We start from the raw sequence: 71,612 nt of genomic DNA on the forward strand, positions 1-71,612 counted from the left end.
TTATATGATTTTTTTTGTAGGTGTAAAAAGTGGATGAAAAATGGAAGAAAAAATTGATCAGTTTTTATGATTTGTTTTGATTCAAATTATTTAAAAATATATATTTCAAATAAGTTATAACCACTAAACAAAAATAATTATTAAAGAGGGTGACTGCAATAATGTTGGATTTTGTTTATTTGAATTTTTTTTTAATTAATTTAAAATTTTATTATTATTCATTAACTATAAAAATATCTTCAAGTCACGCATAAGATATACCTTCAAGGCTTTCAAATCGATCCAAAGTTACGAGGCTGTATCAACATATACAACAAACAAGAATATCGAGATTTCGGCTTCATATATTTGGAATAGTTAAAATTGATTTGCGATATGGATAATGATCAATCTAGCTGTCCGAAGCATTATTAAGCTTATATATAGGAGCCAAGACGATCATGTTCTATTAGTGAAGCTAATGGAGAATGGTAGCCGATCATACCACTATTGATGTATGTATGTACTTTTGATGTAAATTCTTCTAACCTTGTTTGATAATTTTATGATTTGTTGTTGTATCTTTTATTTATTATTTTTAGCTCTAAATGACAATCTTATTGAATTGGCAACCAACTTAATCTGTTCTTATCAACTTTATAAAGAATTCTTTACTAGACACTCTTCTATATCACATTGCGAGAGAATTACTTTTCCTCGCTCATAATTCATTCGGCTATATAATATATACTAGCCTAGTTTTATAAATACCAACTTAAATTTGTTTTTAGTGTTGTAATTAACTAATTCCTCCTCGTTTATCTCAGTCTTAAGATCTTTATTTTGCAACAAGTTATGATGTTGCAAGATGAAGCCATTTGCGAAATGATAAGTGATTGTCTCTATGACTATTATGTTACATTGTCAACTACGAAATCGAGAAGCCATCTTGTAGAGATGTGCCTCAAGTCACCTAATTCTTGAGAGATTAAACACCTCATCCTAGAACTTATGTTGGACTCAGAGAAACTAATGGAAGTTGCCACAAATGAGTTTGGGAATTACGTCGTCCAAACTGCATGCTATTTACGTTGATCATTATTTACGGTTTTGAGTAATTATTTATTATTTTTTAGTTAGAGTTTAATTTGATGCTATCAAATTTTTGTTCTTTTTGTAGGATGGATTGATTGATCTCTATGTGAGCTTCTTTGTAGCTTTAAAATGGGTTTTCTTTTAGAAGGAAAATTTGGATATTTCTTTTAGACAAATGAGGATAACTTATAATTTTTTTTCCCTTAAATTGTGGTCTTTTAGATAGATGAAGGGTGATGCTATAGCTTTTTTTTTTTTAACTTAAATTGTCAAATTTCTTTGTATACATGTTATGTGTCATTCTATAAGTACTAATGATGGTTAAAATTTTTTAAAATATATGTTGACTAATTGAATCCACCCAATTTGTTTCCATATAGAGTTAGTTATGGATATTAAATTTAGTATAACTAAATTATTAATATTTTTTACATGTTTAGATGAAAATATACATATATATTAATATTAATATTTTGATTAATAAATTAAGTGATTTAATAGTTCAAAATGATAGGTATAATAGGAAGTTTGAATTTTAAGTAAAATAATAATAAAATTATATCAAACAAACTCTTTTACCTTTTTTTTTTAATGAAATAGTCTGTCTAACAAAATGTTTTAGATGCTTATTTTATAAGAGAAGAACTTTATATATAATTAGAAAGCACCCATAATTGGCTTAATTAGTCTCGATTAGGATTTAGGTCATATGAAAGAATATGACTTTTTTTTTTCTTTTTTTCTTTTTTAAATCGGTTCATATATATATATTAAAAACAATAAGAATAGTTATGAAATGTGTTATTATAAATTAAACAGAAAATATATAATAATATCAATATCCTAAGAAGTTAAATAAAGATTCAAGACAAGATCGATGTAAGTAATTGATCCATCCCTTTAATTTGTTTTTATAATTTATTCTTTGGTTAACTATATAAAATGTATAAACATTTAGATTCCTAATATGAACAATATTCTTTATCAACTCAATGTTTTCATGGTTTTGCACAATAATGTCATAATTAATTATTTGCAATATTAACTGTTTATAGAAATACAGTATAATTTCTTGGTATATTTTGAAGATTCATAGAACATATATTAAATATTTTGGTTAAGTCCAAATAATAGTGAATCTGGACTAATCTCACTAATTCATTATTGTACCTGGACACATTTTACAGGTTCACTGTACCTGGACACATTTATAACTAGATCTCCACAAACAGCGTCGATTCGCGACGTCCAGTGAATTTATTTTTTTATTTTTTTAAAAAGTTAAAAAAAAGAAATAAAAAAAAGGTTAATTTGTACTTCATGACCAACGGTTGCATTGATTCTTGCCATATGTTAGGAATATTTATAGAATAAAGGATGATAATTAACTATATATATGTAAATGATGTTTTTTCTTTTTAATACAATGCAAAATTATGAATTAGTAAAATCAACTTTTGTGATTATATATATCATATACACAAAATTAATATTAAAATAACATTATGTTAAAGGGTGAGTTTTCAATTCTATGTCCAACATCTATACATGACAAATATTTGATCAACAAAATTATATAGAGTTTTGATATGACAAAAAAATGATATATTTATAGTGTGTATTCAAATAACCAAAATTTATTAATTAAATTTATGATATTGTACTAATCAATTTTATCCTTGTTAATTATAAAAAGTTGTTTGAAATTTTTATTATATTTAATTTTATAATTAATTTTGTTTGATTAATAATATAATTAATTAAAATCAGTTTATAAAATATTAAAAATAAATTATTATATACTCATAAAGTTATCAAATTAACCTACATAATATTTTATAAAAATAATTTAAACAAAATGACAAAGCATGAAATGAAAAGAAAAAAATAAAAAAAAATATTACTTAATTGATTATCGAGCTCATAAATTCTCTTGAAAAACAATTAACTAATCGACGGACTCTATCACATTTTCAAAACGAAGCTAATAATAATAATAATAATAATAATAGAATTATGAAGTATATGCATTAGGCCACTACTATTATTAAAAATTTAACAATTTCTTTCAAACCCAATAATATAGGGTTATAATAAAACCAATTTTAAAATAAATAAATAATCATCCCTAATTCAAATTGACATAGACTAATTGACTTTATAAATATAATTGTCTAAATCTCATAATTAATTAATTTCATGACTAATTGAAATATATCTTCTTTCAAATTATAAATTTAATAAGTATTAATTAAGTTATAAATGTATATTATCTATAGTGAGAATATGTGTTTGTATCTTATTAATTATTATTATATTTGAGTGATTAAGTTGAAGTCAATAATAAAATGAATCACACGTGAACCAAATAGAATTAATTGAGACGTTTTATAAGTAGAAAAGAGAAACCAACAATGAATATGAACGTATAATCGTCCTCATTCATTTCTTCCTTATTTATATATATATTAAACTTACAAAGTTCCTATAATCACTTTGAATTGAATTGGTGTTTAATTGGTGGGTGTTATGATAGTACTTCTTAATTCAAAACAAATAATGGCAAACAAGATTCCGGTGAGATTTAAGAGGGTGGCGGCGGCGTTTGAGGAGGAGGTGGCGCGTGCGAGATTCTCGGAAAGTAGTGGGAGCGAGCACTCGCCGGAGGAGGAAGAGTTGATGAATCTCTCCGACTTGGTGGATTCTTTTATGGAGAGGGAATATGGAAAAGAAGAACCTGAAAGGAATGTTGAAGATGAATTGGAGATTTGTGATTCCTATTTGGAAATGAAGGAGGAACTTGAGAAGTTATTGGGATATAATGAAGAAGATGATGAAATGAAGAAAAATATTAGGGCAGAGGTTGAAAGGGTTTATGGTGATTGTTTTAAAGAAGAAGAGAAACGTGGGTTGATGATCAAATTGCGTCATAGTGGATTTGATGCAGGTATTTTATTATTGCTTCAATCTTGTTTCTAATTTTCATTTAAACGAGGGCCGAAAAATCGGGTAGACAAACTAACAGATTTGTCTAACCGGTTTAATAATTCGTGTCAAAATCAAATTTTCTAGAATAAACTTTTTATGTCTTTTTAAACTAATTCGGTTTTAAAAAGATTATAGACAATATTTTGGGTCTTTTCTAGTTGATCCAATTTTAACACGTTTATTAATTAAGTAAAATTGGTGACCTAAATTCAAAAATACATTACCCTATGTCTTAACCATTTTTTTCATTTTTTATTTTTTTATTGACTAGGAAATTTTGAATCCTAATTAATAATTTCTTTGAATAATTTTAGGTTTTGACCTTTATATCACCCGGAACCTAAAAATATTCGTACATTTCTACATTAAAAAAACATCTCTATAATTACTACATTGATCTTAATTTAATTTGTGACTAATAATTTATGTGAAAAACAGGTCTATGCAAATCGAAATGGGAAAAAACTGGGAAATACCCATCAGGATCATACGAATACATAGACATAAAAGAATCGAACAATGATCGTGAACAACGTTACATAATAGAAATCAATCTTGTGAACGAATTCGCGATAGCCCGTCCAACGAAATTCTATAGTTCGTTATTGGATCTATTTCCTTCTATATTCGTGGGAAAGGCGGAAGATTTGAAGAAGATTGTTAGATTGATGTTTAAAGGAATGAAGGATTCTTTGAACAAAATGGATATGTCAATGCCACCTTGGCGAAGACATGGCTATCAACAAGCCAAGTGGTTCAGTGGGTTCAGACGAACCGTGAATGAGTTTCCGATAGAAAGTGGATCGGATTCGACCGTGGCATTGAAGAGGAGATGGGTCGGGTTTGAACCGGTGGATTTTGTTTCGTCGGGTTGTAATTGTAAGAAGAATTTGAGTCGGGGCAGAGTCGGGTTGTTGGCTTTGGCTCTTAATAGTTAGCCCTTTGAAAATATTAATAAGCATGTTATTATAAAATTGTGGAATGATCATTTTTTATTGTTTTTAGAAAGAAAAAAAAAAGGGTTAGTTTATAGCCCAATCCCTTATTTTTGTGGTCTTTAGTTGTCTTAGTAGGCATGTTCAATCCTATATTTGGTTTGATATCATTGTAAATAATATTTGAATGGAAATTCATCTATATTAATTCACTCAACTGAATTTTATTTATTTTTAATTTGATATATTATAGGTTAACACTAAGGGTAAGCGGTTGAGTTCGTTTTATTTTTACCGAAAAGTTCTTCTAAGATTTCTATACTTTATGCCTTATGGTATGAAGGTGTCTCTCAAACAAACCCGATATCATCCTGTAGTAAAAAAATCAATTATATAGAATCCAACATTCTTCTCTGAAGCATTTTAACAAACAGTAAAGGTTCATACTTGCAACCCCACGGACTAAATCATGTTAGCATACTTGACGGTTAAGTTAAGTAACATACACCTAGCAGACGCATGAGCATAGCAACGCAGTTTGTTCCTCGGTATTCCAGCAAGCTGATCACAATGATTCGCAACGCAGAGAAGGGAGGAAGGAGAAAGAGAAGTGGCATAGGGGCAAAATATAATCTTATCCCCCGAGAGCATTATTTCGCATGCTAACTGATCGGTTCGGTCGGCTTATCAATTTAATTGTTGAAAAATTACAATTATAAATATAATATACAATCAATTAAATCATCCGTTTTTATTATTTAAATCGTTAACTGAATCGACGAGAGTTTACCATTAGAACTCGATTCGGTCGCATATAATTATGGTTGGTTTGGTACAATTTTTTTCAATTTTGCTTATACCTATAGTTAAAAGTCATTCCATATCCGGTTATTTGATAAATTTTTTGTTACATGATTATAATCATCAAATTCAAAAATAATGTGTTGTCTTGGACTTATAATTTTAGATGTAACCTCTATATAACAAAAGAAAATCAAAACAATAAGTGAAATATAAATTTATAAGAAATTAAAATTATAGATGAGAATAATGAATAAGAAAATATTTTTTAAAAAATGATAGACGAGATTATTGAATACTATAATACCAAAAAATCAAAGGTATTGAATAATTTGCATGCTAACTGATTTTGACAAATAATTGATCAGCTCAAGATTAAATATTTTAACACTTAGTTTTAGTTATGAGTTTTCATATATGTGGTGGTTATTTGGATTTTAGTATAAATAATCCTCTTATCACATCCAAAATATTTTTTTTTTTTAATTTAAAAATGTTCCCCTTTTATTAGTTCAGAAACAAAGATCCAGGCTATCTTCATGTCTATTATCTGTCCATTCTCAAAGCCCAATTTCATTCAAATATAAATACAAATAAACAGGGTATTCAAATATAAATACAAATAAACAGGGTTCAAAGTGGCTAGCTTATTTTGATTGATTTTTTTTTATAACGCTGGGTTGCGCTTCTCCTATATAGCGTGATTAATTCCCGCGGGTTAAACACATAACCCTCAAATACACTTAACAATTTAACCAGACACAGAACTTGTCGTCCGACGAAGGCTCGAACTCAGGACCTCAGAAGGTTAGAGATAGTCTAACATATGTTATCTCTTGTGTCACTAGACTATAATAGAGGACATTTGGATTGAATTGGGTGATAAAACACTTATATATATTATACCAATTTATTTTGGGGGAAAAAATATGTGGCAACAGATGGCGCAGAAGATGTCACCTGACGGGCTCAAACTCAGGACTTTAGGTTTAATATTCACCTATTGTTGTCGTTAAACTAGAAGAGAGGATACTATACCAATTTATTTATCTGATTTAATTGATACTATTTAATTAATTTGCTCTACTTAGTTTATTTCGTCCCTTATTGTTATTGAACTCAATAATTTTTTATTTTTGTTGAGTTATCCTAAAAAAAGTATGGGTTAGGATTTGTATCTCCCAAATCCGACCTGTTTGAAATAATCTGTAAAAATGCAAGAAAGAAGAATACAAGAAAACACAGATTTATAGTGGTTCACTCAAATTGAACTACGTCCACTTCAGCCACTACCAGATTTCACTATGAAAAAGAAGACGGAATACAGAGTTTTTAACTCACACTTTATCTCTATAGAATTATGTCTTAACAATATAAACCCTTAATAATCACATATTTATATGGTAAACATTTAGGTAATAAACCTAAATAACTTTGGTCAGGCCCAAGCCCAAAATAAAAAAAAAAAAAAACTCAATAAACTCTCATTAATAATGTAGAGTTTATTATAAGTGTAGGTTCCATAACTCAACAGTACGACAGTTAGATCTTATCAATTCAAATTATTATTTTTATATATAACTTTTTATTTGAATTAACAATAATTAATTTATTTTTATTAAAAACAAATAAAGATTGTTGAAGGATGGTTTATTCATAAAGCAAAACTACCTAGGCTAAAACAAGCAAATTGCTTCAAATATGATGTTGATGATTTGTTCATCTTTAGTTCAACATTTAACTAATTTCTAATATATATTTTCTTATAAATTTCATTTCATTCCTACTAAATGCACAAATCACAACAATATAAAGAAATTGGTGTGCAGATGTGTATGATTTAAGCATTTTTTTAATATTCTATGTATTATGAAAAATTAAATTAAATAAATGTAAAATATATATGAAATCAATAATAATCATATATAAAAAACTAGTTATGGGTGGTGCACATTACTCCATTAAAGGCGTTTGGTAGCATGCCACAATGGAGGTTGAGGCACAAATTTGATGACAATCTCACATGAAATGAATGGACCAAATTTGTTATGTTTCTTTTATTTATCAAAATACTATACACCTTTCTTTATATAAACAACTCCCTAAACTATATACAAAAGCATAACATATATATAGATTATAAGTCTATAAAATTAAAATAAATTTGATAAAAGAAATCCACATATTTATAGTGATCGTAGCGATTATTATAACGTTTTTTAGATTAATTTGTTGTGAGAAGTATATGGAGTCGAGTAGTCGACTATATATAGAGTTCATCTTTTCAACTTGATGCGGGAGAGGCATGAGTGCAGTTCGATCTTGTGGTGTATTCGAAAGTATTGAGTAGGGCTTCTTTCTCGTTGATTAGTATAGTTTGCCTACGCTCTATTGAAATGTCTAATTTTCTACTGCGGTTTTGTCAACGAATACGTCTCTGGCCGGATTGACTTACCTAAGGCTTTGTCTTGGGTGCTTTAGTGATAAAGACTATGTTAGGTTTGGTAATACCTAAAACAAATTAAAAGAGATCGAGGTTGATAGTTGGAAAAGAACTAAATCCCAAAAAAGAAAGTTGAACACATTCCTACTAGTTAATATACTGATTTTAATGAATTTTAACTTTTGATTTCTTATTGTCATTAATTATTAGTTATAAGTTGGGTTTAAATTATTAATACTACAAATTTTCAATTATCTTTGATTTGATTCATTTACTTTGAAAAGTATGCACTATTTTTTAATTGGTGTCTAATGGAGTTATGAGATTGTACCATGTTAATTTTACAAATAAATAATAAGACACATCACTCATTTTTTTTTCCAAAAGTACTTGAAAAAAAATTAAAAATCAATTAGGCTAGAAAGTGAGAGGTTAGAGAAAATAAATTTATAAATAAAAGAACACTTTTTGTTTGAACATGATAAAAAAAGACAAATGAACAAATTACCCAAAGTATTTTCTTTCAATTTTCTCAGATTGTAAGTTTTGTATTTATGTTTATGGTTAGGGCTAAACGCCAAAATCCTTTAAATAAATATCTTTAGTTAATTATAATATAATATTGGATTCCAAATCAATCAAGCTTGTTTGCTGTTGGGTGATTTGAAATATTATAAAGCTTAAAAAAAAGTGAAGAGAGCAAGTTATTTAGGTCAGTAATTAATTCAATTATTATTTTATTATTTTTAAACTTCAAATTAAAATTTTAAGTGTTTGGTTGATAAATTAAATAATTACAAATAAAAACATGATGCTAACACAATTTTCTTTTCATTAAAAGTTTGATGCAAAATGAGTAATGAATGAATGTTCTAGCAAAAAAAAAATAAAATAAAATAAAGGAGAATAAAGAAACACAAAAATAGCATTGGTTGTAGTATTCATATTGAGACTAACTCTTATTAAAAATTTATGATATTTGAATTATTATTATTTTTAGATAAATAAGAATAGTTGTTAAAAAATAATTAATTAAGACGACAAGAACCTAAATTTTTGGGTAATAATTCAATTATTTTACATTATACTATTTCGTCGACAAAACACGTGAATCTTTTATGATCTTTAATACGTTTTATTTATAATATTATTATTATAACGTTTTATATATTTTTTTATTAAAAAAAATAATTGAAAAGTTAATATTCATTTTTAAGATTTACTAGCTTATAAATAATTTTTGATAAGGTATTTGTGATTTTATTCTTATTTTTATTTTGTGTACCATTTTTTTTCTCATCATATTATTTTTTACTAGCTTATATGTTTATGTGAATAAAATATTCTCATTGTTTTATTATAGGTATCATTTTAAAATAATTATAGACTAATGAAAATATTAAGTTTTCAAAAATTAAACTATTCATAATATATATTGAAAAAATGATTAATATTTAAATATATATAATTATATATATTTATTAAATATTATTATAAACTAAGGACATGTTCAATTAAAATTTTGTTAAAATTATAAAAAATAATGTTTTGAGTTATGATTTCAAACCTAGTTAGCTTTTATTATATAACGATGAATAAATATGATATATATACATGTATATTAATTTTACTGAATTTAATTAATGTTTTTGACTAATCATTCTTTAAATCTTAGTGGTCAAAACTCTCATTTTTATTCATTTTTTTTATTAAATTCGATAGATAAATTAGTGTTATTAATCTTGTATTCATTTGTTTATAAATGTAATTTAAATAATAAATTAATATCGTTTAAAAAACTATTATGTATAATCTCACCAATAAATAATTTTAAATTGTAAAGATGATATAACTTCAATAATAAGTAACTTCAAATTGTAAAGTTTAAAAAAATTGTTCGAAATCTCAATTGCTCTATACAAAACACCATTCTGTAATTTAACTGGTTACAAATAAATATAAAATATAAATAAACTGAGTGTTTAAGCTTAATTAAACATATATATCTAACATTAACAATTAAAATAAATTGAATAGTATCCAACTTACAAATTAATAAAGTGGAACAAACAAGTTAAATATAAACCGAATCAAATAATCCTATGTATGTATTAAATAGTTTTTAATGGCTTCTCTGTCACGTAAGAACTGAATGATTACAAATGCTCAGTATCTGAATCATTTTTATAGGAACTTTCTAGATGAATTTAAGTATTTAACTATTAAATATATATATATATATATATATATATTTTTTTTTTTTCTCTAAAACAATAATAAGGACAAAACATTAAAATGTAGATAAATGAAAATATTTATAAAAAAAAAACTATGACTAAGCTGTATTGAAAATAATGTTTCAAACCAAACGTGTCCCAAGCAGTAAACACCGACGATTCATGTTGAATGGACCCCACCTTCTATACTTGAGTTCATAAAGGATTAATTGAGTGGGACCCTTTCTATATTATATATATAATATATATTAATATATATGAATAATTGAATATATATATATATACTCATTGGTTACATGATTAGTTATTTTTTTTTTGTTTGGTGGGAATGTATATATTTATAATTTGAGATAAGAATATAATCGTCATAGAATTCAAAACTACATATAATTTTTAATTTCAAATTTTGATTGAAAATATATAATTTTGAATCAACTTTTAAATACTAACCAAACAACACCCTATTCATAAAGGTATATTATTCAAAAAGATTAAAATTTTGAAAATGGATTCACATTAAAAATATTTAAATTAAAGTTAGCCTTTATAAATTTTAAATATTAAAAATGTTTAAGTTAAAGTAAAAATATATAGTCTTTATAAATTTAAATTATTTAAATATTTAAATTAAAGTAAAAATCTTGTACCTTTATAATATATATTATGTCTTGTAAATAGTGACAAATCTGTTAAAAAGTATATAACGAAAATAAATTAAGTTTTCTAAAGTAAAAATGTGATATAATTTTTTGATTTTTTAAAATTTAATTGATTAGTTGTTTTTTTTCTAATTTAAAAAAATAGAAAAACTAATATTAATTTACTTATTTTTTTTATAATTTTTCTTTTATATTTTAAAGTCCATACAAACCAATTTTACTTTTTAATTTCATAATTTCAATGATTAAATTTAAAAATAAATCAGAGTTAAGTTAATATATTTTTTTGTCTAATTTTTTAAACTATATATATAACTCGCAAATGTAGCTAAGAATCGACTTAAGAGACCAAAATATCACAGGTTCAATTCTATCTACAAACATTTTGAGTTTAAACGTGTATATATATATATATTAGGTGAGAACTAAGAAAAAATTGACTTATTCATTATATCTTTTTGAAACAAAATTTAGATTATTAAAAAAATGGTATTGATTTTGAAAAGTTTTTTTTTAAAATTATTTAAAGGGTATTAATATTGTAATAAAAAATTATTTATTTATTTTTATATATTTTGATTAATGAATTAAGTTATGTTATTTAAGAGAGAATTGATATAATTATAGTGTATTACGATTGAGATTTTTATAATAATAAAAAAATAACCAAACAAGGCTTCAAAGGTGATTAATTATATACATAATTAATCATTGAATGGAAATAATTAGAAAAGCAATCAGCAAAAGAGATTATATGGAATATCTAATGATGTTTAAGTCCAAGGATCAGTTCAACATCAACTCAACTAATTATTTGAAAACTATACTGTTTCAAATATAACAACATAATTAAATTTAATATGAACAACATAGTTTTGATGTCAAATATAATCATAAATAACATGATTTTTTAATTATATATTTAGTACATAACAATAACATATTAACAATAACCTTAGGCGCCTAGTTTGATTTGAGTTTTTTTACCATCTTTTTTTATTAATTAGATCTTTATGACATTAATTATAATCATCAAATAACTCATTTCATCAGATTTTTTTGGATTTTTTTTGGATAAAACTCAAAGATAATAAAAAATATAAAACAAAATCAAATAAGCTCTGCTGAATCAAATGGAGTTTATTTTCCATAGTTGATAAATAATAATACTTGTAGTACTTCTTGCCTAACCTACCCATGAATATTTGTTTTAATGTTTTCTAAATATTAAAATAAAGAAATATAAGAGGGTTTATATAATAATTTTTTTATTTTTTTTAAATATTGTAAGCTAATAGACAAGACTTCTACTTCTGTTCTATATAAACATTACTTATTCAATATTTCTTAAACCCAATAACTAGGATAATCATAATACAAAGGAAATTATCAAATTAGAATTTGATCAAAAATGATAATACAAAATGGTTTTTCTTAATCCGAACTCATAATATTAATCATCTTATGAATTCATATTGAGCTAATTATTTGTTAAATGTTCTTATAGATTATATGTTTTATATTATTATTCAACTTATTTGAATGGTTAAAGTTGGGATGTTTGAAATTTTCAATTATCAATTACTTATATTTATTCTTCTTATTTATTTTGAAATATCCAACTTAATTTTGTAAACAATGACATGTCTGAATTTAATTTATACAAAATATATCTTTCATTAAAAGTACCTTAACAACTTATTATACATTTACAATTTATTGATAGTTTATAAATCACAATAATATTTCGTTATGTTGTTTACCAATAGAACTCTCAATAGAACTCTCGTTCTTAGCACTAATAAATATAATGAAAATTTTGATGTCGTTCAACAGTTAGATATCTTGCTTTCACCTAAGGGGAACAAAATTTTTTCCCTACCCTAATTTTAGCTTAAAAAATGATAGTAATAAGATTTAAACTCATAATCAAATAAAAAAAACTTAACAACTACGTTAAACAGTTTTGTAAAATTATTTAAACATTTATTACTCTTTAACAAATGTGCTGTCATGGGTGTGAGCTGTCCTACCATGTTTTCTTGCTGAGCTTATCCAGAGTCGATCGTATATGTTATTGAATTTGTATATACTCTAGAAAACGATTAACTTTCCCTAATCTTAGCTTAAAAAATTATAGTAATAAGATTTAAACTCATAATCAAATAAAAAAACTTAACAACTACGTTAAATAGTTTGTAAAATTATTTAAAACATTTATTACTCTTTAACAAATGTGTTGTCATAGGTGTAAGCTGTTCTAACCCGTTGTTTTGCCGAGCTTATCCCAGAGCCGACCCTATATGTTATTGAATTTGTATATACTCTAGAAAACGATTAACTTTTCGACCCGACTAATTTAAAAAAAAAAGTTATAATAATAAAATTATCATTTATATAAATTAAAGTACTATTAAATATTACCCTTTTTCAATTATTTTCAATATGATTTGGCAAGGATAAAAAGGTCATTATCGCAAAAGTTTGGATCCTTCACATCCTTTCAATGCTACTACTACCGACTGACTACACGCCAGCACACACATACACTCTCTCTCTCTCTCTCTCTCTCTCTCCTCTCCTTCTTCTTCCTCCGTCTGGCTCTGTAAAAAAAGCATCTTCCCCGCCTTGTACATCTAAACACTACTTTTCAAGCTTTTCCAAAAATGGGTTCAAGAATCCCTTCTCACAAGCTAAGCAGTGGTCTCTACGTCTCAGGCCGACCCGAACAGCTCAAGGAACGCCAACCAACAATGGCGTCACGAGCAGTTCCATACACCGGCGGCAACATCAAGAATTCCGGCGACTTATGCAAAATGTTCGACATCTATCATACAGATCAAGGTCCACCGACGCTCAAAACCTCTAGAGGTTCATCTTCTTCTTCACAACTAAACAGTGGATCCGTTCGATCTGGGTTAAGTTCTGGTTCGTTAGGAGGAACTAAATCTTCAGGTTCAGGACCTATTCATCCCACCGGTCTAATTACGTCAGGTCCGATTGGAGCGTCGGTGGGTCGTCGGTCGGGTCATCTAGAATCTACTGGATCAATTGGTAATGGTAAGCCGGTTGTTTATGGTTCTGCTGTGACGAAATTGAGTGAGGTGAAGATTAGGTTTAAGGTTTCTAAAGCTGTAATGTGGGTTTTTGTTGTTTTGATGGTTATGGCCTTGGTTGTTGGTGGGTTTTTAATGGTGGCTGTTAAGAAACCTTTAATCTTAGTCTCGATTGGAGCAATTCTTGCTCTGGTTATTATGGTACTGATTTGGAATTGCAGTTTGAAGATGAATGGTCTTTTGATGTTCTTGAAAAGATACCCAGATGCTGAACTTCGTGGCGCCATTGATGGTCAATATGTTAAGGTTACTGGGGTAATATAATCTTTCCCTTCTTATCTTGATTGTTAATTTCCATGTTTTTTAAACAAAATTCTTTATCCATTGATGATATAGGTAATTGAATTTTGTATGTGAATGGAATTCATGTCTAGTATTGAATTGTTGTCGATAATTTGAATGATGGATGTAGGTAGTAACGTGTGGGAGTGTTCCTCTCGAGACATCGTTTCAGAAGGTATCGAGGTGTGTATATGTTTCTACTGAATTATACGAGTACAAAGGATTGTGTGGGAATTCTGAAAATCCTAAACAACGATGTTTATCGTGGGGATGTAGACATGCCGAGGTAAGTTGTTTAATTCATTGTTGACGATTTTTCATAAGCTGAACAAGTTTTTATCTTGACAGAGATATGTTGCTGATTTCTACATATCAGACTTTCAAACTGGATTAAGAGCGTTAGTTAAGGCAGGTTATGGTTCTAAGGTTTCGGTACTTGTTAAACCGGCGAATGTGGTTGATGTGAATAAGGGGAATCGAGAATTGTCGCCCACTTTTGTACAATGGCTCGCTGATAACAACATCTCAACTGGTGATCGCTTGATGCGTCTCAAAGAAGGGTAAAGATTGCTCAAACCCTCCCTATTAGTATTTTTTTAACTTCGTAAAAGCTCAAACTCCTGTCTTTTAACTAGCCTTAGAAAGAAAGAAAAAAATACATCACAAAGGGTAAAACACCTCCCTTTCAATGTAAAAACTCGAACTCATGACTTCGAAAGAGCCTTAGAAAAAGAAAAAAGAGTTTCCGATGCCGGGAATCGAACCCGGGTCCCCTGGGTGAAAGCCAGATATCCTAACCGCTGGACGACATCGGAATTTGATTGATTTTGCTATTTTGTACATTAAAACATCACCATGAACAATGATATATACTTTTTTTCAATCCTTTTTTTGCACACTTTGAAATTTGTAAAAAGGGAGTATTTTTTTAAATAAATAGATTTTAAAGTTATTGATATATAACTAAGAGGTAGAATTATAGTATTTTAGTTGATGAATTATAAAAATGTGATTTACAGATATATTAAAGAAGGAAGTACAGTTAGCGTGATAGGGATTGTCCGACGTCACGAAAATGTTCTAATGATCGTCCCTCCAACCGAACCTGTTTCGACAGGCTTTCAATGGAGCCGGTTCCTTCTCCCAACCTATGCTGAAGGCATGGTCTTGACGTGCGACGAAAGTCAAAGTGCAGACGTAATTCCTGTGTAAATATATATGTAGTATTTTTCTCTACTCACTCTTGGAACTGGAAGCGTAAATATTACTATTAGATTGTGGAAAGCACCGTTAATGTCTCGAGCAATTAGTTCATATCTCGAAAATGGCATGGTTATTTTGGTTACAAAATAAAGTGTGTAGATGAGTATTAATATTGAATGTTTGTGAATTTTTGCTAAATTGTGTATATTGATCCATCCATCTAGTGATTTATTGTTGCGAGGCAATATTATTTATTATTGGAGAGAAAAATTGGTATTCTTTGGATGCTTTTCATTACATTTATATATACATATTTGTGGATTACCTTATTAGAAAAGAAGAGACATGTTGGCTTATGAATGCTTTCTTTTCAACGTGGGTAGAATGATGATTAATGACATATCTTTGTAAATGATAATTATGGTACCTTTAATTTGTTTATTTTAAATAGAACATTCAGATATTTTATTTATTTGAAAACATAAAAAACTCTCTTCTTTCCTTCGCATATAGGGTAACCTAAAATCTAGGGTCTTCCCTCCCGATAGGGATGATAATTCGTCAAAATTTCTAACTAAGCTTGACATGTTTATTTGTAAGAGTTCATTACTGGTTAAATCGGGGAACATGGTTTATGTGAATTATCGACCACTTTTGTACTAATCCTATGGATTGTTCCTATTATTGCTTGATGTATTTCAAAGAAAGGTAAAGCTTATTAGTATTCTTTTTTTAATGTCGTAAAAACTTGAGTTCATGACTTAATGAACTAAGAAAAGATTAAAAAACAAATTCCGATGCCGGGAATCGAACCCGGGTCCCCTGGGTGAAAGCCAGATATCCTAACCGCTGGACGACATCGGATTTTGATTGAAATTTCTATTTTGTTAATAATAACTTCACCATGAACAATGATATATTGTTTTTATTCAACTTTATTTTCACACTTAGATTTAAATAATTTTGTTCGGTTGAAATATGAAAAAATGTCTTTTATTTTGAAAAAAATATTAAAAAAGTTATTTTAGTTAATAAATTAAAAAAATAAATGTGATTGTGAGGTATATTAAAAAAAGGAAGTACATTTAACATGATAGAGATTGTCTAACGCCACAAAAATGTTCTACAGATAGTCCCTAGTCCCTCCAACCGAACCTGTTTAGACAGACTCTCAATGGAGCCGATTCCTTCTTTCAACCTATATCGAAGATCGAAGACATGATCTTAATATGCGACGAAAGTCAAAGTGCAAACGTGATTTATGTGTAGATTATGTAGTGTTTTTCTCTAATAGTGCATAAACATTACTATTATACTAGTGGAAAGAAACTGTTAATGCATCGACCTATTGATTAGTTCATATAGTTATTATTTTGCTTACGAAATTAAGCGTGTAGATAATTTTATTAGTATTGAATGTTTGTGAATTTTTGCTAATTTGTGTATATCGATCCATCATATCAGTTATTTATTGTTGCGAGACAATATTATTTGTTATTGGAACAAAAAAAATGTTATTCTTTGGCTTTTTTTCCATTATACCTATTTGTGGATTACATTATTAAAAAAGAAGACAGGTTTGCTTATGAATGCTTTTTTTCAATGTGGGAAGAATGTAATGACTTTGAACAAACTTAGTAAGGAAAAAAAACAGAACAAACTTAGTAAGGAAAAAACAAAAATTTTCGATGCCGGGAATCGAACCCGGTTCCCCTGGGTGAAAGTCAGATATCCTAACCGCTGGACAACATCGAAATTTGCTTGTCATTTCTATATTTTTATAAAAACATCACTATAAATAGTGATATATTGAGTTTTTTTCAATTATTTTTTGCACAATTAAATTTAAAATATTAAAATATTCTTGTTCGGTTGAAATATAATATTATATATTTTTTTAATACAAATATTATTTCAATATTTTAATTAATAAATTATACATGTAAATTAAAAAAGAAATTAACTTAGCGTCGTCAAGAAAATGTTTTAATAATCCCTTCAACTAGGGAAATTTGATCAAATGATCATCGGAGGCTATTCTCATATTTAACCTCAAAAATATCAAATTTTATTTTTAACTTTTTTTATAATTTTTTTCCCTTTTTACCCTTACTAACATTTTCCTTTTTTTTTCTTCTTTTTCTTCTTTTTCTTTTTATTCTTCTACTTCTTTTTCCTTTTCCCCACATTTCTCCTTCCCGTTTTCTCCCCATCTCTTCCCGACGACATTGTTTCAGCCCCAACCAGCCACAGCCGCCGTCCCCCTATCTCCCCGGAGACCTTGCTCTAGCCCCAGCCGCTGTTGCTCTCTGGAATCACAAACAGGCCGACTCCCGACGATCGCCAAGCCTCGGAGACGCTAAGCCCGACGTTCGCCCAACATTACTGAGGTTAGTAATGCTTAGTTAGTTCTACTCCCCAATTATTTTTCCGATTTTTGCATGTTGAGTATGAAGTTTTATAGTTTTAGGGTTTTAGTTTAGGTTTTAGGCTTTAGTTAGGGTTTAGGGTTGAAATGCTTAGTTAGTTCTATTGTTTTGGTTTGAAATGTTTTGATCCGAGAAATATAATTTAATCTGAATGGTTTGTGAATGGGGCGTGGATCGTGGGGGTGGGGCGTGGGGATTATGCGAGGGGCGTGTGGTAATGCGTGGGTGGGGCGTGGATTTAATTGCAATTCAATTGCATACCACGCAATATGTAAAACGAATTTAATAAATTTATTAATAAGCGGGGATAGTTTAGTTGGGGGAGTGTTTGACTGAAGATCTAAAGGTCAGGTGTTTGGTCCACCTTCACCTCAAAAGTTTTATTTTTCTATTGGAAATTTTAAACAAACCATGTGACATCCCTGGTAAAATAGAGTTGTTATGCTGTAATGGATTCCTTATCTAAAACTGACCTTCAGATCTTCACCAGGAATAAAGTTTTTTACCTTCAGATTCAATTTCAAAACCTCTAATTCGAATCGCAATCAAACTGGATCATCACCGAGACCACAAAATGAGAATAAAGTGAATGTACTGAAGAAAATGAAGTCTATCAATTAAGTAGCTAGTAAATCGATACGATTGATTATATGGAATTGAATATTAATGAATTGAATATTTAGGTTACCGTTCTATAGAAGATGGCCTCACGGTGAGATTGCGAGGAGAGGAACGGTATCGCTGGATATAAGTAATTGTAATGATCTGAGTCTTGATTTGAAGAGCGACGCGGATTCAGTGGAAGGCGTTTGATCTCAATCTATGGATATGGATTAAGTGTCTTCAGTACTATCAGCACATAGTATAAAATTGCCAATTATGGTTTATGGTATCAATTTAGACGACTTGCGAAACTTTCATGAAACTCGTTTTTCATTTTACTATTTGGCTTTTTGGGTGGAGAACTAGACAAGGAGATATGTTTAAGAATGCATTTAACTGAATTGCCTGGTAAATGTCATATTTCACAATGATATCCTAGGTCTCTGTCTTGAAGGTGTGCTTCAATGAATTTTCTCATTCAAAATTTTATGACTGCAACAGTGTTTTGTTCCAGCTTGAAAATTTTATATTTCTCAATGATATACTAGGACTCTGTCTTGATGGTGTGCTCCAATGAATTTTCTCATTCAAAATACTATGACTTTAACAATGTTCTGTTCTAGCTGGAAAATTTTATACTGTTTGGAAAATTATGAATCAATTAGTGAATGGAGTAAGAGGTGTTAGAAGCTCCTTTGATTCATGTGACTTGCGATGATATGATATACCGAGTGCGAATACTCTAGAGCTCCATGGAACACCCCTGTTTTACTTAATTCTGTAGCTCATATTTGGCTTCTTTGATAGGGAGGGGTGGAAAAGGCAATATGTCTAAGAATACATTTTACCATTCATGGATGTTATAACTGAATTCTCTTTATATTCTGCCTGGGAATTGTCATATTCCACAATGATAGACATTTAGCTCTTTGTCATGATAGTGCTTCAATGGATTTTCTCATTCATAATACTAGGTCTGCAAGAGTGTTAATGACGTTCTATCTGATATGAACCAATTAGTGAATGGGTAGGTGTTAAAAGATTCTTTGATTTCTTCTGCTTGGAAATTGTCTTGCACTCGTTTGTTAATGCATAATGTGTCCACAATAAATGTATAAGAGAGTGTATTGTGTTTGGGCATACTTTGGAAGAAGGAACTCTGCTAGCGGCTTATGTTTTATTTGATGCTATTATTTTGTCACATATATACTTCAATATATTTGTATTGTTGTTATTAAAAATAATTGTTAATGTTGTTTCTAAAACATTTTGTTCTATTTGAATTGATATATGAGATCTCTTTCATTTTTTGAGATGATGCATTTCTTTTCTTCATTGTCTTTTTTCTAAGAACTTTTTCTTTTAGTTTTTAATGTTAAATTTTAATTTGTACACTTTTAGAATACTCTAATTTGCACACTATGTATGGAACAAAACATTTATAAACATTTATATAATTTACTTAAACACAAACTTGTTTCAATAGAAAAAAAACTTTTGCGGTGAAGGTGGATCGAACACCTGATCTTCAGATCTTCAGTCTGACGCTCTCGCAACTGAGCTATCCCCGCTTATTAATAAATTTATTAAATTTGTTTTACATATTGCGTGGTACGCAATTGAATTGCAATTAAATCCACGCCCCACCCACGCCCCACCCACGCACTACCCCACGCCAGTGGCGGACCTACAAGGGGGGCCTTGGAGGGCCCGGGCCTCCCCCAACCAGGGTAAAACTTTTTAGATATTATATATATGTTTATCAAATAAGGCTTTGCCTCAATGGTTTTGGAGATGAAATGTATAGTAGAGGTCAGGTGATCTGCCTCTAACATTTCTTTAATTATAACCTTATTTTATACCAACACTATTTATAATAAACTATTTCATAATTATAGTATTCTAATTTTAAATATAATTTTATTAAAGTAATTATTATTAATATTTTATTTTATACAAAAAAATATTTTCTAAAATAAAAGTAATTATTATTAATATTTTATTTTATACAATTTTTTTCTTCTAAAATACAATATTTATAATAATACATAAAATTTAGTTAATATATAAATAAAATTTATTTATATAAGTTAAAATATAAAAAATTATATATAAAATAATGAAAATCATATAATATTATTATTTATTTTAAAACTACATTTATATTATAATTTTGTTATATATATATATATATTTTATTAATTTTAATATAATTAATAATACAAATTACTTATAAATATAAGGGTAAAATAACAATTTATATAAATATAAGGGTAAAATATTATTTTATATTTCTTAATTTTAAATTAATTTTAAATTATTTCAACAAATAAATGTATTGGTTAGATTTTATTTAGGGGTTGTGACACATATTTATTTTTAATCATTTATTTTATGTAGGATATAGAATAATGAAGATGTTCTATAAACGAATTTGTACTTCTACATCATATGACCAGCATGAGTCTTCTCAATCAATTAATGAGCCTACTAATGAGTCTAATGTTACTGATCAAATATACATGGTTAGAATATAGCATATCAAAAGATGCATCATTTTGTTTTTGGTGTTATCTTTTCAAACCTTTAAATAGAGAAAACGTAGATGATACATTTATAGGAGATGAGTACAAAAATTGGAAAAGAGCATTAGAAAGATTCAATCGTCATATGAGAACTTCAAATAGTTGTCATAATGAAGCTAGAATTCAATTTGAATCATTTTAAGATCAAAGACATAACGTGAGAAACGTTTTACGTACACATGGTCGTGATATAGAAATAAATTATCACACATGTTTAACGACAATATTTGATGTAACACGCTTTCTATTGAGGCAAGGATTACCTTTTCGAGGACATGATGAGTCAAGTAGTTCATCAAATAAAGGAAATTTTCTTGAATTGATTGATTAATATAGTCAACGTAATGAAGATATTTGTCTTCTTTTGTACCGACTCATGGACAAGAATAATTTAGTAATTGTGCTTATTAGTATTTTTATGTAATTATCGAGTAAAATTTTAATTAAAAAATGCATTTATTTGATAGCCAAAAAATGCTACGTTATTAGGTATTTGGCCTCCCCGAGAAAATATTTCTGGGTCCGCCACTGCCCCACGCCACAACCCCCACGCCACAACCCCCATTCACAAACCATTCAGATTAAACTACATTTCTCGGATCAAATCATTTCAAACAAAAACAATAGAACTAACTAAGTATTTTAACCCTAAACCCTAACTAAAACCCTAAAACCATAAAACTTCATACTCAAAATGCAAAAAACGAGAAAAATCATTGGGGAGTAGAACTAACTAAGCATTACTAACCTCAGTAATGCTGGGCGAACGTCGGGTTTAGCGTCTCCGGGGCTTGGCGATCGTCGGGAGTCGGCCTGTTTGTGATTCCAGGGAGTAACGGCGGTTGGGGCTGGAGCAAGGTCGCCGGGGAAGATAGAGGGACGACGACTGTGGCTAGAGCAATGTCGTCTGGGGAGTCGCAGGGGAAGAGAGGGAGAAAAGAGAAAACGGGAAGGAGAAATGAGGGAAAAGAAAAAGGAAAAGGAAGAAGAAGAAGAAAAAAAAAGGGTTAGTAAGTATATATAAATGGAAAAAATTAAAAAAAAAAGTTAAAAATAAAAATGGATTTTTTTGAGGTAAAAAGTCAAAATGACCGAGGTTCATTTGATCCAATTTCCCTTCCTATGAAATAAAATAAAATAATATTTTAAGTATAATTTAATTATACATAATTTTGTCTTATAATCTATTAAATTTAAATAAAATAATATTTTAATTATAATTTAATTTTGTCTGATAATCACTTATCAAAATAATAAAAATATTTATTTTGTAAATCAATTGTTACAACTAATAATAATATTTTAAATATAAGTTATACCTTACATTCTCTTTTGCCTCACCAACAAAGATGAAAAGTTGTTAGGTGATAGAAAGAGAATAATCCACTACCGCTTATGCATCATATAGCTCATGTACCAGCACCACAATCGAACGGTAATCCCTGCGCAAGAAATTGATCTGGACGGTCTACCTAACTTTGAAACACGTGTCAGGTCAATACGAAATACCGAAACTACCCCTAACAAGGTATATTCTTTAAAATCTACCGAGGTTAGGCGGAGAATCCAAGGACGATTTTGCCCTCACCATTCACTCTACTACTAATAAGACTAGAGAGACTGTGCCGCGGAAATTGCAGAGACTGCACTCTACGTTTTTCGTAAGATCTAGTTTTCTTCTCCGATCAATGGCGACTGCGGTGGTGTCTAACGGAAACGGCCATATCGCCGGTAAGAATCCTACTCCGGCGTCCGGCAGGTCTATTTCTGTTTATAGTGAAGTCCAGACTAGCCGCCTTGATCATGCTCTTCCTCTTCCGTCTGTACTTAAGAAGCCTTTTAAGGTTGTTGAAGGTCCTCCTAGCTCGGCTGCTGGAAATCCAGGTACTGATCTCTTTATTCTTATCGTAAAATGAATTTGTATCTATGTTTAATGTGAAATGATGAGCGATCCGTTTATCTACTGATATCTTCGTTCTTATCGAGAAATGGATTTGTATCTATGTTTAATGTGAAATGATTAGCGATTCGTTTATCTACTGATATCTTCGTTCTTATCGCCAAATGGATTTGTAGCTAAGTTAGTGTGAAATGATGAGCGATCCGTTTATCTACTGATATCTTCATTCTTATCGAGAAATGGATTTGTATCTAAGTTTAATGTGAAATGATGAGCGATCTATTTCTCGATTGATATTAGCATTGTTATTAGATCCTTGTAAAATTTCAGGCTATTTTGTATCCTTTGTTTGTTTTAATGATGAATGAAATATTTAATCTCTAAGATCTTCGTGTGAAATGATGAGCGTGTGAAATGATGAGCGATCCATTTATCGATTGACATTAGCATTGTTATTAGATCTTTGTATAATTCCAGGCTATTTTGCATCCTTTTTATGTTTTAATGATGAATGAAATATTTAATCTCTAAGATCTTTGTGTGAAATGATGAGTGGATTCATTTCTCGATTGATATTAGCATTGTTATTAGATCCTTGTAAAATTTCAGGCTAGCTAGTAGATCTTTAAGGTCGATGTACTAGATGTATTAGACTGACATGTTTGAATAATGGAAAACTTAAGAAAGTATCTATTGATATTGTGATTGAAAGAGGAGTTTTATTGTGGATTTCAGATGAGATTGCAAAGCTTTTCCCATGTCTGTTTGGGAGGCCATCGGCAGCTTTGGTTCCACATAGTGAACCTCTTCCAGTTCAGAACTTAAAGATTGGAGTGGTTCTATCTGGAGGACAAGCTCCTGGAGGACACAATGTGATATCTGGGATCTTTGGTGGGTATTTGATATTGGATTCATTGGTTTTTACACTTGTTCTTCTTTTCAATAACTGCTGTTTAACTAAGAATTCTTTTTGTTATGCAATAGACTATCTTCAGGACCATTGCAAGGGAAGCACACTCTTTGGGTTTAGGGGTGGACCAGCTGGAATTATGAGGTGCAAATATATAGTTTTGACCCCAGAGTATATCTATCCATACAGAAACCAGGTGCGTGTCCTTAGTCTTAACTTGTATCATCGCTTTGAAAAATATCATCTGGCTTCTCTGTAGTGGAAACTGTGAATACACTCGCATAAGATTTTGTTATTTTTTGCTAGCTTGGGGGATTTAGAAACCCTTTCCTTGCATTTGAAATCCTCACAAAAAAATAGTGGAAGAAAATCTCATATACTGTACTGGAAGAGAAAATTTATTTGCTGATGTAAAAAACTATCTGGAGATTTAGAACGTTTTGTCTATGTTGAACCTATATGAATTTAATCTCTTCGTCTTACTTTGGATTCTCCGTTTCAGGGTGGGTTTGATATGATTCGCAGTGGTAGAGACAAGATTGAAACTCCAGAACAGGTAAGCATATGTTACTATGTTCAAGGCATTGCATGCAACCAATAAATTATCTTAGAATCTAGTTGTGAAATTTTGCCTTTATTTGAAGACTAAACATGCTTATGTTAATTGACATTATTGCAGTTCGACCAAGCCGCAGAAACAGCTAAGACTCTTGATCTTGATGGGATTGTTGTGATTGGTGGAGATGATTCAAACACTAATGCTTGCCTCCTTGCAGAAAATTTTAGGTGAATTATTCAGGTTTCATAAAAGTACTGTGCATTAGCTGCATCCTAATTAATACAAATCTCCTAAATCATGGGATCGTTAATATTGTTTGTGTGATGGTCTTTTGTTCTATTATGGGGTCTCATGAAGGCATACTTTCTCATTTCAGGAGTAGAAATCTGAAAACCCGTGTGATCGGATGCCCCAAGACAATTGATGGTGACTTGAAATGCAAAGAGGTTCCTACAAGTTTTGGATTTGACACTGCTTGCAAGGTGATTCTACTCTATTTTTGTAGTAAATTTTTTTAACACAAGGTGTTTTCCTTTATTATTCTTTCGCGAGAAGAGATAAATATGTGATTAAACATGATCATATACTTAATAAAGATCTCCACCTTAGGCATTTAACTTGCAATTTGTTTTTACCACAATTTGAGTGGTTTTGCTAATCTGTGTTGCCATTATGTTATAACTTTTTATGGTTAAATTGTTGTTGTTCAAAAATGTTTTTCTAATTAGTGAATCAATTTCTTTTTCAAAAGTTGGAGCTTACTAGAGCATCCTATATCCCTGTAGGCTCTTGTTTTCTCTGCCAGTTCTTTATAGGTAGAAACCCACTCGAATCTAAAGTTTGAAAGATGTCCAAATTGGGACCCAATTTTTAGTTTCACCCAAATTAGACTTGAAGATTAATTATAAACCTAAGTTAAGTTTGAAAGAAGTTCAAATGACCAATACTTCCATCACATTTAAACTCTGTTTATTGTCTCTTTTAATTTATCTTGTTTTGAACATTGGTTATAACTTTGCATCATTATTTGGACTTTTTCAATCTTTGAGAATTATGTTGAACAAAGCATAACATTGGTGCTGGTTTAAACATCTCTTTAACCTGGAAGTCCTGATTCTTTATGGTAATCTACATAAAAAAAGAAAAAATCACATTTCTTTGCTGAATTTATCCGATTAAGTATTCTTTATTTTACATAAACCATATTGTTAATAGGGAACCAAAAATCTTGACATATGGTTTTGTCCAATCTTAAACGTTTTTATGAAAAAAAAATATCTGATTGTTTTCTCAATATCTTGGTTTTTCAGATTTACGCAGAAATGATTGGAAATGTAATGATAGATGCTCGCTCAACTGGAAAATATTATCACTGTAAGTGTTGAGAAGTATAGGCATTCTGTGCCTATATGTATTTTCAGTCAATTCATGTCTTCAGTTTTACTGCACAGCTTTCCACAATTTTATTCCATTTTGGCCCATCACCAGAACATGAGGACCTTCTATGTCAAAGGCAATGAGTATCAAATGTGAAAGTCTTCCATTGTGAAATAGGAATATATGAAATAAATATTAATTTAATTTCTTTGTAGCATCTTGAACAAGATCTAAGATAAACTCATTGGTTTTGTTATCTATCTGACTTCCTCAAGTAGCAAGAGTACAAAAGTATGGTGTTTTTCGAGGGAATATAAATCCATCAAGATTCCTGTAGATCTTGTGCGTTTGTATTCAGTAGTATTCTTTATTGTAAGTCGTTGGTAGGTTGTAACTGATGGGTCCGCAGTATTTTAGGTCCATGCATTTCTTCTTCAACAATGCATAACGTTTTAAAGCTTGCAGATTATTAAGTTTTCAATTGTTTGCAGTTGTGCGTCTGATGGGTCGTGCAGCTTCACACATCACATTGGAGTGTGCTTTGCAAACTCATCCTAATGTTACTTTAATTGGAGAAGAGGTACTCATATATTTGATCGTGCTCTGATCCTCCATAATCCGAAGTATATTTTGGAAGTTGTAAATTCTTGAATTTGACAAGAAGATGCTAAGATTATGCAACTTTGTGATTGCAACAACCTGTGTTTTACATACATAGTCTCAATTATTAAATTTAGTCAGATACAAATATTATTTCCATCACCCTATTTGGAAACACTTATTGTTTTTGTGTGTATGTGGATCCTTTCCTAGATACAAAAACAAAAATAAGTTTACGACTCTTTGTGACTAAATTAGTTTCCAAACATTTATGTATGTGGAAACATATCGAGATATAGAAATGAAAACATAAATGTTTCCAAATATTTACAAACTACATGCTATTTTAGCTCATTCTGTAATGTCCATAAGTTAGGGCTTGTTCCCATTCATTGGTTAAGTGTAAGTGTTGAGGAAAGTCAAGACTCTTTAGCATGTTAGATATGTGAAGTTAAATGCTAGCAAATCGGAATTTTGATCACTTGTATACATTAGCAACTTTGTTTGACGTTTAATATATGTTTGCAGGTTTTTGCCAAGAAAGAGACTTTAAAGAATGTCACTGATCACATTGCTGATGTCATATGCAAACGATCCGGACTTGGTTACAACTATGGAGTAATCCTTATTCCAGAAGGCTTGATTGATTTCATTCCTGAGGTAATATCTCGTGCAATCTTTGTTTGTCTCTCTTTAATGATTGTATTTATGTCTGTGATTTACTCTTGTGATTCTAATTATTGATAATTAATATGATTCTAATCCAATTGCAGGTGCAACAACTTATTTCTGAGCTGAATGAAATTTTGGCTCATGATGCTGTAGATGACGCCGGTCTATGGAAGAGAAAACTCAATGAGCAAACTCTTCAACTTTTTGACCTTTTGCCTCAAGCAATTCAGGAACAGTTGATGCTTGAAAGAGATCCTCATGGCAATGTTCAGGTGCGTTAAGTTGATATATTGATGATGAACATTGCTGCTCAACAATCACTTTCCTCCGTTTTCTGTTGTAAAATTCTATACCAGTCTGTTTTCATGTAATGATTTTGACTGTTCATTCACCAGGTTGCCAAGATAGAAACAGAGAAAATGCTTATTCAAATGGTTGAAACCGAACTGGAGCACAGAAAGCAAAATGGTGCTTACAACGGCCAATTCAAGGGCCAGTCCCATTTCTTTGGGTACTCATTCATCTATATTATCATTCAAGTGGATTGATTTATCCTTTATTTTGAACTGAAAATGGTTATGCAGTAAGTAATTTGTTCTTATCTCGAAAATACAGCTACGAAGGAAGATGTGGTTTGCCATCTAACTTTGATTCTGCATATTGTTATGCATTGGGTTATGGTGCCGGTGCCCTTCTTCAATCTGGCAAAACCGGACTCATATCATCCGTATGTACTTCCTTTTTCATTTTTGCAGTAATTTCTTTCTTTTCTTTTTATTAACTCGGATGATGCATCTATCTACAGGTAGGAAACTTGGCAGCTCCGGTTGCAGATTGGTCCGTAGGTGGAACTGCACTGACTTCACTTATGGATGTCGAAAGGAGACACGGTATGTGGTGCTGTCAAAATATGGTGTCCAATTCACACATGTTTCAAAAAATCATTTAAATTATTGTATTTTGCAGGTAAGTTTAAGCCTGTGATAAAGAAGGCAATGGTTGAGCTTCAAGGTAAGAGATCGATTGTTATTATTGTTATTATTATTATTATGGATAAAAAACAATACCGATGTCCTTTTGTTAAACGCTGGAAAACCTCTATATTCAGGTGCGCCCTTCAAGAAGTTCGCATCGATGAGGGAAGAGTGGGCCATCAACAACCGATATATCAGCCCTGGTATGTTGTTGTTCTATATATTTTTCGATATATTTTTGTTTGTTTATGTAGGTCGGTTTAGTTGATTGTGTTTTGTGTTTATAACAAATAAACAGGTCCGATTCAGTTCCATGGGCCGGTATCTGATCAAGTTAATCACACCTTGCTTCTTGAGCTTGGAGAAGCATAAAAAAGATGTCAAATTCCTCTTCTTATGTTATCTTTTGGTTGTTCTTGAATGTGGATTAATAATGTCTTATTCCAAAACAAAAACATCCTAAATTTTTATGTGTTTGGTTTCTTGCCTAGGACGATTTTTCACCCATTCATAAGAGAGCACAAAGCTAAATATTAGTCATTATGGATAGTTTTATGGTAGTTTGGTTGTGATCCATTTTGGAGTAATGAGCATCTTTCAAAAAAATTGTGTCCAGTTTTATTTGGAAAATTTAAATAAATATATTAGTGGTGATAAATATTTTTTTTTTTTTATTAGTGTTAAGTAAGATTGGGACACAAACATGGGAAAAATTGATCCAACCAGGGCAATTGATCAGTCCAATTTTCAAATAGTTTTTTGGCTTTTAAAGGAAAATGTGTTTTAAAATGAAGAGATATGTTTAGACTTGTATAATATTTGAGTGGAAGTTTAAAGGGTAATTTAACATTGGAATGAAAGTTAAAGGGTGAGTTTGATATTTAAGTGGAAGATTAGGGCCCCTATAGTCATGAGTCTCATGACATGACATAAAGCTTGCTCAAGAAGGGAGCGCCTACTTATATATATATATTTGGATATACTTTAATAATTAAAATAAAGTATCATAAGCAGCATTACATTGGGACGGCTTTTGTTGAAATCGAATCTAAAAAGTTCGACGAGAATGTTTCATATAATAAAAAAATAATACAAAATTAATAAAAATTCATTAAATTATTTATAAATTTCAAAATATTGTTTGCAATTAAGAGGTTCATTATTTTTATTAGGGACAATATAATTAAATAAACACAAATTTTTAAATAATAAATTAATACAATTAAAATAAATATCAATTAGTAATTATACGCAAAATGTTCATACCATTCATTTTTTTTAGTCTAGCAAATGAAGTTTATGAAATAGTTTGTCATATATTCTTAATGTCTAAAACTAAAAATTGATAACTAGAAGTAAGTAAACATAATTAACCAAAAAACGGAGAGTGGATGTGATAAATAAGAAAAAAAAGTGATTTTTTTTAAGAAAAAACAGGATAAACTCTCACCGGGTTAATCCGAATTGTTGAATTTCTGGTCCAACCGACGGGTTGACCGAATTTAACTAGGTTAATTGCATTTTTTTTTTTCCATCCATACAACCCAGTTTGTTGACCGATTCACCTGGTTTGCCTATCGGACCTTAAAACTATGCTAAAAAGAGAAAAGACAGCATGTTTATATATCTCTATGGTCGTTTTTATGAAAATAATGAACAAATGTTAATTGAAATAATGAAATGAGGTTAAATCAAACTAGGCCTGAGTTTTGGGAATAAAAACAAAAATAAGATTTGAGTAGAGTGTACGGTATGTTGTGTTGAGGTTGGATTTTCAAGAGAGGAAGAACTTGTTGATAGGTTAGCTTTTCATGTGGCGGCGGCGTACTAGTGATTTTACTTAACATGCCAAATATCTAAATTAACCCCTATTGCTTCACTATACATACTATTTTATACCATTACTTCAACAATCTGTTATATTATATATATAATTGATAGCAAATAATTTCATTGAAATCATTTATAATAGGAAAAAAAAGAGAGAATAGAAGAAGTGATTTTCTATAACAATTATAAATTAGTTATCTCATCAAAATTTGATAAAAAAAATGAAACAATTAGATAAATTTGTGTTTTTAAATAGTTGTTTATTTCTGGTGAGAGTGATTATGTGGATTAATTCAGGGCTAGTTTGATTCAGTTTATTGACGCAACCAGTTTATTCTTAGTTAAGTTTGATATGATCTCAGCTTATTTAATTGTTAAGATTTAGTATCGCTCAATTTATTTATTTATAATATTTATAATATATTATTTAATAATTAATATTATTTAATAATTAATATTATATATATAATGTTATATATATTTATTAATTTAATTTTAAATATTAATAAATGATTTAAATTAAAAAATAATATATATTTGAAAATAACTTATATTAATATATTATTTTTTATAAATTTTTATTAATATATAATTTAATTATTAATAAATGACTTAAATTAAAAAATAATATATTTTAAAATAAATAATATGAATATATTATCTTTATAAATATATAATTTTAAATATATTTAATATAAATATGATATAAAAAATATATAGATATATATAAAAATATTTAATAATATATCTTTTTCACATTTTTACACTCTCTTCTCTGATTTAATTTTTCAATTGTCAATTTTTTTCGATCATTCTCACACTCTTAATATTATCATTCATTTCGGAATTCATCTAAATTGTAATCAGTATTTTAGATAATTAATTAAAATTAATTTAATTTCTAAAATTATAATTATAAATAAAAAATATCAAAGTGTATTTATTTTTCATATTTTTGCTTCATCATTTTATATATTAAGATACATATATTATAAATAATAAATAAAAATATATTTAAATGTATATTTTTTATTATAATAATTTTATATAAAAATATTATAAATATATGGAATAGATGAGAAATAATGAATAAAATGATTAAAAAGAGATTAAATAGACGAATGAATAAAATTATTAGAAATAAATGAGAGAATGAATAAAAAAATATTTAAAAATGATGAGAGAGAAACGCTGAAATGATAATCTTAAACGGAGGAAGATAGAGAAAAAATTGAATTTAAACACAAAAGTGTGTTTGATTGTAATTTGTTGCGTGAGCTTATTACGCAAAGTTACTCTAACAACTTATAAACACGCTAAATCAAACTAGCACTAAAAGGAGATGACTGAATAAATAAATTAATAAATTAAAAAAGATGAGAGAGTTCAATCAAGATTGTATTATTATTTTTTCTTATTCTAGATATTTTTTATATCCATCTTGTTCATTCATTTTTTTCGACTAATTTGAATCATTGTAATTCTTTCTATTTTTTTATTTAATGTCATTATGTAGTTTTTTAAAAATAAAAATAAAAAATTGATTAATTTTATTCTCTTTCTATTATTTATTTATATAATTAATAAGTAACTCATTCACTAAAATAAAATAATGTAATTAAATAAATTTAAGTTTATATAAAAATGGTTAATGGGAGTTAATTTTGAGAAAATAATATATATTTTTTTTAAATTTTAAAAGATAATAATATTATATGATAATAATTATTTTTATATCAAATATTCTATTAATAAATTGAAGTATTTGATTAATAAAAAAAAAATGATATTTTATTATGGTTATATTAAAAAAAAAACAACCGACCAAAACCAATGTGAGAATTATGGAAGGGTACAAGAGGTGATTCCGTGCACCCAAGTGCAAAAACTATGGTCTGCATCACTCGATATGATCGATCGATCGATCCATCCATCTCTCTCTCTCTAGAAATTGCTAGTTATGGCAGAGCATCACTGCCTCTGCTAGAAATCATGTGAGAGAGTTTTCGTTGGAAAGGTAAATTTACACCTTTTTCTTCCAAAACCCTAAAAACTTAAAAGTCTCATATCTCTCTTTTTCTTTCTTTCCTTCTCCCCACACGTCCTCTCTCTTCTCCTGTAAACTTCCTTTTGTTTCTCTGCAACTTCTTTTATTAGGGTTTAATATATATTATGATCCACAAGAAAACAACTTAAAAGCCTGTAACCACTGACTACTCAATAGTTTAGGATTTCCTCTAAAAGAAGCATAAATCTCGGGAGACCCTCTCTCTGTACTTCCCATCTCCATTTATTATTATTCTAGAGAGAGAGAATTTATTAGGGTTTGTAAAGAAAATGAACAACGGTGGTTATCTCCAACTCCCTCTTCCCTTCTCCCTTCCTTATAATGACGAAGGAGGAGCAGTTAAGGCCAAGATCATGTCTCATCCTCATTACCAACGTCTCTTATCTGCCTTCACCAATTGCCAAAAGGTATTATAATATCACTTAGGGTTTATGTTTTTCCTAAACTTTTTCAAAACCCTTGTTTTGATTAATGAAGTTCATGCATGACAGATTGGAGCGCCGCCGGAAGTGGTGGCAAGGCTGGAGGAGGCGGCGGCGGCGATGGGTGGTTGTGTGACTTCATCAAGCTGTATTGGTGAAGATCCGGGTTTGGATCAGTTCATGGAAGCTTATTGTGAGATGTTGATTAAGTATGAACAACAACTATTGAAACCCTTTAAGGAAGCTATGATGTTTCTTTCAAGAATGGAGTCTCAATTTAAAGCTATTACTGTTCTTGCCTCTTCAGACGTTTCTGGTAATGATTTGTTTAACTTTTTTACTTGAATCTGATTGGATGTTCATGTACTTGAATCTCTTTTAAATCCTATGTTAAACTTTTCATGTTATTTCTAGCTTCCTAGGTAGTCTTTCTGTAAATAATTAGTGTTTTTTTTTTGTAATTTACTACTTGTATTACCATTTCTTTTGTCTTAAAGATCATTTAAAAAAAACAAGTGAAAATGTATTAAATCTAACTTAAGAGCTTGATTTTGATGTTGGTCTTACTTGGTTTGGTTTAAAGAATCAAATTAATGATTCAACTTATCAACTAAAATATTAAAAATATTTTATATTATTTTTTTTATTAAACAAGCTTTTAAAATAAAAATAGTAACATATTTATCAAACAAGCTCTAATATGAAAGTCACATATTTAAGGCCTTGTTAAAACAATCTTGTTGAGTTGGGATTATAAATAAATAAGTTATTTTTCTAGGAATTAGAGGGTATTATTAAATAATGATTTTTTTTAAAAAAAAATATAAGGTATTTTTGTTGATGATACAAAGAGATGGTGAATATTTGTTAATTATTCAAGTAACTCAATCCTAATTAGGCCTAACTAAGTAAATATGGATAATATTTCTTTCTTAGTTTGATGTTCTTTGAGTTTGTGTATGTTTTGGTTCATAATTTTGTGACATTTTGTAAATTATTACAATGTTTGTAAACCTAATTAACATCTCTTTCATCGTGCGTGGAAGGTTTTGACAAGAATGGTTCATCGGATGAAGATGAAGAAGTCGAGGCCACAAATATCAACAACAACATGATAATTAATCCTCAAGCTGAGGACATAGATCTCAAAGGTCAGCTTCTACGCAAATACAGTGGTTATCTCGGCAGCCTGAAACAAGAATTCATGAAAAAGAGAAAGAAAGGAAAGTTACCAAAAGAAGCAAGACAACAATTGCTCGATTGGTGGAGTCGACATTACAAATGGCCATACCCTTCAGTCAGTTCATATATTATTAGAACTAACTATGTTATTTTATTCAATTCAAATCGATAATTGAGATTAATTTTAGTTGGCGAATCGAAACAGGAATCGCAGAAGGTTGCGTTGGCCGAATCGACGGGTTTGGATCAGAAGCAAATAAATAATTGGTTCATAAATCAGAGGAAGAGACATTGGAAACCATCGGAGGATATGCAGTTTGCGGTTACGCAGCCTCATTATTTCTTCGATAATAATAATGTTTTTGGTAATCCATTAATTCCAATGGATCTTTCTTCGAACTCTATCCTTTAGAAATATGATGCATGCAGGTTATAATTATTTAATTAATGATCATGTTTCCTAAATTATTATTATTATGTAGCATTTTGTATGTTATATTTCATTATTATTTATCTAAGACCTTATTCATATGGATGGCTGCATAATGTATGTAGTACTCTTTCTTTGTGATCAATCTCTTTATATATATATATTAAAATTAAATGGTGATTCAATATTTTATTGTTGATGCTTTTGTTTGTGGTTCATTATTTATTACCAGGGTGAAAACTAAATCACAATTCTTTAAAATAAAATTTACATATACATTAACTATTACATTTTTTTTCAAAAGATTAAATTTATTTAATTAACTTAAGATATTTGGATTCTTCAATTTCTACCATTAAAAACAAAGATTTAGCTCATCTTCCAACAAAATGACACATACTACTTTGTGTATTTTAGTGTATTATATTTGTTAAATTTAATAGATGTTTTTTTTTATTGAGTTTTGGGAAGTTGGTATTTAAGACTTTGGAGACAAGATTTTTGAATTTATTCATTAGTATATTTCAATTTTGCTAATAACTTCTACATTGTGAATGGTTTATATATGTATATATATTTTTTGTATAGATTGTATGTTGAGTTTTTGTGTTTTGATGATTAGTAATTTTGTTTTTAAGCTATATTTTGATAGGTGTTTTTTATTTTATTTTTATTTTTTTTATCTTATTTGATTTGTTTGTAAGGCATTACGGTGACATTAAATATATTGTTTTTTTTATCTATTTTTTTTTATTATAAATGTTTTTGTGTTGTGGTTGAACTGTGACTTTTATTTATTTCTTTAACAATTAATTACATTATTTCCAATACAAATTTGAAATAATTTGCTTAAAGAAAAGCAACTTTATTTTGATGTAGAAATGATTCATTTTATGATTTAGAATACCACATTCATTTGTGAGAATTAATGTTTCATTCTTTCTAATGTGTGATGATTTGCAGATATCTAAATTGTTTTTTAATCATACTTAATTTAAATTTGGTTAACTGATTAATTATATATCACCATTTTTTAAAAAGTAAATAAATCTACAACCATATTCACATAATCTACATTAATGATACTAAATGATGACAAATGCCAATATTTTGTTTTTAAAATAATACTTTTTTTCAACATTTATTTTTAAATAATACTTTTTCATTACTTTCAGTGTTAGTTACTAGTACCAGACAACTAAGTAATAAATTAAACCAAACAACGAACTTCTACCAAAAAAAAAATAATCGCTCATACATCATTTTAATTTATATTAATTTATAACGTCATTTAAACTAAAGTCAACTTGAAAAGCCTCACCACGATGCTCATAGTTTACATTAATTTGTTCTCCACACTCCAAACAACATTTTCCTAATTTTCGAAATCTTGTTTAACTTGTTTATTTCTTAACTAAAGGCATAACTAAAGGCATCATTAATTAAAGTATTTTGTTTTTATCTCATTGCATAATTTTATATTACAAAAAGCAATTACGTGTGAATAATTACTCCTATTTGTAGCTAGCTAATTTGTAACTGATAAAAAAAAATATACAACTTTATTCACATTAGAAACATTGTGTTGTGTCACATTAATTAATTATCAACTATATATATATCATGATGATCATGATCAAATCCTTACAAGAAAAGAGTAAAAAAATGCAGTTTCTTTTGGTATTCTTGATTTTCATTCCATGCATGATCATCAACACAACAAGAACATTAGCAAAGAAGGAAGATAGAAAAACCTATTTGGTTATCATGAAAGACAACCCCCCTGTTGCATTTCATCCAGGATTAGAATTAGATTCTCTTAAACAAGGATTTAAAAAGCTTAATCCCAACAGGTATGTTTTGATGTCTTGTTTTTTCTTAGTACAGTTACACCATATCATTGAATTAAGACATTTTTGTGATCAGCGAAGCTTGCAGGGCTCATGCAGAGTATTTGGTGAATACCCATGATCATATTCTCCATTCAACACTAGATTCTGGTTCATACACCAAGCTTTATAGCTTCAAACATCTTATCAATGGTTTTTCTGTCCATACAACACCTGATCAGGTAAAGAAGATGAAAGGGGTTGGAAAGGTGAAGCTGGTGGAGAAAGACAGAGGAGCTAAATTGATGACAACTTACACACCTGAGTTTTTAGGGTTACATAAAGGAATTTGGACTCAGGAAGGAGGAGAAAGGAATGATGGAGAAGGTGTGGTTATTGGAGTTATAGATACTGGCATTAATTATAGACATCCAAGCTTTTCTTATGATCCTTTAAACCCTTTTCCTTCAAATCTATCTCATTTCAATGGTGGGTGTGAACAAGGAGCTCGTTTTCCAGCTAATGCATGTAATGGGAAGATTGTTTCAGCAAGATTCTTTTCTGCTGGTGCGAAAGTTAATGCTGTTCTTGATCCTTCTATGGATTTTCTTTCACCTTTTGATGCAGTTGGACATGGAAGGTATGTTTTTTGATCATAAAAATCTAATCTTTCAATGCTAATCAATGATCATGAGTTCATGACCATACTTTTTTAACATATGTAGCCATGTTGCATCAATTGCTGCCGGAAATTATCGAGTCCCGGTTGTTGTTGATGGTACCTATTACGGTCAAGCTAGTGGAATGGCGCCGCGAGCTAGGTAATCCATTTTTTTGTCTGTTTTGTTAATGCAAACATCAACCAATTTCAAATTCTCAGTGTTTTCCTAAAACAGAATTGCAGTTTACAAGGCTATATTTCCGACAATTGGGACTATGACCGATGTAGTTGCTGCCATTGATCAAGTAAGTTAATAATTAACAGATCCCATTTCGTTTCAAGCTTGATTTTTGATGGGTGGTTTTCATTTATTTTTCTCAGGCAGCAATGGATGGTGTTGATATCTTAACACTTTCGGTTGGACCAGACGAGACACATGAGGGAGATACACTTACCTACATGAATGTGTTCGATTTATTCATGTTGTCTGCTAGAAGGGCAGGAGTGTTTGTGGTTCAGGCTGCCGGTAATAATGGTCCGATTCCATACAGTGTTCTTTCATACAGCCCATGGGCTGTTGGTGTGGGTGCTTGTCGAACAGACAGGACATATCCTGGGACACTGATTCTAGGAAATGGTCGAACAATAGAAGGAATTGGATTATCAGGAGCAAATTTGGGAAATGGGTTGTTGAAATATAAACTGATCTTAGCTAAGGATGCAATTAACCCAAATGGGTCATTTCAAAAAACAGCTGAATACATTGAAGAATGTCAATTTCCAGAAGCATTCGATCCTGTTTTGGTTCAAGGAAGTGTGGTTATTTGCACATTTTCTCAAGGGTTTTACAACCAAACATCTTCAATGACGGCTATTATCAACACAGCAACTAATCTAGGGTTTGAAGGGTTTGTTTTCTTAGCTAATCCATCTTTAGGTGACTTTGTTGCAGAGCCTCTTCCTTTTTCTGTTCCGGGTATTATGATTCCAAAAACAGATGATGCTAAGGTAAGTAAGTAAATAATGTTTGTTTTCAAATAATCCAAATTATGAGTTAATTTTTGTTGGGTTTGGTGCAGATTATAATGGAATATTATGAATGGGAAACAATGAGAGATGAGAATAGAGGTATACGGTTTGGTGGTAGAGCTGCCATTGGAGAAGGAAGAGCTGCTTCTTTTGGGGGAAATAGAGGGGCAACAGTTCTTAGGTCTTCTTCAAGAGGACCAGATTTCATCAATTCTAAAAGAACTCCTGCAGATGTATTGAAACCTGATATTTTGGCACCAGGACATCAAATTTGGGGGGCTTGGAGTCCGGTTAGCCTTTTTGAACCTATTTATTCCGGTAAGTATGCAAACATAGTATTGTCTTCTTTAATTGTGTTTTTTTGAAAAATGATTGGGAGCACGACTTTGGGGAGCGACTCGTACAGCGAAAGTGATTTCGTTGTTATACGAAAGTGACTTCACTGTTATACAAAAGAGACTTCGTTGTTATACGAACGTATAACAGCGATGTCACTTTCGCTGTACGAGTCGTTCCACCAAAGTCGTGCTCTCTATTGTTCCTCTGTTTTTTTTATCTAAAATTCAATCATCATTTCGTCTAATTAAATTTTAATATTTAAATAATAAAAAACCATTTTTTATAAAAATTTAATCATGAAAAACAAATAAACTAAAGATCAAATCAAATGGTTTGTTGGATTTTATCTAGGTTTATGATAAAAAAGTTGTTTGACTTAATTTTTATTTTATCAAATGGTTTGTTGGATTTTATCTAGGTTTATGATAAAAAAGTTGTTTGACTTAATTTTTATAAAATAATTTTTTTTTAGTTTGATGATATCATATTCTACCCATATAAATAAATGAACTATAAAGATGAGAGAATATTTTATATAAAAAATATTTTGGTATTTGGATGTATATGAATAATAAGTTAGATGAAGTGATAAGAGGTAAAACAATCAATTTTTTTGGTTAAAATTTTCAAAATAAATTAAAGAAATCTAGTGATCTTGATTTTTTTTTAGGGGTGTTTGAAATTTTGTCCAAAATATTTTGTTTTATAAAAATATAAGTTATTTGTGTTCTTAATGAGTTTAATTATTAAAATATTCTTTAGTATTTAATTAAAATTAATAAGATTAAAAGTGGATGTATTTTAGGATTTTAGTTGATAAAACGTACATTTAATAAGTATAAGTATAATAATAGTGACGTTATTGAGAAATAATTTAGTAATTTTTTTTATTTTATAAATCCACATCAAATGAGAGTTTTAGTGAATTATTAAAAAAACTTGATTTTAAGAAATTGTATATTAATATATAATAATAATAAAATAATTTATTTTTTTAAAAATATATGTTATTTTAGTATTTTGTTTAATGAACGATGTTATCGTTAATTATATATAGATAAATTTTGATTGTATTGTTTGTAGGGAACAATTTTGCGCTTTTAACGGGAACTAGTATGGCAGCACCACATATAGCGGGAATAGCAGCATTGATAAAGCAAAATCACCCGTCATGGACTCCATCCATGATCGCCTCAGCAATGTCAACAACCGCATCCACACACGACTCAACCGGTGAACATATAATGGCAGAAGGATCTAAATTGTATAGCTTTTACAAATCATCATCTTTTGACATTGGTGCGGGTTTAGTCAATCCAAGCCTAGCTATCGATCCCGGTTTAGTTTTCACATCGGGATATGATGACTACGTCAACTTTTTATGTTCTCATCCAAACACGGATCCAGATATGGTCAGAACCGCGACCGGTGGGACTTGTGGGTCGTTTGGAAATCCATCGGATCTAAATTTACCATCGGTGACTATGACGAGACTTGTGGATTTTGCAATAGTGAAACGGAGTGTGAAGAATGTAGGAGGAAAGGTAGAGACTTATATGTGTGCGATATCGCATCCAAAAGGAGTGAAGGTGAAAGTGAAACCTAGTGTGTTTAGAATTGAACCATTGAGAAGTCAAAGATTGGAGATTAGGCTCAAGGTAACAAAGAAGATGGAGGGCTTTAGGTTTGGTGAAATTGTTCTAATTGGGAGCTTAAACCATATTGTAAGGATACCTTTGTCACTTCTGTCACAATAAGTGCAGTAACACTCATTTGTTTGAGACTATAATGTAAGAAAACACATAAATTTGAATTTGTCTATTTCTTTTTATACTTCAACGCAATTTTTGTTTTAGTTTTAATCGAATGCAAGATTGAGACCTAAATCATATGACAAATGATTTCCAAATCCAACAAAATGTACAACTCAGGTTTCTAGCTATGCAAGATGGGAAGGTTCATCTTCTAACCTACGACAAAAAGAGGTGGATATCCTACCCTCATGAGGTCTTGGGTTTGAGCCATTACGCAGCAAATTTTGCTCGCCCGATTAAACTGGTTGACTATATTTATGGGTTATATGCTTAACTCACGAAATTAATCGCACTCTAAATGCGAATCTATCGTTCTAAAAAAATGAAAAATAAGTGTATGGTCATGACTTCGTACAACAACTATCTTTTTTGGGTTCAGTTCCCTCCTATCACTAACCAAAATGTATACATCTTCTTTAGAGTTTAATAAATTTTAATTGGTGTAATTCATTTTTGACTCGTATAACATGTTTATTATCGTTTTAAATATATTTTTGAATTCTCATCAATTTAACACGTTTCAACCGGTTATATATATTTTGAACTGTTTAATACGATTACATTTTTAATGGATATTCAACTCAAATATATTGAAATAATTATGAAATGGATTTGGTTTTGATTTCTTGTTAATCAATGTGTTGAGTAATATATTCTAAAAATCTATTAATATAATTAAATAAAATTACTTTATAAATAGTATAAAGCCAATGTATACAATTTATCTAAAATTTATATGAATTGTCTCATTTTTAACACTATCTAATTCAATCATAAATTAATTATAATAAAATAAATAAATAAAATTATCGGGTTCAACTGTACCTTGATGGCTTGACCTACCTAACAATGCTATAATAAAACAATAAGGCCTTGTTCACTTTGGGTTATTTAAAAAATTCATACAAAATCTATTTTCTAATAAATTATTTCTCACCAATCACATCACTCATATCATTAACTAAAATAAAAAAAATACCTTCTATTTTAAATTATTATTTTTTATTTTATTTATATATCAATACCTTTAAGTCTTTTTACCAAAAATAATTATTACTTTCTTAAAATTATCACCCATAATCTAATTTTTCTCTCTCTTAATTTTTAAAAAAACCCACACAACCGTACAAGGGCTAAGATATTTTGCTAGGAAAATATTAAAATTATAACTCCAACCTAAAATATGATTAAAATTAAGAATTATAAAATCATATTTGGTTTTGAATTCATTATAATTTTAATAATATTCTATCAAACCTACCAATTAAAATTATACATGTAAATCCAATTCCATTCAAAACTTTAATATATAATGATAATATATATATATATATTTTAATATATATTTTAAATATTTTAGTTATTGAATGGTGTAATATAATTAATCAATAATAAATGAAACTATGTTTATTTATAAGTCAAGTTTGATTTAACGTTTAAACTGCATTTAGTATTTGCATATTAATATGGTATAATAGTATGTAATAAGTTAAAGGTAAAAATTAAAATTAAATACATATTTGATAAAACTTTTTTTTTCTCTTTATAACTTTTTAATATTTTTTATTCATTATCTCTAATATATTCCATCTCTTTTAAATATATTTTTTAATTTATTCTATCATCTATTCATACATTTTTTATATTTTTTTATTCATTTTCACATCTATTTTATCTCTTTCTAATTTCTTATATATTTATATAAAATTATAATAATAATAAAACATAAATTTAATCATTAAAATATATTTTTCTTTTTAACTATCTTATTTAGATATATATTCATTTATATGAACTCATATTTAAAATTTAAAAGAAAAAAAAAATCACTACATTGTTTACTTGTAAAATATACTAATAAAAAATCATTTAAACATAAATATTATCAAAAATTAACTCAGCCTCTTTTATTAAACCATAGTTAATTTTTATTTTTTAATTTATATATATTAATTAAATATTAACATATTTTCTCATTATTCTTTTTTTATTAATTAATAAACTTTTTATTTACCTTTTTCTTTAAAAATTAATTATTTTAATTTTATATTTCTTCTTTTAATATTTTTCTTATATTAACATTGATTATTGATTATTTAAAAAAATTTTAGTCGGTTGAATATAACAATCACTTATCTTTTTAATAATAAAAATCTTTCAACACAAAAATAAATTAATTAATAATTAAGAATTGAATAATAATAGAAACTCATTCATCAAACATCAAAAGAATAATAATAAAATATTAGATATAACAATATTCCTTAATATTACTATAAGTCATAAATCAAAAATTAAATACAAAATTATTAATTATATTTTTATTCATATTAAATTAAATAAGATAGAAATCCTTAAAAAAAATATTACAATAAAACATAAATTACTAATTTTGTTTTTTTTAAAATAAAAATTTAAGAATTATAAAAAATAAAAACTTATAAAAAAAGATGAAATAAAAAAAAGAAATTAATATAAAAATATAAAAAAGAAATAAATTTAAATGATTTAATTAATGAAAAAGAAAGAGAGAATAAATATATTAATATTTAATTAATAAATATATAAATAAAAAAATAAAAATTAACTAAATTTAATTAAAGAAGACTAAATAAATTAATTTTTAATAGTACATAAGTTATGTTTAAATAATATATACGTCTGAGCTAGTTTGTACAAATACATAAGTATGTTTTGAGTGAATTTTTTTTTCTATTTATATATATATATATATATATATATATATAATTTTTTTTTACATTTACAAGTTAAATAAATAAAAAGAAAAAGATATATTTATTTATACAACTAATTCACTTGAATATATGTATTAATAAAAAATTATTTAAACATATATATTATCAATATCAATGATTCAATGAACATAGTTAATTTATATATTTATTAGTTAAATATTAATATATTTTCTCTCTCATTCTTTTTCATTAATAAATAAATCCTTTATTTTTATCTTTTTCATACAAATTTTATTATTTCTATGTGAGTATTTATTTTTGATTATTTTAATTTTATTTTATATATATGGACGTCATTAATTATTTTAAATTTATATTTCTTATTTCTTTTTTATATTTTTTATTATATTAACATTAATTATTAATTATTTTAAAATTATTTAATCTCAATGATGAAATATAATAATAATTTATCCTTTTAACAATAAAAATCCTTCAACACAAAAATAAATTAATTAATAATTTGATAATAATAGCAATTCATTCATCAAACACCAAATAATAATCAAAATATAAGACAAAATAATGTCCCTTACTACTACGTTATAAATAAAAATTAAATAAAAAATTATTAATTTTATTTTTATTCATAATAAACTTAATAAGAAAGAAATCCTAACAAATAAATAATATTACAGTAAAACATAAAATTTATAAATAAATTGTTAAATTTAAAAAAAAAAACAAAATTTAAAAATTATGATAAATAAAAATTGATTTAAAAAAAAAATAAAATAAAAAAGTAAAACTAATATTAAAATAACAAAAAAAATTTAAAAATAAAATAAATTATGTGATTTAATTAATGAAATGGAAAAGTGAAAAAATATATTAATATTTAATTAATAAATATATATATTAAAAAATAAAGATTAAATGAGTCTATATGTTTAAATAACTTTTTTTAGTGTATATATAATTTATTTTTAAATATTTTATTTTTTAATTTAAATAATTTATTAATATTTAAAATTAAATTAAAATAATAAAATAATATTATAAATATAAAAAATAAATAAACTATAAAATGAAGTCATTGTAAGTGACGTGATACCTCTTTGAAAAATAAACCCGGTCAAAGAAAAGAGGCGGTTATGACGTGCTGAGGTGGCCAACTTTTGTGACACGTAAGCAAACAAACAAATTAATCAGTTACAAATGCATTCCACAAGTTTCCAGCTGTCACTTTCAAAACGACGCCGTATCTATCTATATATATATCCTTAGATACTTTAACGTTCCAAAACCGTCCATTTAAAAAAAAAAGAAAATAACGGCTCGCTTTTTTCTCAATACAAGAAAATATAACCCTAAAATCCTCCACCTTCATTTGCTTTACAGATTGCTTTTCTTCATCTTCATTAACAAGATCATGCCGTAAACGTCACCTACTTTCTTGTGGAAGAACACGAAAATACACTATAAAATGCCGTCAAAATCCAACTATTTCCATATCTTCGTTTTAATTCTCATTCTCATTCTCGTTCTAGTTCGTTTTGCTACGTCTCTCCTCGGTGAGTAATCAATCGTATGTTAATTAATTAGTCGATTTCTGCATTTTCTTAATCTTAAGTTATTCAAATCGCTTTTGCAGGTGATCAAGCATGGGAACAAAGTTTAGAGCAGCAGTTATTTTCCTTTTTCTTTCATCCGTCCTTCTTCAGCTGGTGTTTTCTGAATCCAACGATGGATTCCTTAGAATTGGACTCAAAAAGTTTAAGTTAGATGAAAACAACAGGATAGCTGCTCGACTTACTACGCAAGTACTGAATCATCGAAATGTTGGCAGTGTTGTAGGGCTAAAGAATTACATGGACGCGCAATACTTTGGTGAGATTTCAATCGGTACGCCACCGCAGAAATTCACTGTCATTTTTGATACAGGAAGCTCTAATCTGTGGATACCTTCCTCAAAGTGCTACTTATCTGTAAGTTTTGTGATCATATTTGTTATAATTTGTACACTAGATTACAAATTATGTTTAATTTGCCTCTCTTTCTGCTGCAGCTTGCGTGTTATTTTCATTCTAAATACTCTGCACGTCAATCAAGAACATATAAAGTGAACGGTTCGTGTCTGTTGCAACTTTTATTGAAATAACTTTATGTAAGCAATTGAGCAGGATATTGATTTGAAACATAATAATGTTGTTGTTTTGCACAGGAACCTCTGCTGAGATACACTATGGTTCAGGTTCAATAGCTGGCCACTTTAGCCAAGACAATGTTTTAGTTGGTGGTTTAAAAATCAAGAATCAGGTTATTATATATATACAACATATTCTTTCATAGATTTTCCAAATCATAATTTCTTTAATACAACTATAGGACTTCATTGAAGCAACAAGCGAGCCCGGTTTTGTGTTTGTGTTTGCCAAGTTTGATGGCATTCTTGGCCTTGGATTTCGTGAGATATCAGTTGGAGGTGCTGTTCCAGTATGGTATGTACTAATTAATGTCAAAATTAAAATTTGTTGTGATATTCTTCTTACGATTAAAGAGTAACCACTCATATTTTCAGGTACAACATGATGAACCAGGGTCTTATTCGAAATCCAGTGTTCTCATTTTGGCTGAATAGAAATACAAAAGAACAGGAAGGAGGTGAACTTGTGTTTGGTGGGATTGATCCAAAGCATCACAAGGGGAAACATACATATGTCCATGTAACCCACAAGGGTTATTGGCAGGTTGGGAAACTTATATACATATTTTTAATTTTTATGGTTGTTTTTTTATAATCTTATAATGTGCTTGCTCTTGTAGTTTGATATGGGTGATGTATTCGTCAAGGGTGAATCAATAGGTAAACTCTTTCAACTGTCATTCGTAAAAAAAAAAAATGCCATTTCTTAAAATAAGAGATAACCTCTTAATGGGAGGTCATGTTGGTGGGACAAATAAAAATAAAAATAAAAGAGAACATGTCATTTACTGATTATGGAGTACATTTTTCAGGTGTATGCAAATCTGGTTGTTCTGCAATTGCAGATTCTGGAACTTCTTTGTTGTCAGGTCCATCGGTATGCTATGCGAAACTAAAAAATGGTTTTATTTTGTTGTTCATACAATGACCGATAAATAATGAATTATTTTCATAAGTGCAGGCTGCGATTACCATGATAAACAATGAAATTGGAGCCACAGGAGTAGTTAGCAAGGAATGCAAGTCCATGGTTGGAGAGTATGGACAAACCATTCTGAACATGCTCTTACTACAGGTTGTTGTTTAATATTTTTTGACATCTGATTTTCCTTAAAACTCACAATTCTAATGTTGTCTGAATTTTTAATAGGCACAACCCGAGAAAATCTGTTCACGAATTAGATTATGCTCATCTGGTGGAACTAAGGGTATTGAGAGTGTTTTGGAGGAGGAAAGTAGTAATGGAAGACCATCAGATGTTTTCGCCATGTGCAAGACTTGCGAAATGGCAGTTACATGGATGGAGAATCAACTTAGATTGAATCAAACAGAAAATGCTATTTTAAACTATGTTGATAAGGTAAAAAATATTTATTATTCTCATTTAGAATAGTAAAAAGCTAACATATGAATCAAATGATTGATAAAATGAACGTTTATATTAGCTATGTGATTCCTTGCCAAGTCCAAATCAACAATCAGCTGTGGATTGTTCGCGTATTTCTTCAATGCCTGTAGTTTCATTTTCAATTGGTCGTAGAGTTTTTAACCTCAAGCCTAAAGAGGTAAATGATTGTCTATCTTATATGTTAAATATTTGTGATCTTATGATTTGTTTGATAAAATATTTATTTTGTCTTAAACAGTATATATTGAAGATTGGAGAAGGTGATGCGGCTCAGTGCATAAGTGGCTTTATTTCTGTGGATGTTCCTCCTCCTCGCGGACCTCTCTGGTTTGACATAATCTCTTTCTTTTCACATAAATGAAAAAAGTTTCGATTAAAGGAGACAAATCTTATGTTCTATTTCCAATAAAAATATTTTAAAGTGAGGATCTCCACTCAATATGAGATTCATTCTACTTCCTAAATTCATCAATAAATTTTTGATTTTTTTTTTTTCATTTTCCCCAATATAGTATAGACAATTAAGTATTAATTCACTAATCTTGATTATGATTATTGTGATTTATAGGATTTTGGGGGACATATTCATGGGTCGTTACCACACCGTATTTGATTATGGAAGATCGAGAGTTGGATTTGCAGATGCAGCATAATAATAATAATATTAATGGACACATATTTGTTAACTTCATTTATGTTCACACAAATATTTGAGTCAAATTTGTTTCCATTTACAATATTTATAGTGAGTCTATTGATTAATTATCAATTAAAATATGTTTATGAATAAAAATGAATTAAATTGCTCTTATGAGATGTTTTTATAGTCGGTGGTGTTTGGTTTTATCTGAATTATTAATTAATATATTTTATTTTTTATTTAATTCATTAAGATATTTTAAATAAGAATAGTCTTATTTATTATGTGTTCGTTATAAGAACTATAGAGCTCTTGAAGTTGTGAATTAGTATATATATATATATTTTATTAAAATAATACATATGTACATTTAAATTACATTAACCTGGGTTCAAACCTTTGAAGACGGGTCATATTTTTTTATTTTATTTTTCCAAGAAAATACATTATATTAATATTAAAAATAAAACAAATAAAACAAAATAAATTTAAATGTAAAAAATTATGAGTATTATTTCTCAAAAGATTCACCTGCATTTAAAATTAAATTTTATTAACGTTTAAACGAATTCTCAGCTATTTTTAATAAATGTTGATATTTAAAAAAAAATTAAAATAAGATAAATTACAAAATATATCAAACTTATTAAAATAAAATGTCAAATTGTTAAATTGGGCTACTTATTGACACCAAATGAGATTTATAACCTCTTTTTTCGAACTTTATAATTTGGAGTTTTTTTTTAAATTATATAAGATAAGAATTTGTCTTAATACTTTTAAACTAACCTATTATTTACTGACAATTTATAAATAATTAAATAAAAAATCATCGTCACTAATTTAAATATCGATTTTTAGCCAAAGAATAATTTTGACTTAAATCTTTAATTCGATGAAATTCGATGAAATTCGATAGTTAAATTAGTGAATTTATTTATAGTTGTCAAGTAGATAATAAATTAACGACGTTTGAAACTGTTAAAACAAAATCTGGTTTTGTATAACTTAACAATAATAAGTCCCAAATTGTGAAGTTTAAAAAGAAGATATCCGAAATTTTTATTGACTCCAATAAAGAGCTCTATTTTAACAATTCAGTACAAAAAAATAAATGATATTGTACAAACAATAAAACAAAATAAATTACATAATATTTTTTTTTATAAGATATTAATTATTGTTAAATTAATTGAGAATTCATATAAAAAATTAATTTATAAATAATACAAAATAAAACCTACAAAATCAATATATATATATATATATATATATATATATATATATATATATATATATATATATATATATATATATATATATATATATATATATATATATATATATATATTAAATTGTAACAAACGTTTACAAAATTAAAATTGTCAATAGACAAGATCCAATAATAATACAATTTGTTGAGGGTCACTCAAAAACGAATTTATTTGAGTTTCCAATCGATGAGTATTGAAGTAGAGCAAACTGAATGAACCAATGAAATAATATCGGAAGAATTTCTACCAAATATTCTAAGTGGTAGTTAAATTATCCTTAGTCGATGGTCGGTAAACAACGCCGATAAAGGTCATGCCAAATGATAATTGGGCATCTACAACTATGTCCGAAAGAGTAAAAACCCGTACAAATTAAGGGGAGATACTTGTAAGATGACCTCTATATTAAATATAAAATCAAATAACTCATTATTGAAAATATGAAAAATAACTCTAGATTCGATACTTTTGTCTCATTTGCTATAAAAAGGACACAGACTCGAGAAAATATCACCAACACAATCGGAGGAAATTAACAACAAACGACTTACCGAAGATTGAAAGTATTATTTAGATAACAAAAACCCGAGATAAAAAATCCGATCAGATTACCACGCAAATACTGGATTCTCAAAGCATTCTAAAGCTAACGAATTTCATGGACAAGCAGTACTATGGTGAGATTTCAACCGGTACACCACCACAGAAATCCACTGTGGTTTTTGATACAGGAAGCTCTAATCTGTGGATACCTTCCTCAAGAAGGTGCTACTTATCTGTAAGTTTGATCATATATCATTCATACAAATTTTATAAGGGGATAAAATTATGTTGAATTTGCCTCTGTTTCTGCTGCAGTGTCCGTCTCATTTTCATTCCAAATACTATGCCCGTCGATCAACAACATATAAAATGAATGGTTGGGTGTGGGTTGCAACTTTTATAGAAATAATTTCATGTAAGCAAATAAGCATGAAGGTGATATTGAATTGAAACATATTGTTGTTGTTTTGCACAGAAACATCTGCTGAGATACACTATGGTTCAGGTTCAATATCTGGCCACATTAGCCAAGACAATGTTTTAGTTGGTGGTTTAACAATTAAGAATCAGGTTATTATATCTATACAACATATCCTTTCATAGACCAAATCATCATTTCTTTCATACTAATACTATACTTAAGTTTACAACAACTACAGGACTTCATTGAAACAACAATACTGTCCGGTTTTGTGTTTGTGTTTGCCAAGTTTGATGGCGTTCTTGGCCTTGGATTTCAGGAGATATCAGCTGAAGATGTTGTTCCAGTATGGTATGCACTATCTTATGTCAAATTAAAATTTGTTGTCATATTCCTCTTAAGATAAAGAGTAACCACTAATATTTGCAGGTACAACATGATGAACCAGAGTCTGATTCAAAATCAAGTGTTCTCATTTTGGCTTAATAGAAATACAAAAGAAGAGGAAGGAGGTGAACTTGTGTTTGGTGGGCTTGATTCAAGACATTACAAGGGGAAACATACTTATGTCCCTGTGACCCACAAGGGCTATTGGCAGGTTGGGAAATTTATATGCATATCTTTATTTTTAACGGTGGTTCTTTTTTTTTAGAACGCTGGGTTCCGCTTCTCTTATGTAGTGCGACTAATCCCCGCGGGTTAAATACATAGCCCGCAAACATACTTAACCTATAAAGGAGTGCGAATGATTGTTCCTTTTATAACCTTATAATGTGCTTGTTTTTGTAGTTTGATATGGATGATGTGTTCGTCAAGGGTGAACCAATAAGTAAGCTCTTTCATCGGTAAATTCTTAAACTAAGAGATATTGTTTAATGGGAAGTCATGTTGGTGGAATGAAAAAAAAGAGAGAACATGTCATTTATTGATTATAGAGTACATTTTTCAGGTTTTTCTGGTTGTTCTGCAATTGTGGATTCTAGAACTTCTTTGTTGTCAGGTCCACTGTATGTGAAACTGGAAAATGATTTTAGTTTTTTTTGTTGATCATACAATATAAATAATGAATGATTTTCATAAGTGTAGGCTGTGATTAACATGATAAATCATGAAATTGGAGTCACCGAAGCAGTTAGCCATAAATGCAACTTAATCGTTGGAGAGTGGACAAACTATTCTGAACAATCTCCTAGTAAAGGTTTTTTATTTTTATTTTTGTTGTTGAAATCTAATTTTTCTTAAAATACACAAATTCTTTTAATAGGCACCACCATTTGGGAAAATTTGTTCCCTAATTGAATTATGCCCAACTTATGGAACTAAGCGTATCGAGAAAAGTAATAATAGAAGAACATCAGATGTTTTCTCTATCGATATGTGCAATATTTGTGAAATGATAATTGTGTGGATGGAGAGTCAACTTAAGAGGAATCAAACAAGAAATGCTATTTTAAACTATGTTGATGAGGTAACTATTTATTATTCTCACTTAAAATAATTAAAATTAACATATGAAACAAATAAATGATAAAAAATAATGTTACATCAGCTTTGTCATTCGTTGCCAAGACCAAATCAGCAATCAATTGTGAATTGTTTGCGAATTTCCTTTATGCCTAAAGTTTGTTTTTATTTGGTTATAGAGTTTTTACCCTCTTGCCTAAGGAGCCTAAGGAGGTAAATAAATGTCTATCTTACCTTACCATAGTTGATACATATTTTATGTTCTTATTGATCTGGTTGATAAAATATTTAATTTGTCCTGAAAATCAGTATATATTGAAGACTGGAGAAGGTGACGTGGCTCATTGCATAAGTGACTTTATTTCCATGGATGTTCCTCCTCTTCGCGGACCTCTCGGTTTGACATAATTTCTTTGTCTTCTATCTACTTGTAGAAAGGAAAAAAAATTGAAAAAGTTATTGATGAATTTAAGAAGGTAGAACAAATGTTATAGTGAATTTATGGATGGATTTAAGAAGGTAGAACAAATGTTATAAGTGTGATTATCCACACTTTAAAGGATTCTTAATCATGAGATCTTTAATCTTTTATTCAAACACTCTTTATACTATTTTTATTTTAATTATATTAGTGAGTTAAGATTAATTCTTATTTTAAAAGTTACAAAATTGAACCAAAATTTGTTAATTTTTAGTCAAATGATAAATTTTTAGTTTCAAAAACTAGAAAATATACAATCATGAGCTATCTCATTATATGTAAACAATTAGGTACCAACTCACTAATCTTGATTATGATTAATGGGATGTATGCAGAATTTTGGGGAACATATTCATGAGTGGTTACCACATAGTATTTGATTATGGAAGATTGAGAGTTGGATTTGCATATTATTAATATTAATAATAATAATAATAATAATAGACACATATTTGTTAAATTCATTTATATTTCGATGGTCAAATTTGTTTCCATGTCTATTTGATTTGATGGATTATCAATTAAAATATTTTTTCTTTTATTAAACATATATTCAATCCGATGGCTTTTATATGAGTACTAAAATTCCATAATTTTAAATTTTAAATGATTATTTTGAATAAATGTTGTATTATAAATTTAAAATAATAAGATCAAAATGAAATTAAATAATTATTTGGGGATAGTTATTGTATTAACTAATTCAAAATTAAGGTCAAAATAAAATAAAATAAATAATTTGAAAAATATTGTATTTATTAAATCCCAAATTAATTTTAATAGGGTTTAAATAAATTAAACAATTATTTAGGAAAAATATCATAGTAATTTAAATCCCAAAATAATTATTTATATAATTCTAAAATTAGGAATGACAATAGGCGTATCAAAGCATGCTATGCGTTTATTATCTCCATCTTATTCTACTTCGGAGATTTATTTTTACTATAATTTCCGATCCATTTGATATATATAATATACAACTTATTAAACAAAAGAAGTCAAATACATATTATTAAGTTTAACTTATTTTTTTTAATATATATTATTTTAATGTTGGTGTAGTATATTTTATTTTTGATTGAATGGTAAATATACAACTTATTAAACTATAGAGAAGTCAAATACATATTATTAAGTTTAACTTGTCTTTAATATATTTTATTTGAATATTTGTATAATATATTTTATTTTTAGCTGAATGGTTAAATAGGAGTTTTTATTGGGATTAATAAGAATTTCAGACTTTTTATTTTAAATCTTATTATTTTGGGCTTATTATTGTTAAAATTATACTAAATGAACGAGTTCAAACGATGTTAACTTATTATCTACTTAGTATTTATAAATACAAAATAAAAAAATTCATTTCACTAATTTAACTACCGAATTTAATTAAATTAAGAGTTACTATCGATTCTCATCTATTGTTTGCCCCTAAATCGCCAGACAGAAATCACGGTAGAGGTTTGGGTGCTGTTGCGACTGAATCTGTTTGGAATCATTTTTTACTTTACCTAAAAAAAATATAAGACACAAATCAATTAAAAAAAATATAATATTAACCTTTAACCCTTTTAATTCATTTAAATTATTTGTGCCATTTTTTATGTCATTAAAATAAATTCAAATTTTAATTATAAATTTATGAGGTAAAATGTGAGTATATTTCAACTATATATATTATTATTTTGTATCCAATTTGTTAGATATATTATTATTTTAAAGTAATATTTTTTTTTAAAGTTACATAAAACTCAGATCGTTCTAAGATTAAAATGACATTGTCCCTTAAAAAATTCTGAAGCTCAAAGATAGTGCTGGAAAAATGATCAAACTTCATATAGAAAATGAGAACGAAACTCTATTTTGGCATAGCCTCCTAGTTCAATGATCACCATATTATTCAATAACAGTGCCTTCTTTCTTATTCGAATAAGACGGAAATGTCAACTGACTACTGTTCAACAAATTCAAAACGGGGAATGGAATAACCGCCTGAGGGGAATTTTAAAAAGTACGAGGATCCTCAATACTCTGTCTTCCTGTCACTTTAATAATTGTGAGAATTTTCAAGTTTGGAGTGTTGAAAATAAAGACATGTTTGACTCGGGATTAACATGAAATATTGTTCGCAATAGAGGGGAAGAGGTTCCATGGTCCCATTTAGTGTGGTCCACGAAATTTATTCCTAGACATCTAGGAACAGACTCATGATTTATAGTTGGGGTGAGCTTAAAAAATTTAGGGTGGACTTAAAAAAATAACGATAAAATTTTAAATAAAACGAGTGAATACAAATTTACATTTTTTAATAATTAGATAAACAAATAGTGAATTATATTGATTTTTTAAAGAAATTAGGTGGAGATGACACATTTGTACCGTAATTTTTTTTGGGGTGGACCCTTTACATAGATTCGTCCCTGTAGACACCAATTCATTTTGTGGTTGACGTTCCGTGAAAAACTTAACACATGCAATCGAATTAAAAAGTATATGAATATCCCGAATCCTAGTTGCCTTCTTCTTTGTATAGGAAATAAGGAGAACATTACCATATCTTTGAGGACTGCCCATTTTCTTTCTTATTTTGTGGTAAGTTCTCCACATCAATGAGTCTCCTTAACTTTCCAAAAGAATGGACTAATATATATATATATATATATATATATATATATATATATATATATATATATATATAATGATGCTTAATTTTTAAAGTGTCCGGATTGCCAGGTCGAGAGTTGTGGTTAATTTGAATATATGTGAGAGTAAATGGATACTTGGGTTGGGTTGTGGGTTGACCCGCCCATAAACTTAAAACGGCTAAAAATAAAATAAAAAATGCTATATGTATGGTTCAAACTTGCAACATAACAAAACAAGTACAACCTTTTAAGCAACTAGGCTAATAACACTTTATATTTTAAATTCAACACCAAATTTGATGAACGCGGGACATTTTAACAATATAAGTTCAAGTTTTTAACTCTAATATATATATATATATATATATATATATATATATATATATATATATATATATATAATGATGCTTAATTTTTAAAGTGTCCAGATTGCCGGGTCGAGAACTGTGGTTAATTTAGATATATATGTGAGAGTAAATGGATACTTGGGTCGGATTGTGGGTTGACCCGCTCATAAACTTAAAACGGTTAAAAATAAAATTTAAAAATGCTATAGGTATGGTTTTCGAACTTCCGACATAACAAAACAAGTTCAACTCTTTAACCAATTAGGCTAATAACACTTTATATTTTAAATTCAACACCAAATTTGATGAACGCGTGACATTTTAACAATATAAGTTCAAGTTTTTAACTCATATATATATATATATATATAATGATGCTTAATTTTTAAAGTGTCCGGATTGCCAAGTCGATAGCTGTGGTTAATTTGGATATATATGTGAGAGTAAATGGATATTTGGGTCGTGTTGTGGGTTGACCCGCTCATAAACTTAAAACGCCTAAAAATAAAATTAAAAATGCTATAGGTATGGTTGAACTTGTAACCTAACAAAACAATTACAACCCTTTAACCAGCTAGGCTAATAACACTTTATATTTTAAATTCAACATCAAATTTGATGAACGCGAGACATTTTAACAATATAAGTTCAAGTTTTGAACTCTAATATATATATATATATAATATAATATAATATAATGATGCTTAATTATTTTTAAAGTGTCCGGATTGCCGGGTCGAGAGCTGTGGTTAATTTGGATATATATGTGAGAGTAAATGAATAATTGGGTCGAATTGTGGGTTGACCCGCCCATAAACTTAAAACGGTTAAAAATAAAATTAAAAATGCTATATATATGGTTCGAACTTGCAACCTAGCAAAACAAGTACAACTCTTTAACTAACTAGATTAATAACACTTTATATATTAAATTCAACACCAAATTTAATGAACGCGGTGGTTCATAAATAGTTTTTAATCGGTCATAATTATCTTTTGACTCCGCGCTATAGATTTCACTATTATTAGTGAGCAATAATAGAAGAATTCTGTCATATTTATAGAGATAGGAATAATTGAGTCGGATTGTGAGTTGATCCTCCCATAAACTTAAAATGGTTAAAAATAAAATAAAAAATGATCACATTTTTATCGTAATATTTTTTCACAGTTTTTTATAATATTACCTGTGCAAATGCACGGGATACATGCTAGTATCAAGAAAATGACAATCATAAAGACAAAAGGTAATGAATTTAGTTCAAATGTCTTCAATTGCTTTTGTAAACATTGTTTATTATATTTTGATGGAGACATGGACAGACCCATGATTCAGAGGTGGGGTGAGCTCTAAAAAAATTTAGAGTGACATTAAATAAATAACGATAAAATTTTGGATAAAAAGAATGAATAAAGATAAGTTTTATCATTTTTTTAATAATTAGATAAACCAAACAGTGAATTGTATTGAATTTTTTAATAAAATACCTGACACATTAGTACTGTAAATATATATATTTTTTCAAGGTAGGCTGCCTCTACATAAATTCGTCCATGAATAGAGAGGAACATAAAAGCATTTTCAAGGGTTCGAAATGATGTGTGGATTTACTTAGAATGAAACTATATTTGATGGAAACTCACTTATATGAACTTGGAGGCAAATTTCCACTTAATTGATTTGTTAAAGATGGAGCATTGCATATGAGAAAGTCACACATATTTCTGATTTCAAAGTGCTCTAAGTTTCATTGTTTGTGTCCTTCATTTTTGTTCTCATTTTTTTTTATCATGCTGGTTCATTCATTTTTAGCAAATGTTTGTTCTGTCTGAATTCTGAACTCGTGTAATTCTTTACTTTTTTCGGCTCATTTTAATTAATGAAATTATGTCGTTTTAAAAAAAAATCTGAGATTGTTCTTTCTAAATTTGTTTAGGTAGATGATGAAGATCTACTCCAACTATTAGAGTCACTCTTATTGAGATCATAAATATTGATGACTAAGAAGACGACGAGATTACAGCGACAAGAAAAAGAGAGGTGAGTTTCAACTCAAAAGCATTAATGACTAACTTATTTCTTTTTACTTTTTTGATAAATTTATTTTAATTTGTATTTTGTGTCATTCATTTGTGCAAGGCAAGGGCCTAAATCCTAACCCGAGTTTTAAATAAGAATAGCCTTATTTATTTATTAAATTAAAATATATTAACAGAGATATCAAATTTATTGCTAATATTATTAAAATAAAATATATTATACAAATATTAAAAAAAAATATATTAAATAAAATATATTAATTTATTTTATTTTAATATATAATATTTAAGTTAATTTTTATTATTTAGATAGAGAAAAGTTCATAATTTCTTAAAAAAAAAAAGGTGTGTAATTTGAAATTTTTGATATAAATGGTCGGATTCAGGAAATATAACCTTAACTCCAGATTCATGTCCTTTACTCATGCTTTGCCAGTCGTCACTAACACGATCATGCAAAAACTACTTTGAGAATTGAGAGAACAAGACGAAAAAGCATAAACATCGATCCAAGTATTTCTCTGCATTTTCTGAATCAACTTTGCAGGTGAGGTGATCAAGCATGAGAACAAAGTTTAGAGCAGCAGTTATCACTCTTTTTCTTTCATCCATCCTTCTTCATCTGGTGTTTTCTGAATCCAACGATGGAATCGTTAGAGTTGGACTGAAAAAGTTGAAGTTAGATGAAAACAATAGGATCGCTTCTCTACTTACCACGCAAATACTGGATTCTCAAACTGATGGAGTCACTGTAACGCTAAAGAATTACATCCAGATACACTACTATGGTGAGATTTCAATCGGTACACCTCCACAAAAATTCAAAGTGCTTTTTGATACAGGAAGTTCTAATATGTGGATAACTTCCTCAAAGTGCTACTTTTCCGTAAGTTTGAATATCATATTTATACACAAGATTATATATACTACGAGGGGAGAAAATTATGTTGAATTTGCCTTTCTATCTACTGCAGATTGCGTGTTATTTTAATTCCAAATATTATGCCAGTCGATCAAAAACATATAAAGTGAACGGTTGGTGTCTATTATATTGCAACTTTTACAGAAATAACTTCATGTAAGCATGAAGGTGATATTGACTTGAAACATAATAATGTTGTTGTTTTGCACAGAAACATATGCTGAGATACACTATGGTTCAGGTTTATTAGCTGGCCACTTTAGCCGAGACTATGTTTTAGTTGATGGTTTACCAATCATGAATCAAGTTATACATACACCATATCCATTCATAGATTTTCCAAAATCATCATTTATTTAATACTATACTTAAGTTTTTACTACAACTACAGGACTTCATTGAAGCAACAAAACTGCCCGGTTTTTCCTTTGTGTTTCTCAAGTTTGATGGCATTATTGGCCTTGGATTTCGAGAGATGTCCCTTGGAGGTGTTGCTCCAGTATGGTATGTACTATCTTATGCTAAATTAAAATTTGTTGTGATATTCCTCTGAAGAAAAGGAGTAACCTCTCATATTTACAGGTACAATCTGTTGAGCCAGGATCTGATTCAGAATCCAGTGTTCTCATTTTGGCTTAATCGAAACACAAAAGAAGAGGAAGGAGGTGAACTTGTGTTTGGTGGGATTGATCCAAAGCATTACAAGGGGTACCATACTTATGTCCCTGTGATCCTCAAAGGTCATTGGCAGGTTGGGAAATTTATATATATATATATATATATATATATATATATATATTTTAATTTGTATGGTAGTTTCTTGTATAACCTTATAATGTGTTTGCTATTGTAGTTTGATATGGATGATGTCTTTATCAAGGGTCAACCAATAGGTAAGCTCTTTCATGGGTCATTCTTAAAAGAAGATGTCATATCTTAAACTAAGAGATATTGTTTAATGAGAGGTCATGTTGGTGAAATGAAAAAAAAGTAAAAGAGAGAACAAGTCATTTATTGGAGTACATTTTCCAGCTGTTTGCAGATATGGTTGCTCTACAATTATGAAATCCGGAATTTTGTTTATGTCAGGTCCAACGGTATGTGAAACTGAAAAATAATTTTATTTTGTTGTTCATACAATAACTGATAAATAATGAATGATGTTCCTAAGTGTAGGCTATGATTACCATGATAAACCATGAAATTGGAGTCACCGGAGTGGTTAGCCGTAAATGCAAGACAATCGCTAAAATTTATGGACAAACCATTCTAAACATGTTCATAGTAGAAAAGGTTTGTTATTTTTGTTGTTGAAATATGATTTTCTTTAAAATACACAAATTCTAATGTTGTCTTAACATTTAATAGGTGCAACCTGGAAAAATTTGTTCTCAAATAGGATTATGTCCAGTTGATAAATCTAAGTCTATCGAAAAAAGTAATAATAGCATAACACCATATGGTATTGATGTCTCTCCGTGCAATACTTGTGAAATGATAGTTGTGTGGATGGAGAGTCAGCAGAAGAGAAATCAAACAAAAGATGTTATTTTAAACTATGTCAATAAGGTAAATATTTATTATTCCCACTTAAAATAATTAAAATTAACAAATGATAAAAATAATGTTTACATCAGCTATGTGATTCACTACCAAGACCACCAAATCAACCATCATCTGTGAATTGTTCACTAATTTCCTCACTGCCTAATATTTCGTTTTTAATTGGTGGTAGAAATTTTACTCTCACGTCTAAGGAGGTAAATAAATGTCTATCTAATCTTATTTTAATTGTTAATTATTTTGTGTTCTTATTGATCTGGTTTATAAAATATTTAATTTGTCCTTAATCAGTATATATTGGAGTATGGAAAAGGTGATGGGGATCATTGCATAAGTGGCTTTAATTCCATAGATGTTCCTCCACCTCTTGGACCTATATGGTTTGACATAATCTCTTTCTCTTCAATTTACTTGCAAAAATGAAAAAAATTTGAAAAATTATTGATGAAATTAAGTAGAATCTCATAATGAAGGGAGATCCCCACTTTAAATGATGTTTTTTTGGAAAATAGTACAATTTCATTAAAAAAACCAAAAGAGGAAAAAAAACATACAAAATTTAAGATCAGATCTATACAATTTCTAGATTTGATAATGAAACAATAATTGAATTACAAACAATAACAACAATCAATTAACTTCTACAACGTTTTTACTTTTATTCTACTTGTGACCTTCTCAAACGAAATATTCTATATCTGGCAGAGTTTTCTATTCTCTTCATTCTTTTCGATTCTTCTCCAGGATTGAATGAGTGCATTTTAATATGAAGTTATATCTCTCCAAATATCTTCAACGGTTCTACTTCTTCCACTATGAGTTTTTGAATTTCTTTCTTTCCATATATTGTAGATTACTGCTCCAAATTATCATTTCAACATACTTATATAGAAGGATCTTCCTTTTGCTTTATTCTTCATCCACTCTTGGATTTCTTCCCATATTCTTGGAAAGTCGATGATGTTCATGTTTGCAGCATACATCCTCTAGATTTGTATTACAAAAGAGCATTCCCCAAATAAATGGTTTATGCTTTCCTCAACTCCTGAACATATGACACAGTTGATATCAGAAATATTTATGTATTTTCGAATTCTGTCTTTTGTTGTCAACATATTCATGTATACCAGCCAAAGAATAAATTGGTGTCGAGGAATAATCTTTGGAGACCATACCACATTATGCCAATTTACCTCTTGTCCTCTTGTTCTAATCATTTCCCATGTCTTTCCTGTAATAAACTTCTTATTGTTTTCTGTTTTCCAGCATATTTCATCATTACTTTCATTGAGTTGCTTCTGCCTCATTAGGTTTATGATTCTATCATCTTCTGGAATACGCCTCAAAAGTGAATCACATTTACCTTCATAGACATCTCTAAATGAGTACTTGATGTATTCTCTTCTAACTCTATTTCCTTACATTTCTTCTTTGAATAAAATGAGAATATTATCCAGCCAAGGATCATGCTAGAATAGTACCCCTCTTTAATTTCCAATTGTGGTTTTCACCATTTGAAAGACATCTTTTCTTGTTTTTAGGATTTTCTTCAATGACCATGCCATTCTTTCATTGATGCTTCGTGCCTAGATACTCTGCTTTTCTTTCATAAATCTTGTATGCACCCATTTAACCCATAGAAAGTCCGCATTTTGCTCTAACTCCTATAAGTTCTTAATGGTGATGGCTTTGTTCCATTCAACACAACTTTTTATTCCTAGTCCGTCTTCTTCTATGGGAGTGCAAACATCCTCCCATTTGACTTTTTTCCTTCTCTTCCTTGTGTTCCCCAGATGTAGTCTCTCATGATTCTATCGAGTTCAACAATTACTTTCTTTGACATGACTATCTGTTGTGCCCAGTAGCCAATAATTCCAAAGATGACTCTTTTAACGAGCTCGATTCTACCTGCATAAGACAGTTTTTTCGTAGCCCAATCCAAGACAGAATTTCTAACATTTTCTACTAGTTGTCTGAAGTGATTGTATCGGAGTTGTTTTGATGACATGGGTACTCCAAGGTATTTCACTGGTAGTTCACATTCCTTGATTCCCATAATATTGAATATGTTTTCTTTCATTTCTTCATTAACCCCTCCATAGACAGCCTGACTTTTGTCCTCATTAATGTATAAACCTGTAATACTCGAAAAGATTGTTAGAGCTTATTTGATTATACTAACAGATTCAACATCCGCATAAGGCACAAAAAATAGATCATTTGTAAAACATATATGGATTATTGCTTCTTCTTTGCAGTACGGGTGAAATTTGAAATGATGACTTCTCAGAAGTATTTTTAAAATACAGTCAAGAATTTCTATTATTAAGACGAATATGTAAGGAGATATAGGGTCTCCTTGCCTTACTCCCCTTTCACCCTTGAAAAATCCTCCATGAATATCATTCACGCTCACAACAAAGTGAGGAGTGGAAACACATTGCATAATCCAATCAATGAAAATAATTGGAAAACCTGCACCAAGGAGGAATTCGTGGATTGATCCCCATCTGATCGAGTCAAAAGCTTTTTAAATGTCAATTTTGAAATCCACACGTGGCGATATATTTTTCTTACCATATCCATTCAATAATCTCTGCATGAGTAGGATGTTATGAGAAAGAGATCGTTTAAGAATAAATGTTGATTGCCCTAATCCTACAAGCTTATCAAATTCAACACTATGACGTTCCATTGCTTCAACATTTTTCTGTTTTGGAAGAATTCCAAAACCCCTTCGTTTACATATTTACCCACTATTTCCCAGTTTTCTTTGAAGAACTTTGCATTGAAACCATCTGACCCTGGCTTTTATCCCCTTTCATCGAAAACACAACTTTTCTGACTTCTTCCATACTGACTCTTGTAATCAATTGGTTACCACTTTCTTCACTGATTTTCCTTTGCACAATCTATTGAAGCAATCTTCGATTGTCCTCTATTATTGTGCGCGTTTCTGTTCCAATCAGCTCTTTGTAGAAACTTATTGCTTCCTCATTAACTGCCTTTTGTCCCTGTAAAACATCTCCATTTGAGTTTGTGAGCCTTATGATATGATTTCTGAAATTCCTTGATGAACATTTTTTATAGAAGAAAGAAGTATTCTTGTCTCTTAATGAAAACCAATTTTCTCTAGATTTTTGCTTAGCAAAACTTTCTCTTTAGAATAGAGGTCTTTAAATCGCGTAAGAGCCTCTTTTTCCTCTTTCCTGTTATAAGGTAGATTTGGGGCTCTTAGTGCATTACTTTGTATTTCCTCCAGTTTCGTTCTAGCTTCCTCTACTCTTTTAGAAATCCCACTATATTTTTCCGGTCTAGCTTATTCAGCTTCCCTTTCAGTAATCTTAGTTTCTCACAAACTCTGAACATCTTTGTTCCATTAATTATGATGTTCCAAGTTTCATTAAAGATTTCATTAAATTATTCATCTTTCATTCAGAAGTTGAAGAACTTAAAGGGTCTTTTACGTTTTTTCTCTTTCTCTCAAAAGAATTTCAAAGGGCAGTGATCAGAGATACCTGGTTGCAAAACCTGAATTTGGCTTCTTGGGTAAAACTCCACCCATTTTTCATTCACTAGGCCTCTATCAATTCTTCTCTTTCTCATGTTGTCCGCCCCTCTTGTAGTTGACCATGAAAATAGATTGCCTAAGGAAGACGCTTCAATGCAGCTTATGTCTCGAATGCATTCATTGAAATCCTGAATGTCTTGTGTTATGTCTGTCTCAGACTCTCTTTCATTTCTGAATCTTGTAACGTTAAAATCTCCCATAATAACCCACGGTTCGTCGTCCGTAATGTTTCTTCTCAAATCATTCCAAAGTGTCTTTCTCTCTGTCCCAGAGTTGCTTGCATAGACTACCGCAAATAATATTTTTACCCTTGTCACCAGATTGATAACCTCTATCAAAATAACTTGCTTGCTTTCAAAAATTTTCTTGATTTCAACCCTTCTTTTATCGCATCCTACCCAGATTCTACTTTTAACCCCATCAGAGTTATGAATAAATTCCCATTCTTTTTTGAAGCAACCATGGGCAACATTCTCTATTTGACTTTGTCTGACTTTTGTTTCAATAATTCCAAATACTGTGATTTCATTCCTTTCTGCTATTCTTCTAACCTCTCTTCTTTTTATAGGGTCATTTAACCCTCTAATATTCCATGTCAGTAAGTTCATTAATGAAAAGAAGATGTTCCAACTTTACTTCCCCTTCCTTTACTTTTTTTTCCTTTTTGTTTTTCCCATATAGCAAGGCTATAAGGAATTGTATTTTTCTTAATTTTCTTACCTTGCTGTTTTGAGATTTTTGTGTTTCTCTGGTCAACTTTCTTTTGAATTGGAGATTGTACAGTTTCAACTGATTCAACTGCCTCTTCTTTATCTTTCCCATTTCTTTCACCCACTTCCCCTTTCTTGCTTTCTCCCAAGCTTTTCCTTTCCACAACCTCTTCGGTATTGATTCTTGCTTCCAGTTCAAGTTTCTTTGTTACCTCTTCATTCTCAGCCTTAAATTCTGAATCTCTTACCACTCTATCTTCCTTCCCTTAATGATTCTTCATGATATTTTTAATTTCTTATTTAAATACTCTTTTTATTTGAATTATATTAATGAGTTAAGATTAATTTTTATTTTTAAGAGTTAAAAAATTGAACCTGATCAGATATTTGTTTTCTTAGTCAAATCATAAAATTTTATTTTCAAAAGCTAGAAAATATATATAATAAGTTTTCTCATAATATGTAAAACTAGTTTATGTATTAATTCACTAATCTTGATTATAATTAATGTGATCTATGAAGGAGTTTTGGAGACATATTCATGAGGAGCTACCACACAGTATTTGACTCTAGAAGATTGAGAATTGGATTTGCTGATTCAGCTTAATATTAATATTAATATTAATAATAATGGACACATATTTATTAAATTTATTTATGTTCACAATAATATTTGGGTCTAATTTATTTCATTTACAATATTTATATTGAGTCTATAGATGGATTTTCAATTAAAATACTCTTTATGATTGTATTAAATCAAAGGGCTTTTATTAGATATTTTTTTTATAGTTGGTCATTGGTTTTATCCGAATGATTTATTAATATCTTTTAATTTTTACTAATTAACTCATTAGTATCTTGTAGTCTTTTTTATGTATCATTTTAAAATGTTAATGATTATATGATGTCATTTATTTGTAAAATTCTTTCTAAATAATATGAATTAATTAATAAATAAATGATGTACTAATTAGTATTATTTTACACATTAATATTATTAATAGTTTTTTCGTCTTAAAAACTAAATTTAATAGTGTAACTAAGGATATTTATTCATATATCAATGTAGAAAAATAAAATATGTATATATAAATATACATATTTTGGCTAGTAATTACACCTCATAAAAACTATAAATAAAAAATAAAATTAAAAAATGCAATAAGACTTTACTAAAGAAGTACCAATAGCCCATTGCTCTTAATGAATTATAAATATTGACTTCATTATAAAATCAACCACAAATATAATAAAATTAATATATTATAAGAGGTTGATATTCAAAATATTAATGTCCTTCAAAGAATTTGTAACCTAATATAAGAAAAGGATAAAATCACTTGATTTTAAAACAAAATCTTCTAAGACCTTAAAAAATTTAAGATCATTCTAATTCCTTAAAAAGTGTTTTGCAAATTCACAAAACAATATGAAGAGGATAGATATAATTGTTATCTGTTTATCTGTTTTTACCCTATTAACCAATAAATAAAACAACTATATGGAATCCCTTTTGTAATAACTCATCTGTATTGTAAAATCTAAGTGTATTCCTTTAAGATAATTACACATTGACATTACAACATTTTCTTAATAAATTTATTATTTATATACATATTATTTTTTTTTTTTTTTTTTTTTTTTTTTTTTTTTTTTTAACTATATACATTAACTGAAATCTCAGTTCTCAAGTTAAATATTGTTCAAGATATTATCGTTTGAAAAATATAAGGTTTTGATAATTTGAAAATAGTCTATATCTATAAATAATTTTTTTACACATGCTAAATAGTAATCATTTCATGGTATTGATAACCTTAAATATTCCTACCGAAATCTCGCTCCAATGTTTCTTTCATACATGATTATCACTATACATAATAATTTGAATTCTTCAAAAGTAAGAGAAACTATTAAAGAGATATTTAAATATCATGCAATTACAACCATAATGTAGATATGAAAATGAGCAAATAATAAAAACTCTAAACACCAAAAAAAACATCTATGTTGTAACATTTTGTACCAAAAAAATAAGATGGTAGACAATTGTACTTTCTATACTTAACATGCATATAAGGGAAATTGAACTAAAGGAGAAAAAATTATAATAACATTATGTCATGTGGCATGTGCTACAATACTAATCAATTTCAAGACGATAAACATTCTAAACTTAAAAATTAAAAAGTTATTTTGTTTCAAGTGATTTGACATTACCAACCTCCTATTTTAAAGGGGTATTAATTGACATTATTGACCACCACCTACTCTTACTTACTTTGAACATTAATCACAACCGACAAGTCATATTGACTATCTCGTGTCTTCATTTTGAATTTTTGCTCCATTCCTTCTCGTCATATTACCGATCACTTTTTACCCTTACATTTTGGGCACTTTGCTACATCCGAATCGTCATTATCTACCAACACATACCCTCACTTTGAACATTATGCACTAATGAGCTCGTCATCATTGACAACTTTTTGCACTCACTTTGGCCATTTTGATTCAATTCGAACCACCATTCCCTTAATCCCTAATATTTGCACCCCTTATACCCTCATTTTTTTATCCAGTTCGAACGACCTACTCTTACTTTGAACATTAAGCACAACCAACAAGTTATCTTGACCATCTTTTATCCTCACTATGAACATTTTGCTCCATCCACAACTCATCATATTACCAACCGCCGTTTACTCTCACATTTTTAGCATTTTACTCCATCTAAATAGTCATTATCAACCAACACATACCTCAATTTGAACATTATGCACTATTGAGCTTGTTATTATTGCCCACCTTTTACCTTCACTTTGAGCATTTTTTTCAAACTAATTCGTCATCATCAATCACATTATACACTCATTTTGGGAATTTTGATCCAATTCGAACCACCATTCTCTTAATTCCTTAAATTTACACCCTTTATGCCTTCATTTTTTTTTATCTAATTCAAACCACTACTCTTACTTTGAACATTAATCATAACCGAAAAGTCATATCGACAATCTCTTATCCTCACTTTAAACATTTTGCTCCATCCATGACTCGTCATATTACTCACCACTTTCTACCTTCACATTTTTAGCATTTTAATCATCTAAATTGTCATTATCAACTAACACATGTCCTCACACATGTCCTCACTTTGAACATGCACTAATAAGCTTATCATTATTGACCACATTTTACCTTAATTTTGGGCATTTTGTTCTAACTATTTCATCATCATCGATCACATTATTACCCTCATTTTGGGCATTTTGATTAAATTCGAATCACCATTCCCTTAACCGCTCAAATATTTATCCACGTATACTACTATTATTATCATTTTAATCTTTATAATACTCATTTTAGGCATTTTGTTCCAATTTGAACCACCATTCCCACAATCCCTCAAATCACACCCATACCACAATCATTATTATTTCAATCTTTATAATACCCTCATTTTGGGTATTTTGATCCAATTCGAACCACCATTCCCTTAATCCCCTCAAATTCGCACTCAAATATGCCACCATAATTGTCATTTTAATTTTTATAATATCCTTCTAAAATCTGATCAATACCTTAAACAGTCTAGTCTCAAGTTTGAAATTTGAACATTTTAATCACTACACCATTCGTGATTATTGTTGTATTCAATTTATAATTTTTTTTTATGTATATAAACTCTTAATCCTCTTAATTAATTATATAATTAATAAAATACGCAGAGAGAATATATACAAATTAATTTTTTCAATAAATTATTTTGAAATTTTACTTGGAAAGTAAGGTGAAAATATTTTTAAAATTTAATATATAATTATGTAGTACAATTTAGACACTCACATTTTATACCATAATTTTCATAATTTTAGTTTTTAAAATAATTAAAATTTGAATTATTTTCGAATAAATCTAAATATATAAATAAATAATTAAATAAACTAGATTGGAATGATTTCTAGAATTTATCTTAATTCTTATTGCTACCTTCTAAAATTTATCTTAATTTTTATTGTTACATTATGAAAATTATTTTGATTTTATTTGTTATATTATTTGAGGATACCTTCCTCAAAGTGCTACATTATGTAAGTTTGATCATTTTTATACACTATGAGGGGGAGAAAATTATGATGAATTTGTCTCTGTTTCTGCTGCAGCGTACGTGTAATTATCATTCCAAATACTATGATAGTCAATCAAGAACATATAAAGTGAACGGTCTGTGTCTATTGCAACTTATAAAGCAATTAAGCAGGAAGGTGATATTAACTTGAAACATAATAATGTTGTTGTTATGAACAGGAACATCTGCTGGCATATTTACGATGATTAAGATGATAAAATCCCTAAAATTAAATATTTGAATTTTTTCTCTATTTCGGAATATATGGATATTATATATAAATATATATATATATATATAAAGATTTTTATATATATAAAGATTTTTGATATTATTTAATAATGTTTATTAAATTTATGGATAGTTAGATTATCGTTTAGATTTTATCGTTGTTTAGATTTTCTCGTTAAAGGGAGAAATTCTCTGTTTTAAATTGACCGTTTTAAATTGACGGTTGATATTTGTTGTTAAGAGATTAAATAATATATAATATATATTATAAATCGAAGAGAATTAAGGAATAATGTTTAATGTTAAGTATATATTTATTTTAGGATTAAAAGATTAAGGTTAATGATTATTAATAAATTAATAATTAGATTTCGCCATAAAAATATTTGAAATTTTATCAAATAAATCTTAAAGATGTATTATTTAATTGGATTAATATGATACATTACAAATTTCAAAATCAACTAAGATTTGGCCTACGGTATAATTTTATTTTTTAAATTACATGTTTCTTGGAAAATTATATATTATTGATTTTTGTTATATACAATAATATGACATTTAAATTTAAAACAATGATATTATTGTTCATTATTTGGATTGTATTGATTGATACAAATAGTCACCAAAGTGACAATGTTTGTTGAAATTAATTCAAGACAATTTTGAATGGTAGTATTGTGTAATTCATGTGATTATATTATTTGGCCAAAAGGCTGATAATTAATTGACAGAATTTCATTAATACTTGTGATGATAAATATGTAATAATTATAAAGTCTTATTCATGTGAATAATTAATCCATCCAAAGATAGATTTTGACATATCTTATTATTAATGTTTTATCATTACACCAAAATACTATTAGCAATTAATATTACTGTCCAAAGACTTGATATTAATGTTGCATTAAGTATTTTGAGATGGGATAAATCATTATTTGAATTTAATTGTTACTTAAGTTTATAAATGTGGGCAACTGTTTTATTAAATATTTTAAGTGATTAAGGGCTATAATCTTTATATTATGTCAAGATAAAGATAGTTTTTTTAGACGAGACTGTAATATTTTTTTGAGGATATTGAGTTTGAGGGGAGAAATGATTGTGTCTTTAAAAATGATTTAGATCAATAATTCATATTGTGGAAGATTTGATTTATATCTCAAGTGTTTTTGACATTGATAAGGATTTTATTGATATTGATGATAATGTTCAAAAATCAAGAGTAACAAGACAATATTGATCAAATTCATTAAGTACAAACTCAACAACCTCAAAATCAAGTGTCTTTATGACAATCCAGTTTAATTGAATTACTCTTTAAGGACAAATTATAGTATCGTTGCATATTTTGATATGGAGCTTCACCATAATAGATGTTAAGGGGGGGTTTTTCAATAGAGACATTGAAAAACAATTTAATGCAATGAGAAAATTTTGTGTTGAGAAACCAAATTAATATGGTTTGCAAATTAAAGACTTAAAGAAGCGTCTCGTTAGTGATACCATAAGTTTCACAAAATAACAATTCTTTCTTTTAGTTTTGAGGTGAATTTAATTGATTATTTGTGTATCACAAGTTCAGTGGGAGTAAATGTTTATTTATGGTTTTATATATGGGCGACATTTTGTTTGTCACAAACTTTGCTTGACATTAAGTAGCCGAATTGTTATGAAATATTTGAAAAGAATTAAGAATTAAATGCTCACATATAAGAAGTCGGAAAGTCTTGAGATCATTGAGTATTCTGACTCCGATATTACAAGATGCCAAAATAGTATGAAATCTACTTTGGATAATATTTTTCGCTAGCTGGTTTTGTCGTTTCTTGAAGAAGTGTCAAACAAATACTTATGTCGTCATCCACTATTGCAGCGAAATTTATGACATGTTACTAGGCATCAAATTAAGTGATTTTGACATCAAGTTTATTTTATGAAAGAAATGATGCAAAGTGGATAGATTTCTATAAAATATATATGTACAAACTCTATGGTTATAAACCTCATGGAAATAAGTTTATCATCTAATGTCTTTCATGAGGATATTGCTCGTATGAAACTTCAGTGGGAGTTTGTAATTTTGACATCTTCTAGTTTAATTATTTTATAGATATTTATAAAGTTTTTATTCTGATCAGAACTTAAGTATTATTCAGTTCATTACACTTTGTATAATTATGTTTAAAGTATGATCTCACTAAAGTTAAGTAGGATCAGTTGAAAATTGACATGAAAAGATCACCTTACATGGAATTTTCATTCCTCACATTCATGATATGATTTGTCAATTAATTGTATTGATTTATGTGATCATTGTTGGGTCTAGTTGTGTTTAAATACAACGACGAGCTCTTTGGTCCTATATTGATATGTTTAATTAATAAAATTGTTTATACAACATATGATTGAGATGACATAAAACTTCAGGCGCATTATGGTTGATACATTTATTTTTGTACATACGTGACCCAGTGGAAGGTAGCCACAGATTAGAGCTTTTTTTTTTTTATTTATCAAAAATCACATTGAATTTCTGTGGTGGTGTACCGATTGAAATCTCACCGTAGTACTGCATGTTATCGTAATTCTTTAGCCTTACAGTGACACCATCCTTTTGAGAACCCGGTAGTTGCGGGGTAAGTCGAGGAGCAGCGATCCTATTGTTTTCATCTAACTTAAACTTTTTCAGTCCAACTCTCACTAATCCATCGTTGGATTCAGAAAACAGCAGCTGATGAAGAAGGAGGGATGAAAGAAAAAGAGTGATAACTGCTTCTCTAAACTTTGTTCCCATGCTTGATCACCCCTGCAAAGCGATTTGAAGAACTTGATTGAGAGAATGCAGAAAGCGATAGATTAATTTGAAGTAAAAGTGAAAGAAGAATGACGATTTGGAAATACTTGAATGTTGGCGATAGTGATGGATGGCGACATATCCAAAGTAGTTTTTGCTGATGAAAAGTGACGACGGGCAAAGCATCAATAAAGCAAATGAATCCGGAGTTTAGTGTTATATTCCCTGAATCCGACCATTTATATCTATAATTTCAAATTACCCACCTTTTTATTTTATTTTAATAAATTTTGCTAATTTTAATTTTATATTGAAATGTATTTTTTTTTAATGTTTGTATAATATATTTTATTTTAATAAATTTGGTAATAAATTTGATAACTATGATAATATATCTTATTTTAATATTTTAGATTAATATATAAATAAGAATATTCTTATTTATTTAAAATTAGGTTAAGCCCATGCATCATAAAGAATGACCTAAGAATACTAATTAAAATAAATTTGTCAAAAAGTAAATAGAAATGACTTAGTCAATAATTCTTTTGCAACGCTTCTACGTTCCAAGGAAACTCATCTCTTTTTTCTACATCGCCGCAATCTCGTCTTCATTTATGTCAGCTTCTTAGTCATCAATATTTATGATCTCAATAGGAGTGATTCGGGTGGTTAGAGTAGCCTCGTGGTTGTCTTCATTAACGTCTACCTAAAAGGAATTTAGAAATAAATTATCTTAATTTTAATGTAATTTTAATTTTTTTTTCTACTTTAAAATATTAAAGTATCTAACCATTTGAATACAAAATAAAACCTCAATTCCGAGACAAGTTTGCAGATAAAACTATACAGGGCATGCTCCTCTCTAAATATATGAGTAACCGGTGGTTCACTTTGAGAACGAATCTTATTAAAGCTACCTGAATTTCCATAACGTTTTTCCCTAGTTTGACCGGTAATAGAGCGGATATTGTATTTGTGTTTCTCATTCCAATCTTACCTAATTCTACCATAAAAATCATAAACACAATTAAATATATAACATCAATGTTATTTTTATTTATTTGTTCATATTTTAAAAAAAATAAGTTTATTTTTTTTATATTAAAATAAAATTTAATATATTACAATATATATAATAATTAAAAATTCATTTATATAATTTTATTGAAGATTTCTTTTTACAGAATATGATATACGGTGTCCCACGAATCCCAATAAACATAAATCTTCAAATTATAATAGGAAAATGATGATAAATGCATTCCCTTCTTATCTGCCTCATTGCCATCCCTGCACGTCACCCAATGTAACGGCTTCCGCGTCTCAGTAGAGCGATAAACAACAGGCTAACGCTCAACATGTTCAATGCTCAACGAGAACATAATGTTGACGGAGATTGAAGGATTGTGCCCAACGCACGTTCGCGACCTGAGTTGTCTTCATCCTCACCACCCAGATAAGAACATGCCGCAATCTATGTGATCATTTCGCCTATGATGGTAGCTCGAAATAACTGAAATGGGTAATAATCGATGAACAATACAAAAGATATAGT

The 71,612-nt window shown here is 28.7% G+C and overlaps 8 protein-coding genes and 3 non-coding genes across 11 annotated transcripts; 8 read left to right on the plus strand and 3 right to left on the minus strand.

Moving 5' to 3' along the window:
- Positions 1–3,633: 3,633 nt before the first annotated feature.
- On the plus strand, positions 3,634–5,040 carry LOC124933795. The gene is made up of 2 exons (XM_047474238.1): positions 3,634–4,021; positions 4,501–5,040. The coding sequence occupies exons 1-2, from the start codon at positions 3,634–3,636 to the stop codon at positions 4,998–5,000; spliced, it is 888 nt and encodes a 295-aa protein (XP_047330194.1). The 3' UTR covers positions 5,001–5,040.
- Positions 5,041–13,684: 8,644 nt separating this feature from the next.
- On the plus strand, positions 13,685–16,001 carry LOC124936112 (uncharacterized membrane protein At1g16860-like). Its single transcript, XM_047476574.1, has 4 exons — positions 13,685–14,508; positions 14,666–14,821; positions 14,884–15,095; positions 15,555–16,001. The coding sequence occupies exons 1-4, from the start codon at positions 13,804–13,806 to the stop codon at positions 15,745–15,747; spliced, it is 1,266 nt and encodes a 421-aa protein (XP_047332530.1). The 5' UTR covers positions 13,685–13,803; the 3' UTR covers positions 15,748–16,001.
- On the minus strand, positions 15,279–15,350 carry TRNAE-UUC. The gene has a single exon. It is a non-coding gene; the product is annotated as a tRNA-Glu (tRNA).
- Positions 16,002–16,530: 529 nt separating the features above from the next.
- TRNAE-UUC lies at positions 16,531–16,602 on the minus strand. The gene has a single exon. It is a non-coding gene; the product is annotated as a tRNA-Glu (tRNA).
- Positions 16,603–20,268: 3,666 nt separating this feature from the next.
- Positions 20,269–20,341, minus strand: TRNAF-GAA. Its single transcript has one exon. It is a non-coding gene; the product is annotated as a tRNA-Phe (tRNA).
- Positions 20,342–22,982: 2,641 nt separating this feature from the next.
- LOC124933924 (pyrophosphate--fructose 6-phosphate 1-phosphotransferase subunit beta-like) lies at positions 22,983–28,850 on the plus strand. Its single transcript, XM_047474368.1, has 16 exons — positions 22,983–23,239; positions 23,991–24,146; positions 24,240–24,361; positions 24,668–24,721; positions 24,845–24,951; positions 25,101–25,206; positions 26,035–26,098; positions 26,593–26,681; positions 27,230–27,361; positions 27,475–27,645; positions 27,769–27,884; positions 27,989–28,100; positions 28,179–28,263; positions 28,340–28,384; positions 28,482–28,550; positions 28,646–28,850. The coding sequence occupies exons 1-16, from the start codon at positions 23,044–23,046 to the stop codon at positions 28,717–28,719; spliced, it is 1,698 nt and encodes a 565-aa protein (XP_047330324.1). The 5' UTR covers positions 22,983–23,043; the 3' UTR covers positions 28,720–28,850.
- Positions 28,851–32,514: 3,664 nt separating this feature from the next.
- On the plus strand, positions 32,515–34,261 carry LOC124933796 (homeobox protein SBH1-like). The gene is made up of 4 exons (XM_047474239.1): positions 32,515–32,652; positions 32,737–32,983; positions 33,702–33,964; positions 34,055–34,261. Exons 1-4 carry the CDS (start codon positions 32,515–32,517, stop codon positions 34,259–34,261), a joined length of 855 nt encoding a protein of 284 aa, XP_047330195.1.
- A 1,683-nt stretch (positions 34,262–35,944) lies between these two features.
- On the plus strand, positions 35,945–39,915 carry LOC124933798 (subtilisin-like protease SBT2.4). Its single transcript, XM_047474241.1, has 7 exons — positions 35,945–36,132; positions 36,206–36,748; positions 36,834–36,929; positions 37,005–37,074; positions 37,151–37,777; positions 37,849–38,116; positions 39,221–39,915. The coding sequence occupies exons 1-7, from the start codon at positions 35,945–35,947 to the stop codon at positions 39,892–39,894; spliced, it is 2,466 nt and encodes an 821-aa protein (XP_047330197.1). The 3' UTR covers positions 39,895–39,915.
- Positions 39,916–44,299: 4,384 nt separating this feature from the next.
- LOC124933916 (aspartic proteinase A1-like) lies at positions 44,300–47,056 on the plus strand. The gene is made up of 12 exons (XM_047474360.1): positions 44,300–44,635; positions 44,716–44,776; positions 44,872–44,966; positions 45,036–45,148; positions 45,229–45,397; positions 45,474–45,513; positions 45,666–45,730; positions 45,815–45,928; positions 46,004–46,213; positions 46,299–46,418; positions 46,500–46,588; positions 46,830–47,056. Exons 1-12 carry the CDS (start codon positions 44,312–44,314, stop codon positions 46,912–46,914), a joined length of 1,485 nt encoding a protein of 494 aa, XP_047330316.1. The 5' UTR covers positions 44,300–44,311; the 3' UTR covers positions 46,915–47,056.
- Positions 47,057–48,488: 1,432 nt separating this feature from the next.
- On the plus strand, positions 48,489–51,011 carry LOC124933799 (aspartic proteinase A1-like). The gene is made up of 10 exons (XM_047474242.1): positions 48,489–48,530; positions 48,783–48,953; positions 49,034–49,094; positions 49,194–49,288; positions 49,378–49,490; positions 49,569–49,737; positions 49,929–49,968; positions 50,089–50,146; positions 50,783–50,816; positions 50,913–51,011. The coding sequence occupies exons 1-10, from the start codon at positions 48,489–48,491 to the stop codon at positions 51,009–51,011; spliced, it is 882 nt and encodes a 293-aa protein (XP_047330198.1).
- Positions 51,012–56,684: 5,673 nt separating this feature from the next.
- On the plus strand, positions 56,685–59,030 carry LOC124933802 (aspartic proteinase A1-like). The gene is made up of 10 exons (XM_047474244.1): positions 56,685–57,008; positions 57,097–57,157; positions 57,256–57,350; positions 57,436–57,548; positions 57,627–57,795; positions 57,898–57,937; positions 58,134–58,141; positions 58,221–58,337; positions 58,413–58,613; positions 58,899–59,030. Exons 1-10 carry the CDS (start codon positions 56,685–56,687, stop codon positions 59,028–59,030), a joined length of 1,260 nt encoding a protein of 419 aa, XP_047330200.1.
- The last annotated feature ends 12,582 nt before the right edge of the window (positions 59,031–71,612 follow it).

This window comes from Impatiens glandulifera, chromosome 4, assembly GCF_907164915.1.
Source record: "Impatiens glandulifera chromosome 4, dImpGla2.1, whole genome shotgun sequence".
NCBI classification, from domain to species: Eukaryota; Viridiplantae; Streptophyta; class Magnoliopsida; order Ericales; family Balsaminaceae; genus Impatiens; species Impatiens glandulifera.

What these genes read in the sequence shown, in the direction of transcription:
- LOC124933795 (XM_047474238.1), top strand. Translation starts at nt 3,634, where the DNA reads ATGGCAAACAAGATTCCGGTGAGATTTAAGAGGGTGGCGGCGGCGTTT. An exon ending in TCATAGTGGATTTGATGCAG is followed by an intron (nt 4,022 to 4,500) that starts GTATTTTATTAT and finishes TGTGAAAAACAG; the next exon opens with GTCTATGCAAATCGAAATGG.
- LOC124936112 (XM_047476574.1), top strand. Translation starts at nt 13,804, where the DNA reads ATGGGTTCAAGAATCCCTTCTCACAAGCTAAGCAGTGGTCTCTACGTC. An exon ending in GGGGATGTAGACATGCCGAG is followed by an intron (nt 14,822 to 14,883) that starts GTAAGTTGTTTA and finishes TTATCTTGACAG; the next exon opens with AGATATGTTGCTGATTTCTA. An exon ending in TTGATGCGTCTCAAAGAAGG is followed by an intron (nt 15,096 to 15,554) that starts GTAAAGATTGCT and finishes TGTGATTTACAG; the next exon opens with ATATATTAAAGAAGGAAGTA.
- LOC124933924 (XM_047474368.1), top strand. Translation starts at nt 23,044, where the DNA reads ATGGCGACTGCGGTGGTGTCTAACGGAAACGGCCATATCGCCGGTAAG. An exon ending in AAACCGGACTCATATCATCC is followed by an intron (nt 28,101 to 28,178) that starts GTATGTACTTCC and finishes ATCTATCTACAG; the next exon opens with GTAGGAAACTTGGCAGCTCC. An exon ending in GGCAATGGTTGAGCTTCAAG is followed by an intron (nt 28,385 to 28,481) that starts GTAAGAGATCGA and finishes CTCTATATTCAG; the next exon opens with GTGCGCCCTTCAAGAAGTTC.
- LOC124933796 (XM_047474239.1), top strand. Translation starts at nt 32,515, where the DNA reads ATGAACAACGGTGGTTATCTCCAACTCCCTCTTCCCTTCTCCCTTCCT. An exon ending in CCTTCACCAATTGCCAAAAG is followed by an intron (nt 32,653 to 32,736) that starts GTATTATAATAT and finishes CATGCATGACAG; the next exon opens with ATTGGAGCGCCGCCGGAAGT. An exon ending in TGCCTCTTCAGACGTTTCTG is followed by an intron (nt 32,984 to 33,701) that starts GTAATGATTTGT and finishes CATCTCTTTCAT; the next exon opens with CGTGCGTGGAAGGTTTTGAC.
- LOC124933798 (XM_047474241.1), top strand. Translation starts at nt 35,945, where the DNA reads ATGCAGTTTCTTTTGGTATTCTTGATTTTCATTCCATGCATGATCATC. An exon ending in CAAAAACAGATGATGCTAAG is followed by an intron (nt 37,778 to 37,848) that starts GTAAGTAAGTAA and finishes GGTTTGGTGCAG; the next exon opens with ATTATAATGGAATATTATGA. An exon ending in TTTTGAACCTATTTATTCCG is followed by an intron (nt 38,117 to 39,220) that starts GTAAGTATGCAA and finishes TATTGTTTGTAG; the next exon opens with GGAACAATTTTGCGCTTTTA.
- LOC124933916 (XM_047474360.1), top strand. Translation starts at nt 44,312, where the DNA reads ATGGGAACAAAGTTTAGAGCAGCAGTTATTTTCCTTTTTCTTTCATCC. An exon ending in GTTTAAAAATCAAGAATCAG is followed by an intron (nt 44,967 to 45,035) that starts GTTATTATATAT and finishes ATACAACTATAG; the next exon opens with GACTTCATTGAAGCAACAAG. An exon ending in TTAACCTCAAGCCTAAAGAG is followed by an intron (nt 46,419 to 46,499) that starts GTAAATGATTGT and finishes TGTCTTAAACAG; the next exon opens with TATATATTGAAGATTGGAGA.
- LOC124933799 (XM_047474242.1), top strand. Translation starts at nt 48,489, where the DNA reads ATGCCAAATGATAATTGGGCATCTACAACTATGTCCGAAAGA. An exon ending in CCCACAAGGGCTATTGGCAG is followed by an intron (nt 49,738 to 49,928) that starts GTTGGGAAATTT and finishes TTGTTTTTGTAG; the next exon opens with TTTGATATGGATGATGTGTT. An exon ending in TCTTTGTTGTCAGGTCCACT is followed by an intron (nt 50,147 to 50,782) that starts GTATGTGAAACT and finishes ATTTGGTTATAG; the next exon opens with AGTTTTTACCCTCTTGCCTA.
- LOC124933802 (XM_047474244.1), top strand. Translation starts at nt 56,685, where the DNA reads ATGAGAACAAAGTTTAGAGCAGCAGTTATCACTCTTTTTCTTTCATCC. An exon ending in GGAGGTGTTGCTCCAGTATG is followed by an intron (nt 57,549 to 57,626) that starts GTATGTACTATC and finishes TCATATTTACAG; the next exon opens with GTACAATCTGTTGAGCCAGG. An exon ending in ACATGTTCATAGTAGAAAAG is followed by an intron (nt 58,338 to 58,412) that starts GTTTGTTATTTT and finishes AACATTTAATAG; the next exon opens with GTGCAACCTGGAAAAATTTG.